Below are 57,783 nucleotides of genomic sequence, written 5' to 3' on the forward strand. Positions count from 1 at the left end.
CTAATACCACGAAGCTGGAAGTATTGTTTCCATGGATTTGCTCACGTGAGAAAACGTTTTTTGTACGACCAATTGCAGCACATTCCCACGAACCACAAACATAAGTTTGTTTGGAGAATTAAAAAAGGGGCAATCTATCCTTTTCAGTAAGCTTTGCGAGGTGAAGTCTTTCTGCAACGAGTTAGACGCGTCACTGCCTAGCGGGTGCTTTGCACATTGCTTTGCTGTGTCGTGGAAGCTTTCGTTGCTTAAGTACCATCGCCTCCCGAAAAGCTACGGACCAGCTCCGCTCCTCTTGGTCGAGAGAGGGTGCAGTGCTGGGGCTTCGTGCTCCAGTATTGTTCCCCTCTCTTGCTCAGGAAGCCGCCTAGCGGGATGCTTTTGCTTCTGCGATGGCTGGCTTCTTTGGGTGGGCTTGGTTAAAAAGAGCCTTGTGCTCTTTTTTCATTTGTCTCCTTAATCATTCGCGCTACCTCGAAAATACTTTAGATTTTTTTCCGGATCGTCGCCGCCTCGTCGTTAGCCCAGCAGCAAGTAGACAAAAAGCGTTCTCGCACCGCCCACGCGCACGTGGGTTTGGCGCAACGCCGACGCCTTGACATGCTGCAAGAGGGGAGCGGTGCCGAGCAGAAGGCCCAGCACCGATCGTCTCGAGCAAGCCGAGAGACACCTCCTCGACTTGCTGCTGCAAGAGAGGAGCGGTGCCGAGCACAAGGCCCAGCACCGATCCTCTCGAGCAAGCCGAGAGGCCGGCGCTGCAAACAGAAGCCAACTTGACTCGTTCCCTTTGCTGCTGAAACAGAATGCCGTCGTTGCTCGGGAAACCGGCTGTAAAGCCGATTCCCGAGCTCTGACGTCACCTGCGACGGAGCTGGGGACGAGCCGACGTCCGAATTGCCGAAACAACCAGAACGAGCTTCACTCTAGCCCTAAAACTTGGCCTATTTCAATAGATGTTGAAATTTTCTGTTTGTGGTTTTCTTCTCGATGTACTCATTTTCATACAAATACGTCATCGCAACGTAGACACGAATGAATAGTTCTTAGTCACGTGAACAACAACAAGTTGTGGCACGGGATGGAGCGAGTGGTTGCTTGGGCGCGGGAATCCGCCTAGCCAAAGCGCGCACTCTGTCAGCAGGTCGCTCGTCGCAAGACTGCTGGACGGAACTTAGTCGCGCGAATCGACCCGCTCCGTCGCTCGTCCTGCTTGCCACAACGCGGTTCTGGAGCAGGCGGCGTGACAGGTACCAGGGAAACGAAGTCTTTGCCACGCCAGACTCCATTTTCCAGTGTTTGTGGTGACCCATAAACACAAAATGTCGTGCAAGCAGGCGGTCGCCAACGTTTGGCCGAGGTTTCCACCGGTGTTCTCCCGCTCAACCCGAGCCTAGACACCGAGGAGTGCGCCTGTTCGTTGGGCTAGGCTGGTGGCGACTTGTGCTCTTGTGCCAAATCGTCTTAACCGATGATGCCGCAAAACGAACAGACCAATGCCAGCTGGACGGAGGTGCGGGGACGATGTCTAGTTGTGGTGCGGAAGCGGGAGCGCTCGCCAGCGCAATTGCGACATGCTGTCGCAATGTTACAATCTAATGCCACGAAGCTGGAAGTATTGTTTCCATGGATTTGATCACGTGAGAAAACGTTTTTTGTACGACCAATTGCAGCACATTCCCACGAACCACAAACATAAGTTTGTTTGGAGAATTAAAAAAGGGGCAATCTATCCTTTTCAGTAAGCTTTGCGAGGTGAAGTCTTTCTGCAACGAGTTAGACGCGTCACTGCCTAGCGGGTGCTTTGCACATTGCTTTGCTGTGTCGTAGAAGCTTTCGTTGCTTAAGTACCATCGCCTCCTGAAAAGCTACGGACCAACTCCGCTCCTCTTGGCGGAGAGAGGGTTCAGTGCTGGGGCTTCGTGTTCCAGTATTGTTCCCCTCTCTTGCTCAGGAAGCCGCCTAGCGGGATGCTTTTGCTTCTGCGATGACTGGCTTCTTTGGGTGGGCTTGGTTAAAAAGAGCCTTGCGCTCTTTTTGCATTTGTCACCTTAATCATTCGCGCTACAAATACTTTCGATTTTTTCCGGATCGTCGCCTCGTTGTGCAGCCAGCAGCAAGTAAAACAAAAAGCGTTCTCGCGCCGTGCAAGTAATCCCCACGCGCACGTGGGTTTGGCGCAACGCCTTGACTTGCTGCAAGAGGGGGGAGCGGTGCCGAGCAGAAGACCCAGCACCGATAGTCTCGAGAAAGCCGAGAGACACCTCCTCGACTTGCTGCTGCAAGAGAGGAGCGGTGCCGAGCAGAAGGCCCAGCACCGATAGTCTCGAGCAAGCCGAGAGGCCGGCGTTGCAAACAGAAGCCAACTCGACTCTTTCCCTTTGCTGCCGAAACAGAATGCCTTCGTTGCTCGGGAAACCGGCTGTAAAGCCGATTCCCGAGCTCTGACGTCACCTGTGACGGAGCTGGGGACGAGTCGGTGTCCGAGTTGCCGAAACAACCAGAACGAGCTTCACTCTAGCCCTAAAACTTGGTCTATTTCAATATATGTTGAAATTTTCTGTTTGTGGTTTTCTTCTCGATGTACTCATTTTCATGCAAATACGTCATCGCAACGTAGACACAGTTGAACAGTTCTTAGTCACGTGAACAACAACAAGTTGTGTCACGGGATGGAGCGAGTGGTTGCTTGGGCGCGGGAATCCGCCTAGCCAAATCCGCCTGTGGTGACCCACAAACACAAAATGTCGTGCAAGCAGGCGGTCGCCAACGTTTGGCCGAGGTTCCCACCGGTGTTCTCCCGCTCAACCCGAGCCTAGACATCGAGGAGTGCGCCTGTTCGTTGGGCTAGGCTGGTGGCGACTTGTGCTCGTGTGCCAAGTCGTCTTAACCGATGATGCCGGAAAACGAACAGACCAGGGTCAGCTAGACGGTCGTCGTGTGGGGACGATGTCTAGTTGTGGTTCGGGAGCGGGAGCGCTCGCCAGCGCAATTGCAACAGCTGTTGCTATGTTACCACCTAATGCCACGACGCTGGAAGTATTGTTTCCATGGATTTGCTCACGTGAGAAAACGTTTTTTGTACGACCAATTGCAGCACATTCCCACGAACCACAAACATAAGTTTGTTTGGAGAATTAAAAAAGGGGCAATCTATCCTTTTCAGTAAGCTTTGCGAGGTGAAGTCTTTCTGCAACGAGTTAGACGCGTCACTGCCTAGCGGGTGCTTTGCCCATTGCTTTGCTGTGTCGTGGAAGCTTTCGTTGCTTAAGTACCATCGCCTCCCGAAAAGCTACGGACCAGCTCCGCTCCTCTTGGTCGAGAGAGGGTGCAGTGCTGGGGCTTCGTGCTCCAGTATTGTTCCCCTCTCTTGCTCAGGAAGCCGCCTAGCGGGATGCCTTTGCTTCTGCGATGGCTGGCTTCTTTGGGTGGGCTTGGTTAAAAAGAGCCTTATGCTCTTTTTTCATTTGTCTCCTTAATCATTCGCGCTACCTCGAAAATACTTTTGATTTTTTTCCGGATCGTCGCGCCTCGTCGTAGCCAGCAGCAAGTAGACAAAAAGCGTTCTCGCACCGTGTAAGTAATCCCCACGCGCACGTGGGTTTGGCGCAACGCCGACGCCTTGACATGCTGCAAGAGGGGAGCGGTGCCGAGCAGAAGGCCCAGCACCGATCGTCTCGAGCAAGCCGAGAGACACCTCCTCGACTTGCTGCTGCAAGAGAGGAGCGGTGCCGAGCACAAGGCCCAGCACCGATCCTCTCGAGCAAGCCGAGAGGCCGGCGCTGCAAACAGAAGCCAACTTGACTCGTTCCCTTTGCTGCTGAAACAGAATGCCGTCGTTGCTCGGGAAACCGGCTGTAAAGCCGATTCCCGAGCTCTGACGTCACCTGCGACGGAGCTGGGGACGAGCCGACGTCCGAATTGCCGAAACAACCAGAACGAGCTTCACTATAGCCCTAAAACTTGGCCTATTTCAATAGATGTTGAAATTTTCTGTTTGTGGTTTTCTTCTCGGTGTACTCATTTTCATGCAAATACGTCATCGCAACGTAGACACAGTTGAACAGTTCTTAGTCACGTGAACAACAACAAGTTGTGGCACGGGATGGAGCGAGTGGTTGCTTGGACGCGGGAATCCACCTAGCCAAAGCGCGCACTCTGTCAGCAGGTCGCTCGTCGCAAGACTGCTGGACGGAACTTAGTCGCGCGAATCGACCCGCTCCGTCGCTCGTCCTGCTTGCCACAACGCGGTTCTGGAGCAGGCGGCGTGACAGGTACCAGGGAAACGAAGTCTTTGCCACGCCAGACTCCATTTTCCAGTGTTTGTGGTGACCCATAAACACAAAATGTCGTGCAAGCAGGCGGTCGCCAACGTTTGGCCGAGGTTTCCACCGGTGTTCTCCCGCTCAACCCGAGCCTAGACACCGAGGAGTGCGCCTGTTCGTTGGGCTAGGCTGGTGGCGACTTGTGCTCTTGTGCCAAATCGTCTTAACCGATGATGCCGCAAAACGAACAGACCAATGCCAGCTGGACGGAGGTGCGGGGACGATGTCTAGTTGTGGTGCGGAAGCGGGAGCGCTCGCCAGCGCAATTGCGACATGCTGTCGCAATGTTACAATCTAATGCCACGAAGCTGGAAGTATTGTTTCCATGGATTTGCTCACGTGAGAAAACGTTTTTTGTACGACCAATTGCAGCACATTCCCACGAACCACAAACATAAGTTTTTTTGGAGAAAATTAATAAGGGACAATCTATCCTTTTCAGTAAGCTTTGGGAGGTGAAGTCTTTCTGCAACGAGTTAAACGCGTCACTGCCTAGCGGGTGCTTTGCTGTGTCGTGGAAGCTTTTGTTGCTTAAGTACCATCGCCTCCCGAAAAGCTACGGACCAGTTCCGAGCCTCTTGGTCGAGAGAGGGTGCAGTGCTGGGGCTTCGTGCTCCAGTATTGTTCCCCTCTCTTGCTCAGGAAGCCGCCTAGCGGGATGCTTTTGCTTCTGCGATGGCTGGCTTGGTTAAAAGAGCCTTGTGCTCTTTTTTAATTTGTCACCTTAATCATTCGCGCTACCTCGAAAATACTTTTGATTTTTTTCCGGATCGTCGCCGCCTCGTCGTAGCCAGCAGCAAGTAGACAAAAAGCGTTCTCGCACCGTGTAAGTAATCCCCACGCGCACGTGGGTTTGGCGCAACGCCAACGCCTTGACATGCTGCAAGAGGGGGGAGCGGTGCCGAGCAGAAGGCCCAGCACCGATCGTCTCGAGCAAGCCGAGAGACACCTCCTCGACTTGCTGCTGCAAGAGAGGAGCGGTGCCGAGCACAAGGCCCAGCACCGATCCTCTCGAGCAAGCCGAGAGGCCGGCGCTGCGAACAGAAGCCAACTCGACTGTTTCCTTTTGCTGCCGAAACAGAATGCCGTCGTTGCTCGGGAAACCGGCTGTAAAGCCGATTCCCGAGCTCTGACGTCACCTGTGACGGAGCTGGGGACGAGCCGCGACGTCCGAATTGCCGAAACAACCAGAACGAGCTTCACTCTAGCCCTGAAACTTGGTCTATTTCAATATATGTTGAAATTTTCTGTTTGTGGTTTTCTTCTCGGTGTACTCATTTTCATGCAAATACGTCATCGCAACGTAGACGCGGTTGAACAGTTCTTAGTCACCTGAACAACAACAACAAGTTGTGGCACGGGATGGAGCGAAGGGTTGCTTGGGCGCGGGAATCCGCCTAGCCAAAGCGCGCACTCTGTCAGCAGGTCGCTCGTCGCAAGACTGCTGGACGGAACTTAGTCGCGCGAATCGACCCGCTCCGTCGCTCGCCCTGCTTGCCACAACGCGGTTCTGGAGCAGGCGGCGTGACAGGTGCCAGGGAAACGATGTCTTTGCCACGCCAGACTCCATTTTCCAGTGTTTGTGGTGACCCACAAACACAAAATGTCGTGCTAGCAGGCGATCGCAGCGGGTTGGTCGATGTTTTCACCTGTAGGCCTAACCACCTGATGCCACGTCGCTGGAAAACTTGGATTTTTTTTTAATAGTTGCTCTCATTTTTCGTTTGTGGGTTTTCTGTTTATGTAAATATATTTCAATACTAAACCACTACCTGGTGGAATAGTTTGCAGTCACAAGAGAGTCAAAGTGGGGTGACCTACACCTATAGGCCTATAATGGGCCAGGTGATTGCTGCAACGTTGAAACCAACTGGTCGCTGGATTCGACTGGCTAAACCGCCCGCCTTGTTTCTCATTAGTATGCATTTGCCAAATCAGACCAAATTTCATTTTTTAGTGTTTGGTGCGAACCAATACAAACACAAAATGACGTGCTAGCAGGCGGTCGCCTACGTTCGGCCGATGCATCCACCGAGGTTCTCAGGTCAACCTTTTGATGGGCATCCCTGTCCGGTGGCCGTTGCAGGTAGTTGTGTTGGGTTTAAGAAGCGTGCGCGCATTTATTTTCATGCCACGTCTGCCGTAGCTGCGAGGTTGTGGTTGACTCGAGAGCTAAAACGGCACAATGGGCTTACGTCTGGACCTACAACGCGGGGTTCTTTGAATAGACGCTCCCGTTTTTCGTCTGTAGGGATGTTTTTGTGCTATTATGTGTTGCAACGATTGACAAGGTGGAATAGATATGATTCACGTGACCGCGAAGGGGTGTGGCGTGGCATGCAACACGTTCTGGTTTTAACGTGAAAGCCGCCAAGCCGAAACTGAAATCGGTGAACAGTTGATGGACGGACGAGCCTACCGCGAGATAAGCGTTTTTCCCAACTAGTTACTAGGATCTTTATTAAATTTGGAAATATTAATCATTTTCAGTTGTGAAGTAGACGAAAATGATACCAAAACTTAGCAGATGACTGACTAGATTGATACGCATATTTGTTCGCACATACAGTATCCTTATGGGACATGTATTTGTCATATTCGTTATTTTTTTCGGTGGCGTCCCTATGTACGCATGAATGATTCCACGATTGTGTTTACTGTCACACGATGATCACAGAACAGACAGTTAAAACTTAAAAATCACTTCAGAAAGTTGTTTTGGCCATACCACCCATGGTAGGTAAAATGTTTAGTAAGCCCATGTTCTCTGTGACTTTACCGTCTTGTTTTCAAAATGCACCAAATGTTACATTTTTCTTGAAAAACATTGAGCCACGGGTTTAGTAGGTTACATTAGGCCTAAGGGGGCATAAAGTGTTAAAGTTGAGAGTCACAACTCTCGAATAATGCCCCAAGTTGAGGTTAGTAAACCTAAGACGTAAAAAAAACGAATAGACCACATGTTTGTAATTCTTTTAGATTGCTGCTTTCTTTTTGAGTAGTGTACTGTTTTCTGGAGAACTTAAAACTGGTTTTGAGAACATTTAAAGTTCAAAATATCAAGCAAAAGGTCATGTATGCGGTCCAAGCCCCAATTGCTGGCATTCAACACCATGAAAACAGATGTAAAGCAAATGTTAACGAGGACAGCTATGGAGAAGGTGATTTGTATGTTGCTGAGAGGTATATCATAGTAATGCATGCATACTGATTACAAGCTATTTAGTTTGCTGCTAAATTGAAATACTTAATTGCTTTTAGTGAGTTAATTTGGAGGAATGAATCTGGAAATGGTATTCGTTTACAGTACCCAGATATTGCAGTTCATGCAATTTCAAAAGATACCCAGGTATGTATTTATGTGGTACATTTGGTTGCACATGTTGTCCACAAACAGCTGTGTATTACTAAAACAACACATGCACAATGTTTGTGTGTGGCTGTGTGCTAAATACAGAAAAAATATTTAGTAGTTAGTGGTCTTATCTGTTAAAACCTGAACAGCTGAATTATTGTGAACACAAGAACAGGTTTTCTAAGTCAAATTTGCTTTTCTTCTAGGCATTTCCGGAGGAATGTCTATATGTTATGTACAACAGAAGCATTCTTAGCACCAGCACTGAATCGGCGGATACTGACAGCAATTCTGAATCTGATACAAACATCTCTGAAATTCGCTTTATACCACAGGACAAAAACCATTGTAAGTTTGGCATTTTCACTAACTAACATAGTTTTCCATATAAAGCAAGAAATACCTCAACATTGCATCTATAAAAGAATGTGTTTGATGCTCAAAAAAATTTATCAGACAATAATATCTTGTTTCGTTTAGCTAGTGTCTGCACACCCTAATTTGCAGAGCATCTCGATGTAATATTGCAATTAACCATCTCACTACATTCTACATACATAAGGTATAAGTTGCTGTTAAATTCACCTTTGTTTTTTAGTGGGCAAAATGTTTGATGCTATGAGTGATTGCCAGTGTCTGCATCCTGATGATGAGGACAGTGATTACTGTGGTGAAGAGGAGAATGATGAAGAATCAGAGGAATTTGAAGATGGTGCAGCTGGGGAGGGATTTTACACTGGAGAGGAGGGATTAAGTCACATGACTCCACAAGGTGAAGATACATTTAAGAAAGTAGATAATAAGACCTATAGGTTGGGTTATCAATCAGTCTTCACTAAACAGCTTTGTGATGCACGAAAAAAAAATCTTTAAATTATTTTTCTAGTATGGGTCCCTTGCTGAAGGGAACACATTTTAATATATATTTGTTTTTCTTCCCTACTGTTGTACTTTTACCATGAAATGTTTGATGCATGAAGATGAAAATTTTACAACTGATAAATATAGTCATGTATATGTACCAATATACAAACTTTTCAAAATAGGCTATAGTGTGCAACAGCAATATGTTTTAAGTCAGGGCTTCTCAAACTTTCTTGCTCTGCGACCTCAATTGTGAAAAGAAATTTCTATGTGACCCCTTGATGGGTATAGCGTATACACGTGAATGATGTTTGTACAATAAATTTACACACATACAGCATTTATTGTGACATGAAAAAAACGACCCCAATTTGGGCCGTGACCAACAGCTTGAGAAACCGTGTTCTTAGTCATCCTATTGGACAAAATCAGCACCTATCATATGCAGTAATAAACATAGTTTCTTTATGTGTTTTTACAGGGCTTGCAACCATGCAAAGACTGGAAGCAATGCTTGCACAACAACAAACCCCCACCAGCAACGGAGATGGTAATCACTTTTTTATAGAGCACAAATGAAAACATACATTTTAAACAGACAAGCAAACAAACAAAAAGTAACTTTATTTGTCTAGGTATTCCGAACGGAGTGGGTGGCTTACAAATAACAGATACTAATGGTGATATGGAAGGGCAGTTTGATGATGCAGATGGCCCTTGACAGTTCTGTTAAACTGAGAACGCTTTCACCAGTTTTGAGGGAGACAAAACCAGTACATTTCATCATTACAAAATGAAATGTCAATTGTTTTTTTTTACTGCTTTCCATACTTTGTAACAATAAACCAACCAAACTGCCACAATGTATTTGAACAATTTTATTACTTTCTAGCGCCTAGATTTGCAAGGTCATGAGCACATTTTAGGCATTCATCAGTTTCATCCACTTTCTGAAATGTTGTAAATACAGCCCTTAAATCTACTGCAAATGATTTCCACAGATCGAGATTCTTAACTTTCACACCTTTCTTTGTTAACCAGGTGTTGGTTTTCCATTTAAGTAACCGCTCATTGCAGCTGTTGATAACATACAACGAGTCTGAACGTAGACACAATGTTTGCAAGTTTAGTTGCTTTGCAAAGACCACAGCTGTATGTGCAGCTAAAATTTCTGACCGATTTGAGGTCAGATGCTTTTCTTTGATGAGGATAGCCATGTTTAGAGGATGGTTTTTGCCCCAGAAAACTCCAATACCAGCTTGTCGTCTGGGATCAACGACAAGATTATTATTTAAACAACAACCATCAGTGTAAACAACTACTCGATTCAGGTTATCTCTTGTAAATTCAAAGTCATGACCATCAACTGCACTTAAAGTGTCTTTAACATGTTGATGAACTTTAAATTCTTCAAAATGTTGAGCATTAGTGAAACCAGATGCAACAGTCTGGTGATGTCTGATGTGTTTGAGGCAATGTACATAAATATTTGTTGGTACAGATAGAATCCTTAACAACATGGTGATAAGGTTTAGTCTAAATCTTCATCATCAAACAAATCATCAAAATCTGAAAGAAATGTACGGTAGTGAATCATAGGTATGTACAAACTGACCTGAGCATTAAACTTGCATAATAATGCCCCGAAAGCAGTGTTCGACAGGGTACCCAAGAACAAAAAAATGCTTGTTTTTTTAATGCGTTAGATCAGGGGTGCACAACCTTTTCGCCATGATGGCTGCATCACAGATCTCTATTTCACCAGCGGCAGCCTACTGTTTGGTTTTGTTTCAAAATTACTGATGTAAAGAAATTGGCTATATATACCATCTAAAGTCACCTCCATAGCCAAGATTAATTTCTAACTTGATGCACAGATTCAGCTGATCAGTCTTAACTGTTCATGACATCATAATTTATATTGTGACACTTGTGTTATCTGTTTTTTTTTTGCATATTTGCACACAATGAGCGTACAAAAAGTCGGACGCATATGGCTACTAGGCTGGTAATACTCTTTCCAGTTCCACAAAATCTATTTAAGAGCAGTTTGAAAATCAAAATAGATACCATGGCTGAAAATACACATATTTTGATAATTATGTTCATGGCCACACAAACTCGTCTCTGTGGCCACATGTGGCAGTACTGCCGCAAGTTGTGCACCCCTGTGTTAGATGGTGGAAAAATGTGTATTTCTGGGGCCTGTACAGCCTAACTCCATAACATAACTGTTTAAGCAAACTCGGTAAAAGATAGGAAGAAATTTTGCGTGGGAAATGGAGTATAAAACTTTCCTCAAATTAAAAACAGAACTTTTTTTGATGACCTCATTGTCAAGTTGTTTTACAAACAATTCTCAAAACTTACTATTATAGTAGTCTGAGTGCACAGCTTTTTCATTTGCAGCAATATCCATCATTTGCACAGAAGTGGTTCCTACGGATGCTTCATCTCCGTCATAAGTTCTATCAGGAAACATTTCATCAGCAACGATTGAACTGCTGGCTGGTTTCATTGTATAGTTTACCCCGGACATCAATCCAAAAATTTAGGTTTAAACATTAATACGTTTTCAAAATCTGTACACATAGATAATATTTTTTTTAGTAGTTGCACTGTCACAACTTGGCGTTTCTCTATCAGTGGCAGATTGCAATAACAAATCGTCTTTTAGCAGGCTAACAATTTTACTCTTGCGGTTTCCAAAGATCCGTAGAAGTTGCATTTGTGTCATTGGACTTTAGTACAAGCTTAAAATCTCCCGCATGAAACTAAAATATACGAATACAATTTTTTGAAAGACGTTAAACGTTTGCTGGCATTGTTTTTTTTTAAGTTCCAAGTATTAAATACAATAAAACGACAATATTTTTGCTTTTGTTCATCTGTAAAAATGCACTTTTTGCAGTAAAGTAGGGGATCCATCATCGTGTATTTTACAATTGTTTTGTAGTATCTCATTCCCACCATAGTTTTTACCAAAGTCTAAATAAAATGCAAGTTGTCCAACCTATTGTTATGCAATAAAGCCTATGGAGCCATTTTGTGTCCAAAATGACACAGCACGGAAAGAAAAATAACACATAAATCGTCTGATTTTTACAAACTGGAGAGCTTAGACCTGAATTTGATTCGCCAAATTGAATGAAAATTTCGGGTTCTAACATTTCAACGCAATATTAAAAGCTAAATTGCTGTTTTTCATGTAAATTTGGCCGCTTAATTTTTATGTAAACTTTAAATATTTGCGTTCAGTGAGCATTATCATGCTCAAATGTTAGAACCCAAACATTTTATTCGATTTGGCCCATCAAATTCGCGTTAAAGCCCACCAGTTGGTAAAAATCAGACAATTTATGTGCTTTTCCCGGCATCCATGCGGCTCTATCGCGTAACGATGGGTTGGACTACTTGTGTTTTATATATACTTTGGTCTTTACATGCCTAAAGACTATGCTCCCAAGCTGTCTACGATATGCAGCACTTGCAGAAATTTCACATAACAAATCTTTTTCTTCGGAAATTCTTCCCACAATTTGATGTTATTATACATTACACTGGTGATTTCCACATTTTAAATAAACGCGGTGTGGAAAGTACAAACAATTGGGCGATAAAAACAGACTGATCAATTGGCGACCACTTTCCGATCGTTTGTTGTCGTTGTTTGATTTCTTCCGCCACAAGCAACCTGCTTTACAAAATGACCGTTGGCATTATGTGAAATGTTTGCTGTAGGCCTAATGTACTGTGAAGTTAAAATGTCTACTGTTCAGTTAGTTTTTCTGATAGTAACAACTTTGTTTGTCGGCAGCCAAATATGTAGAGCCGAAAGTAAGTGATATTTTTATTTATTTACATTGATGTATACTTTTGTAGTTAAGCATTTTTAGCACTATCTGACCTCTGACAAAAAATAAGAAACATAGTAATAAAACTCCGAATGATAATATAGATCTTTTGAAGCGTTTCAAGGTGTTAATGTAAAAGGTGACAACACATTAAACCACACCCGACGCAATTAAACGAAACATGCATTATCCCATCAAATGAACTACAGAGATAGCATGTGACGCAACGTTGATCCATTATAGGACCATTTATCTGACGAACGATACCTTGAAGTAATACACCTAAACTAAACGCCTAAGCCTACACAACATAGGGTATTCGGATTGTATAAAGCAAAAACGGATAGCGGAATGCAGGCAGAAACTAAATAATGATTTCAACATCTAAATAATGATTTCAACATCTGAATAATAATTTCAAAGCAGTTTCAAGTAACGGAAGTGTATTTTTTGTGAATAATTTGTGCTTCAAAGTTAGCTGTAACAGTGTAGGCCTACGTAAAACATACCATATGAAAATGAAGCATTATTTGACTTCCCAGATTGTCCGCTTGTGTTAAAGGCCCGTATGATACTTTTTTAGTTTTACAATTGATAATTCGAATGCTCATTCAACATTTTTGTGTTTCTAGAACTACGAGGCCAAGCGACCATTATCAACCACAAACCACATGTTAAACCAGCGCCCAATGGAATGATAAAAAATGTTACATATGACAGATGTTTGGTTGTCAGAGCCAGAAGCATCAGGCTAAAACTGATAAGTATGGGGCATTTTCACGATTCGTTTGCAGTCCATGTTCATTCCATACATGACTGGGGTTTTTCACTTGTGGTGGAAAGAATTGATAACTACAAACGAGGAGAAGCATACACGATATTTAAAGTGAAGTGGATAGCTGCGTTTGGTAAGCACAAAAGGAAAGTTAATAGCAACTTATACCCGTGGCAGTGATGTCAACAAAACAGATCTTTGGGTGGGGCCGTTAATGTACACGATATGCCTTGGAGATCACTTTTACTCTTGACGTTAAATTTCTAAATAACTTAAAAGTTTAATATTCTTCAGAATATTTTCAAGTCTGTCTCCCCAAACAGTTGGGTTATAGTTTCGATTGGCGAAAGAATGCATAGTGACACAATTATAATTGTGTATACACTATAACATAGACCTTAACTTGAGACATCAGGCGTCACTTTTGAACGATTTTAAAAGTCCCGCAGCTGGACTGTAAATAAGATTCCATTTGAACGTTGAAGTTATGTGATCAAAGTATATTTTTCATACTTGCAACCTAAAAAATATAGATCCAGTTTAAATTCTTAAATCAAAATTTCAGATGCTGAAAACTTTACAACGTCGCCTTGTCGACACGGTGAAAGTTGTGTGAATAGCGAGCAAGGACAACAGTGTGATTGTGACAAACGACACGGCGGAAGGTATTGCGAAATTGGTGAGTTTTTGAACACAACCTTCACGTGCAATATAAAACTCAAACAGGTTTCAGATGTCAGTGCAGAAGCGTAAATAATGATATTCGGATATTGCTCACTGACACTGTTAATTGTCGGTCATGCCATAAACATATGTATTAAGTCGAATTCATGCACCTATAAAACGGGAATAGTTCGGTCAGTTGAGTAATACTATAGTGTATAGGCCTACCATATTTTCATCACCAAAAAGGAGGACGCACATTTCCGACAAAGAATATTAACACTTACTTTTGTGCCCAGGAAAATGAGAACACAAGATATTTGACGAATTTTACACAGTCAATTATTATGGTCTAATTTGGATGAAAAATTACTATAAATTGTTAATTTCAATTAACAATGACCACCACTCACACTCTGGCCGTTTTTAAAGGCACAATTGTTATTTAGCTATTTAGCAAATATAGAAAATTCAAAATAGAGCATTTGGGCATTTTTTATTGTCCCTGGAGGACAACTTGCTTTTTGTCAAAAAAGGAGGACATGTCCTCCAAAAAGAGGACGTATGGTAGGCCTACTATAGTGAATCTATTGAGCATGGTTTGGTTCTGATACCACTAAATTCGTTACGACACTTCGTCAAAGTAGAAGATGCACAAAATAAGTAAGCAAAAAAAACTAGGAGCAAATAAGACAACAGTTGGTGCTTCCACCTAAATTGGACCCGTGAGCGCTTTTGTTTAATGCAAAAAATTCAAGATTCGAGGCAATGTTCCACTGAATCTAATATTTGTTGCGTCACTGAGTAAAATATTCTTAGTTGGTGAAGTCTTAGTATTTTTTAAACCCTTTTGCAGATTTGGTTTACTGTCCCTCTAACCCTTGTGCTAACAACGGAACTTGTATTGAACAAGCAAACGGATTCATTTGCACATGCCTTGATCAATTTACGGGAACCACCTGCACAACAAGTAAGTCAACAATACGTTGTTTATGTTACACGGACAAATAAATTTTGTACTTTTATCCTAAACCCCAGTTCATTTTCCCAAAGCTAAGAATTAGTTTCAACATAAATCAGAAGGCCATGAAAAAGGTTTAATGGATTTTATGTGTCTGGTAAATGTTGACAAATAAGATGCCTGAAAGTATCAAGGCTCACTGCTTATATTTTTAAACGTATGGGAAGTTTCTGATTTTATCCGATTTTAAAAACTTATACGTAGGCTACTAACAGCGGCGACTTGACCTATTTTAAACTTGGTTTCGCGACACTTTTGTTTTCTAAATCGCACTTTTTATTTAGAAATACCGCAATGTCCATCTTCGCCTTGTCAGAACAGAGGATTTTGTGTTGAGACTGAAGTGTCGTACGAATGCGAATGCAGAAGCGGCTTCGGTGGCAAAAACTGCGAATTATGTAATAATCAACTGTTTTATATTTTCCATTCTATAGAATATACAAATTCATTAAGCTAAACGAGTATAACCTAAACTATAATATAAAATGATTTCAAGCAAAATGGTGAAAATAACGGCCCAAATAGACGTATAAAAACGACATGCTTTATTTTTCGTGAGGGCCACATCAGAAGGATTTCCAAACACAACTTGACTGGTTTTTGCTATAAAATAGCAGAATTTTAAACTATTTATCGTCGACTAAACCGACTATTGAAAGTGCATGTTTTTTCTTTTCTGCATATTGTAAACTGATAAAGACAGTATTTTGAAAAACAACAAACGGCTGCATCATATTAAGATTAAAATCCAACCATTTTATACAGATGCATACAGTGAGTCCAGGACTTTTACGTACAGGCCCCGTAACGCGGGATACATTAGCGAAGACATTCTATTCACTACCTGCTTCAACGAAATGCCGTCAGGGTATGAGGTTAAACTGTATGATAGCAACCAAACATTACACCCTGTCACCGCTGTATCCAACTATGGCAAATATGGATTCACTGTCTACGCTTATGCAGCTAGTCCAGGGGATTGGATAATACTGTACAAAGCACTATTTAGTAAGTATGTGTGAATTTTAATGTGCAACACAGACTCAATATAGGATTACCCAAAGTAACTTAACGTTTATGTTACCCCACATAAAGTGAGTACTTTTCGACTTGAAAAAAAAAAACGGTTTAAGTCGGGTCATATTTTGCGGACCTGCTTCTATCGAACTAACGACCGAGCCGTTTATACATTCGGATTTACGTCTGTAGACTTTGTGTAATTGGTATAAAAACTGGAAGAAACAAGTGAATTATACGGATTAGGATCCAAGTGTCACTATAAAGCATCAAGCCAAAAATAATGAGTAATTTGCAGACAAGCCTTTTAACAGTGCAGCTGGTGACAAGACATATGCGTACTGGCAAGTGTAGCCATCGAATGGCACTGCGGTTTGTTGGGAGTATCAGACTAAAAGTCAAACCTAACCATATATGTTCGACTTTCGAACACAAGGATGGCTTATATGTACTGTAATGGCGTGTTTTTTTTTACAGAAAACAAGAACTTTAGTGATAATCCATGCAAAAACGGAGGAAGGTGTACAGTCGAAGAGCGCAAACAGATTTGTGAGTGCCATGAAGGATTTTACGGACAGTTCTGTGAAAATGGTAGGTGTCAAACACTAGTGTTTAGCATTCAGCTTGTTTAAAATATTCCCTGAAATCCTATTCAAAGCGTTAATTCTATCGTCACACGCTTGCGAAGCATTTGCTTGTTGTAAAGAATTAGACAGACCATATAGGACAGTGGTCGCGAACTTTTTGCACCGAGAATAGCCATGTCGGAATAGCTTTTCACTTCCGCGGTTTTATTATGGTTTTAAGCCTTTAAAATTTGGCTTTTGATCAGGTTTTCTCATCATTAGGCTACATTTTGGCATCAGCGCAAAAAAGGAACGAGTAATTGATTATAAACACTTATATTGGAAAAATAGAAAAACCTAACGCGAGACGGTCAGCCATTTTAATGCATTTCTTTGGGACACTTAAAGCACTTGAGACCAAGTTATAACAGAGTTAGGCTACTTATAATCACGAGTATGTAGTTCTTTGTCAGGCGAAGACTTACCATTTCAGGGTTGTAAATCGGGTCGGGCTAATGTTCTAAAAAACGGGTTTGTTTCGGGCCTGACTTCACACACTGTGGCAGTATTAAAAAAATTAGGTAGCTAATTGCTGGATCTGACCTCATGCCCAACAATCCTAAAACGTCTTGTTTAAGGTCATTTTCTATTGTGTTTGTTGTTGTCTGACTTAGTAGTGTTTCCAACCTTTATCGACGAATTCTTCTCCTAATGTGTCCATTTACAAACCACATGTACAAGTTAAAGTGAATTCCTTCCCGTTAGGGAACAACTGTCGTAGAGGCTTCTATGTGTAGGCAAAGTTTCGGGCCTAAATGGGTTCCCAAAAATGATTCGGTTTCATACCCGGTAATTAAGAACGAATATATCCGCGTACAGATAAAGCGTGGTAAATAAAAGATTTGTTCCACGCATAAAGTAAAATTTTCCCATGAAACTTTTGTAAGGGGGAAGCGGGTTGGATGATTTTGCTTGACGTGCCGGATCCGACAAGCGGGCCGTATGTTGTCTATCTCTAGGGGGTAAAATTAAACCATTTCAACCGGTCGTTCTGGTTTAATGATTAGGTGTGTAAACGCAAAAGCGATACGTTAGGTTGTTCTAGAAAGACAGTGAATAAAACAAATTACATAAAGTACATTTTCAAGTTTTAGTTTTGTTGGAAGAAATGTAGGAACTTTGTCCAAACTGCTATCGGTACACTTTATGTGGACAAAGGGTCCAATCAATCACTCTCACTGGAAAACAGCAAAAACTCTTTGTTCAAAACATAAATGTCTTACCTTATTTGCTAGTTAAAATTTCGTGCGATGTTATACTTTGTCAAAATGGCGGAACATGCCAAAATTCCGGAGATACTGGCTTTAAATGCAATTGTCAAGGAGGGTTTGTGGGAGCAACCTGCCAAACAAGTAAGAATATTTATATTTAATGTTATCTAACTTGGTTGTAGGAAGCTTAGGGTTGACTGTATTTAATTAATTCCAATCTATTCTCTAAGCCTAGATATAGGCTAAACATAGATGACTAGCAGGGAACAGCCCTGAAGCGTCGATGGCGTAGCCTACTTGAGCTTCTGTATGAGTGTGCCGTGATCTTCAGGGCTAATCCCAGCTTTGCATCTATGTCTCAACTGATTACTGGTCGATCTGGCGATCCCCTACTGCGAAGCTAAGATGTACAGCATACGGCGCAGAAAACAGTGCTGTAATGCAAATTTCGGCGGTTTCTCCACTGAGCCTGTGTAGCTCAGTTGGTAGAGCGCAAGTTCCGAAAAGGGGTTCGAATCCCACGGCAGGCTAGATTTTTCTAGCCATATGGTGAATGCTTGGTGGCCGGCTGATTCGGTATTACGCCTTTAATAGGCCTGGCGTACTATGATGGACATATGGTGCATATGTTCTTGTTTGCAACCTTTTTTATATCTTCGCCAAGCAGCAGTTGTTTCATAAACTGACGTTTATGTTTTCATAAACGTTTATGTTTCCTAAACGTTGTAAAACGCATGGATTGTTTCGTACTTACATCTTGTCATAAACATCAAAAGATACAGGTTACTTAGTTAATAAAATATTGTGCAATTAATCGTAATATGGATGTTGTCTTTTGAAGAAAAGATCAACGGTTCAATTGCTGTCAAGAATAAAATATTCTGCACCGACCGTCAACAATTTGATGTGGTATATGACGAATGTCACGCTCAAAACGCAAGTAAAATTCGAGTCAGATTTCCCACAAGTTTAACTCCTTGGTCACCTAAAGCGCCGACGGTTCACAAACTAGAGATTTCGAAATGGGGATTTACTGTTGAGATTGTGGAACCTATTGGAATCGGTGTTTGGAACAGGCGCGATACCTACATGAAATGGATCGCATATTTTGGTTGGATATTTTTGTCTTGGGGTGACGAACTAACCAGTGGTTCTCAAGTAGTAGTCCATGATGACTTTTTAAATAGTCCACTCTATTCGGTGATCAATTAATGCATATGGTTAAATGTTAGCTGTCAAGAATTATTTGGCACTTCTTGAAAATTGTTTTCACATAAATATATTTTAAGTCAAATTGCTGATTGTTTATGAATACTTTACTTAATATCGAAAATGCACTGGACCACATTCTTTATGTTGGGGTGGTCCGTGGCCTGAAACGAGTTGAGAACCACTGTACTTCAGTCTGTACATTATTACACTTTAAATATGTGAATCATACCGATTACCAAATGTAACTCGATATGGTGCGAGTGGAAAAGGTTAAGAAACAAAAGCAGAACTTTACGCCAATCTAGGTTAATGTCTTTATCAAATGTGGGAAAAAATCGCTTTTAGGATCGATGTAGCGCTAGTAATCCAAGTTTTAAACCTGTTGCTTTTATTTGATCTTACAGATGCAGATTCGTACGATGATAAAGTTTGTTTGAATGGTGGATTTTGTCACAACACTCGCATTGGTCAACAATGTCACTGCTTGGACGGATTTACTGGAGAACGTTGTGAGACTAGTAAGTTCAGAAATAATAACAATAGACACCCAAGTTATAAGTTTATAACATTCATAAAACACCAAAAAGTTTCCTGAAAAATTATTGACACATATACGTACGCACTTTGACTTTGGTAAGGTGGTAAAAACTAAAAACGACTTTTCTGTATTTTAGTTTTGGAGGAAGTCCACTGAACCACACAACTATTGACCGGTCGTCTCTTCATACCAACTGTCTTTTACGAAGACTACTTTGTTTTAAACATTAACTTGCCAAAAAAATGTATTCTTCGCATTGATAATCAAATTTACTGTGTTGACAATAAAACACCCATATTATATCAATGATTGGAAGTCGTGTAAAACGCGAGTTTATTGACCCATTTATTCATAGGAAGAGGGACACTTGTAAAATATTGTAAGCCTATATGAGTTTGATAAGACATACCAGTCTAATTTTTGTTGGTTAACACGAGACTATTCATAGGTAAAATGATAAGCAGTTTTATGGATATGAAGATACTTCATGCGAAAATTGTAGTAGTGCAGACTTTTAAACGCGCTGTCGGTTAAAGCTATGCGAATTGGGGTAAGGGTTTGTAATTAAATTAACACTACAATCTGGTCTTGTTTATCTTTGTCGGGGCTTATATTGTCAAATCTCACAAACCATGCGGTATTTAGTAAGCAACAGGGAGCAGGAATAGTACAACCATGTTTCAAACAATACACACACACAGCATTGGGTCTGAGAGTAGCCTAACCGACTTTAATTCTCGTTTTAAGTCATCGTTTTTTTTTTTCAACACAATACTTCACGTAATTTAGACTGGATGGAATGAAGTGTTTTTATTCTTGCAAACCCAATAGGTTCGCTGTTTATCTCCAGGAGGCCATATATTAAACTTTTGTTCTTACTACAGCACAGTATACACATTTACCGTTTCCCATCAGGGCTTCAAGTCAAAAAGTTGACAAACAAATACATGATTTGACATACGAACAAATTACAAACTGTTGCATTTTACACTTTTATACTGCTGTGTTGTGAATCAGTTTGTATAAATTTGTTTTAATAAAAATTAACATTTTGACATGCTCAGTAAAATACGCAGAAAACTTTCTCAGGAAAAGTTGTGAGGTGGGAAATTTTCTTCAATTTAAAGACAGAAATTTTTTCGATGACGTCATTTCTATTTTTTGTGAAGATTTTATTAGTGTTTGTCGTAACAATTGTTAGTTCTAAGTTGCTTTACAAACATATCCCAAAACTTACTATTATAGTAGTCTGAGTGCACAGCTTTTTCATTTGGTTCCTTCTGATGCTTCTTCTCCATCATAAGTTCTATCAGGAAACATTTCATTAGCAACGATTGAACTGCTGGCTGATTTCATTGTATAGTTTACCCAGGACATTAATGCAAAAAAAATTATGTTTAAACATCCATAGGTTTTTAATATCTGTACACATATATAATTTGTTAGCAGTTGCACTGGCACAACTTGGCGTTTCTCTACCAGATTACAATAAGAATCGCACTTCAGCAGACTGACGTCTTTTGCGGTTTCCAAATATCCGTTGCATTTGTGTCATTGGACTTTTATACTGGCTTCAAGTCGTCCGCATGGAACAAAAATATACGAACACATGTGTTCACCACGTTATATTTTTTAAAAGACGTTAAACCGTTACTGGAATTGTTTTTGGAAAATTGTGTGTTTTAAGTTGAGAGTATTAAATACAATAAAACGATGATATTTTTGCTTCGGCACTTTTTGTAGGGGGTCCACCATCGAGTTTTTTTGTAATTGTTTTGCAGTATACTATACACTCTTTCAATTGTACAAAGTACTGTTGTTCACACAATCACGCAACCCTCGATAATGTTTACCAAGCTGCCTACGATATGTAGCACTTGCAGAAATTTCACATTACAAAACTTTTTCTTCGGAAATTCTTTCCACAATTTGATAGTATTATACATTACACTGGTGATTTCCACTTTTTAATTAAACGGGGTGTGGAAAGTACAAACGAGTGGGCGATAAAAACAGGCTGATCGATTGGTGACCACTTTCCGCCAAACAATCACGGTTTGATTTCTTCCGCCACAAGCAACCTGCTTTGCAAAATGACCGTTGGCATTATCTGAAATGTTTGCTGTAATGTGCTGTGAAGTTAAAATGTCTTCTGTTCAGTTAGTTTTTCTGATAGTAACAACTTTGTTTGTCGGTAGCCAAATATGTAGAGCCGAAAGTAAGTGATATTTTTATTTATTTACATTGATGTATACTTTTGTAGCTGGAGCATTTTAGCGCTATTTGACTTCTGACAAAAACTAAGAAACATAAAAATTTAATGAAAATAAAGCATTAATTGACTTCCCCGATTGTCCGTTTGTGTTAAAGGCCTGTATGATCCTTTTTTATTTAACATTTTTGTGTTTCTAGAACTACGAGGCCAAGTGACCATTATCAACCACAAACCACATATTAAACCAGCGCCCAATGGAATGATAAAAAATGTTACATATGACAGATGTTTGGTTGTCAGACCCACAAACATTAAGCTAAGACTCATAAATATTGGGCCATTTCACGATACGTTTGCAGTCCGTGTTCATTCCATACATGACTGGGGTTTTTCATTTGTTGTGGAAAGAATTGATAACTTTAAACGAGGAGCTGGAATGACGGTATTTAAAGTGAAGTGGATTGCTGCGTTTGGTAAGCATACGAGGAAAGTTATGTGCAACTTACCCGTGGTGTCAACAAAATAGATCTTCGGGCGGGGCCGGTAATGTACACGATATGCCATTGAGATCACTTTTATCCTTAAAGTTACATTTCTAAATATCTTAAAAGTTTAATATTCCTCAAAATATTTCTGATTCTATGTGATGTCTCCCTAAATAGTTGAGTTGATTTCGCCTGATGAAAGAACACATAGCGACACACAATTACACTTAGATATAGGCCTTAACTTTAAATACATCAGACGTCATTTAGAAACGATTTTAAAAGTCTAGCCGCAGGACTGTAAATAAGATTTCCTTTTTATGTTGAAGTTATGTGATCAAAGTATATTTTTCATACTTGGCACCTAGAAAATACAGATCCAGTTTAAATTATTAAATCAAAAATTCAGATGCTGAAAACTTTACAACGTCGCCTTGTCGACACAGTGAAAGTTGCGTAAATAGCGAGCAAGGACAACAGTGTGAGTGTGACAAACGACACGGCGGAAGGTTTTGCGAAGTTGGTGAGTTTTCTAACACGACAGACCACGTCTAAAAGAAATTGCATCAAGTTTTGGACGCCAGTGCAGCAAGTTTGACGTTAAACGTATCTAATGCGTTGATAATTATATTTGGTAAATGCTCGCTTAAACTGTAGCCTACTATTGTTTTGGTCATGTTATAAATGTATGTATTAATATTACGTCGGATTGATGTACCTATTAAAAAAACGGGTAATTATTCGGCCAGTTGAGTAATGTGGTCAAATCGTTTTAAAACTTCGTTAAAGTATATGATGCACAAAATATGTGAGTATAAAACTGGGAGCAAAAACAACGATTGTTGTTTGATGGAGAAATTTTAAGATTCGAGTGAAAATACCGGAAAATAAACGTTCGTCTCACTGGGTGAAATAGTCTTAGTTGGTTAAGTATGAATTTTTACCTTCTTGCAGATTTGGTTTACTGTCTCTCCAACCCGTGTGCCAACAACGGAACTTGCATTGAACAGGCAAACGGATTCATTTGCACATGCCTTGATCAATTTACGGGAACCACCTGCACAACAAGTAAGTCAACAATACGTTGTTTATGTTACACGGAAAAATTAAATGTGTACTTCTTTTATCCTAAACCCTATTCATTTTCTAATGCCAAAAATTGGTTTCAACAAGCAAGTGTTTTTTATTCAAGTGGGCATCATCAGTCGCTCTGCAAAACCAAAGTGTATGTGTAAAAAAACAAAATCAAGTAAATAAACCAACACACAAAAAAGATTCTTTTTACAGAGAGACTGATAATGCCACATGGGTGAAATATGTAGACCTGTCGTTTTAAGATTATCGGTTGACTGATTCTGAGTTAGAAGGACTGTCGCTTCGTCAATTATTCTTACATGAATCACAAAGCCATGAAATTGGCATAGCTGATTGTGGTGTCATTTTTTTATGTGTCTGGTAAATGTGGAAAATAAAATATCTGAAAAAAAATAAATATAATATAGGTATTGGACTGCATAAATTTGTAAGTATATGAAAAAAAGTTCTGGTTTTATCCGATTTCTAAAAAGGATACGTACTCACAACGACAAACAAAGTTTGCGCGACCTGTTCGTTCGTTATCAGTTTTTCAGTTGTACGAAATAAGTTGTAGGAGTTCCCTTAATACCTGCAGGTACCGTATTTATTTTGACTGTATTTCGTAAGACCTATTTCAAATTTTATCATTTGGTTTTGCGTCACTTTTGCTTTCTAAATCGCACTTTTTGTTTAGAAATACCACAATGTCCATCTTCGCCTTGTCAAAACAGAGGATTTTGTGTTGAGACTGATGTGTCGTACGAATGCGAATGCAGAAGCGGCTTCGGTGGCAAAAACTGCGAATTGTGTAATAATCCAGTGTTTTATATTTTCCATCTTACAAATTCATTAACTTAAAAAGAGTAAAACCTAAACTGTAATGTAAAAATGATTTCAAGCATAATGGTGAAAATAACGGCCCCAAATAGACGTAAAAGCGACATGCTTTATTTTTCAAACGTGAAGGCCACATCAGAAGGATTTTAAACTCAATTTGACTGGTTATTGCTGCAAAATAGCATAATTTTAAACCATTTATTGTCGACTAAACCGACTATTGAAAGTGCAAATGTTTGGTTTTCTGCATATTCTGAAAACATCGTATTGTGATTAAAAATCGACCGTTTTTTACACAGATGCATACAGTGAGTCCAGGACTTTTACGTACAAGCCCCGTAAAACGGGACACATTCGAGAACACATTCTATTCACTACCTGCTTCAACGAAAAGCCGTCAGGGTATGAGGTTAAACTGTATGATAGCAACCAAACATTACACCCTGTCACCGCTGTGTCCAACTATGGTAAATATGGATTCACTGTCTACGCTTATGCAGATAGTCCAGGAGATTGGATATTACTATACAAAGGATTATTTAGTAAGTATGTGTGTATTTTTATGTGTTACACAGACTCATTATAGGATTAACCAGAGTAACCTTTCTGTTTCCCCACATAAAGTGAGTACTTTTGGACTTGGAAAAAAGGTCGGGTCATATTTTGCGGACCGTTTTTTATTGAATTAAGGGCCGAGCATAATTCACATTCGGATTTACGTCAGTAGACTTTGTGTAATTTGTATAAAAACTGATGTACCGACTATTTGGTTTGCCGAATTTATTCGGCCCAATCGGCCATTTTAACAAAGATTCGGTTTCGGCCGAATAATCTGTTGCGATTCGGCCGAAACCGAATCTTTTACGAACACAAATTGAAAGTGTAAAACGTGTCTTTCCAGCCTTATAAGGTACCGCACATCTTTACAACTACGCCTTAACTAAAATCGCGTCAAGATTTACAATTTTGATTAATGTCTTATTGTTTTTCGAACTCCAGACAACAAATCAGTAATTGGCAAGCTGGCTATCATGCATAAGGCAAAAGTATTACGAAACACAAGTATTCTAAACTGTTCGCCTGGTTAAAAAAACGTATGTTTTCATAGTAAACGCGTAGCATACGACTTCGCGTGACGTCATAAAATGATTCGGTCGATTCGGCCGAATTTATTCGGTAAAAGTGCCGAATATTCGGTTCCAGCCGAATCGAAAATTAGCCGATTCGGTACATCCCTAATAAAAACTGCAAGATACAAATGAATTATACGGATAAATCCATGTGTCACTATAACAGCATAAAACCAATAAATAATAAGTTGCAGACAAGACTAAAAGGTTTTAACAGTGTAGCTGGTGACAATACATAGGCTGTACTGGCAAGTGTAGCCATCTAATGGCACTCGGTTTGTTGGGAGTATTAGACTAAAACCCAAGTCTAACCGTTTATGTTCGATTTTCGAACACAAGTATGGCTTAAATGTACTATAATAGCATTTTTTTTCTTTTTTTATAGAGAACAGTAACTTTAGTGGCAATCGATGCAAAAACGGAGGAAGATGTACCTTCGAAGAGCGCGAACAGATTTGTGAGTGTCAAGGCGGCTTTTACGGACAGTTCTGTGAAAATGGTAGGTGTCAAACACAAATATGTTTTGTCCTGAAATGGTTCAGTTTTAAATTTCGGGCCCGTTAACTTAGTCCAAACTGCTTTAAATTTTATGTAGGCTAACGGTCCAATTCATCACTGTCATTAGAAAACAGTAAACCTTTTCTGTTCATAACATAAATGTCTTATCTGATTTACCAGTTAAAATTTCGTGCGGTGATGGACTTTGTCAAAATGGCGGAACATGTCGAAATTCCGGAGATACTGGCTTTAAATGTAATTGTCAAGGAGGGTTTGTGGGAGCAACCTGCCAAACAAGTAAGAATATTAATACTTAATGTTATCTAACTTGGTTAAAGAAAGCTGAGGGCTTGACAGCGCAACTAAGTTAATTTTACTCTAATGTCTAGGCCTAGATATAGGCTATACGTTTCTGCAGGTAATAACATTGAGAAAGAGCAGTAATTCTTGTTTGCAACCTTTTTTATATGATTGTCAAGTTGCAAGTGTTGTTTCATAATTGTAATTGTTTTGTACTAATATTTTGTCACGAACATTAAGAAGATACAGGCTACTCAGTTAATAAAAATGATAATAATACGGATGTTATCTTTTGAAGAAAAGATCAACGGTTCAATAGCTGTCAAGAATCAAATATTCTGCACCGACCGTCAACAATTTGATGTGGTATATGACGAATGTTACGCTCAAAACGCAAGCAAAATTCGAGTTAGATTTCCCACCAGATTTAATCCTTGGGCAGCTAAAGCGGCGAAGGTTAACAAACTGGAGATTTTCCAATGGGGATTTACTGTGGAGATTCTGGAAACTACTGGAATCGGTGTTTGGAACAGTCTCGATGCCTACATAAAATGGATCGCATATTTTGGTTGGACATTTTTGTTTTTGGGTGACCACTAAACTAGTGGTTGTCAAGTGGTGGTCAAAATTCTTAAAGTTACGAAATTCTTTAAAATACCTTACATTGCACCAAACAACAAAGCATGGAACTCCTATTCATGTACTTTAGTCAGTACATCCGTTTTTAAAAAAATACGTTTCGGGGGCTTGAACCGCTGGGTCATTCGGGGTCAAACTTCAGGGGGATCAATTTTGGATCAATAATTACCATCAGTCCAAATTTAATTGAATTTGAAGCACTCCTTCTCGACCAAACGCGTATAACAATCCAGCGTTAGACAGATAAAAACGGACAAAAGCAATATGTGTCCCCTTCAGGGAAGGGGACCCATAAATATTAAAAAAGCTAATTATTACATGTAAATGATGTCAACAAAACCGATCACCAAATGTAACTCGGCTGATATGGAGTGAGTGAAAAATGCAAAAAAACGCCAATGTAGGTTAATGTCTGTATTAAGTCTGGGAAAAGATTTGCTTTTTGGACTGATGTGCGCTAGTTTCGTAAATACCAATTTCAAACGGTTGCTTTTGTTTGACAGATGCGGACTCGTTCCATGATAAAGTTTGTTTGAACGGTGGATTTTGCCACAACACTCGCATTGGTCAACAATGTCACTGCTTGGACGGATTTACAGGAGAACGTTGTGAGACTAGTAAGTTCAGAAACAAAAACAACACACACCTAAGTTATAAGTTTGCAGCATTCGTAAACCACCAAAAAGTTTCCTGAAAAACATTGACACATGTGACTTGTAAGGTGGTAAAAACTAAAAACGACTTTTCTGTATTTTAGTTCTGGAGGAAGTTCACTGAACAACACAAATATTGTCCGGACGTCTCTTCATACCAACTGTTTATTACGAAGACTATTTTGTTTTAAACATTAACTTGCCAAAAAAAATATATTCCTCATCGATAAGCATGATTTACTGTGTTGACAATAAAACACCCATATTACATCAATGATTTGCAGTCTTGTAAAACACGAGTTTATTGACCCATTTATTCATTGGAAGAGGAACACTTGTAAAATATTGTATACGAGTCGGATAAGACACACGTGTCTACTTTTTGTTCGTAAATACGCGCTTATTCAAACGTAAAATGATAAGCAGTTTTAATAGATATGAACATACTTTATGCGAAAATTATCATACTACAAACTGTTAAACTGACTATTAAAACTATTTGCATTGGTGTAAGGTTTTGTAATTGAATTCAATCTGGTCTTGCTTAACCTTGTCGGGGCTTATATTTTCAAATCTCACAAATAATGCGGTGTTCAGTAGGGTGGAGCAGAAATACCACAACCGTGTTTAAAACAGTAAACATACAACCTTGGGTCTGTCTTCAAACCAATTCTGCATCTAAGTCGCCGTTCTTTTGATTTTTTCACAAAACACGGAAATTAGACTGCATGGAACAAAGTGTTTTTATGTTTGCAAACCCACAGGGTTCGCTGTATCTCCAGGAGGCTACATATTAAATATTTGCAGTACGTTTACCAAACTGCACCAAGCATTTTGCACACACAAATACATAATCTAATATACCAAAATGTTTATTAATTTTACACGTTTATTCGCTTGTGAGCGGATCAGTTTGTCGGATAACGTTAAGATAAGGGGTTAAAACCTTGACGATGTTAAGTCACTGTGGACAATATGTTTGTAACTCGTTAGAACACTCTTTCTTACGATTGGCTGGGCAAAAACAAAACCAAATGTGCAAGCATACTTCTATCATGCAAAACCTAATTCCCGAGCGTATGCCAAAGTCCACAGAGTGCTGCTTATAGATTAGGGATTTTGCCACTGCTAGCACCAATAACAACCATCGGCTGAGAATCGCTTCCCTTGCAGCAATTGAACTTTGAACATGCAGAGGTCACTCTGTTTAATTACTTGCACACACCTAACAACCGTTATAAACGACTTCCGACCGTCAAACAAATTGATACAAAAAGTCCCCAATTTTCCCCCAAAGTGAAAGGACCTGATGGACTTCGGCGGAACCAATGGTTTAATATGGGTCAACAAAAGTGTTAAGTTAAAATTGGAACAAAAAATTCCAAGTCAAACAAGTTTTGCAACTCACCGGAAAAGAAGTTCACTATGTTTTGTCAATTTCAAAGCATTATTCCTTATGCATGAAAGTTCATATTTCTAAAAAAAAAGAAATACAATATTTTCGGATAAAACTTAAATCTTTTAAACACCAACCTAGTTATAGTTAGTGGTAATATTTTTTTATATTCATCAACGTATAAAAACCAAGTGATACTTAATTTTTTGACAGAAAACTGACAATTACAATATTTTTTTTTAATACTCAAATAAGCCAATTATACACATTGAAACATTTCAATCCTATATTTATAACTTAAGTAAACAGAAACTGTCAGAAAAAATACTATAAGTCGGTATTTTAAGTTAAAAGACAGAACAGTTACTGATCAGAAAAGACTATCTACAATGTAAGTTACTGATTTAAACAGGCACATTTCCAATGTAAAATGTAATAAATAAGCAACATGTTTGTAATTGTTATGGATATTGTACTGGAAAATATTGTACTGAAAGTAAGTTATACTTTAGTTTGTATTTAAGAAGTAATTTGGGTAAATAAATGTTTTTATTCTAAATTTTATGCAGCAACACTGTTAAATCTCTTTAGCTACTGATTTAAACAGGCACATTTCCAATGTTAAAAACAAAGTTTAAATGAGATTATTAAAATGAGCCTATTAAATAGTTCAACAACTTCCAGAAGAACGTTGACCCTGTCACCACCTGCAAATAAAAAGCCAAAATGTCTTCACATTGTGCAAAACTTTAAACGTCTGGTGGAGTTAAAGAGTGGATGCAGAAGATTTGAAGGTGCATAAAAATGCAAGGTTTTTTAACCTTATTTTTGTTTCTTGCCTGTTATGGGATGCAAATCAAGGCCACTGATGGTGAGAGCAATTAAAATATTTCTGATGCTGAAAGTTATATATTTTATTTACATTCTAAATGTGTGTTAATAACTTACCAGAAACAAATAATAATACTAATCTTCAAATGAAGTATGACATTAAACTTTAGTAGGTTCGCAATACAATATGTTGGTAATGTTAGTGTCATCTGAAATTTCCTTTGAATTTTTTGAGAAACTCAAACAAAAGCTTCAGTATACCCCAAACAAATTTTATTGAAAAAGTGTGGATGCTTTTGTGGAGATATAACTGATAAGGAAACTATAGCTAGTAAACACAGCTTTTTGGTCCATAATTTCCCAATTTATTTTTTTAAATTAATTTTCAATCTAAGATTAAAAAAGTTTTTTTTGTTCTTGTAGAAACCAGAATCCATCAACGTCGACTAAATTCAATCAAATATGACAATATTGTTGAGGCTGGAGGCATATCACCAAGCACAAGCTATGATAGATGTTTCATGAAACCACCAAAAAATATAAGACTAGAAATGAAGAAACCCTTTTTCGCAAGTGATTTTATTTTAACTGTGACAAACATTACCCAATATGAGTTTGTCCCTCACATTCAATTAAAGGAAATTTCAACAAGGAAATCAAAATGGATCTACTTCACCTACTTTGCTGAATTCGGTAATTATATTTATTTTAAGTACAATATATATTAGGACATAACAATATGTTGGTCAAATAAAGCATAACATGGATTATTTTTTTAGCAAAACACTACTTTTTAAGATGGATTTGAAGACTTTCAGATACACCACACAGACATATGTGCATGCCACATTTAACAAAAATCTTGGCCAGTGAAATTAATTTTTATAATTGTAAAATTATTTCAAATTTGCACATACATCACTGATAGCAATAATTTATATTGGTGTGCATTACCTGCTTTTTGCTTATTGTGCAGACACAAAAGACTTTGAATATGATCCATGTGGTGGCAATGGTTATTGCCATGTAATAAATAAGCAACATGTTTGTAACTGTTATGGATATTATACTGGAAAATATTGTACTGAAAGTAAGTTATACTTGTTAAGTAATTTAAGTAGTTAAGTAAACGTGTTCTTTCTCAATTTTATGCAGCAACACTGTTAAATCTCTTTAAATTAATATTTGTTCAAGCCTGACCATTTTTTAAAATTTATACTTGGCAACATGCTTGATCAGGATACAAATTTTTCTGTAATAAAATTTTTCATCTACCCTTTTTTTGAAGAAACTATATATGAAACATGCAAGACAAACCCATGTGTCCATGGGTATTGTTCTATTAAAGATGGGGAACCTATCTGTTCCTGTGTAAATCCAAGTTGGGTAGGCCCTTTATGCTCAGAAGGTTTGTAATGCAATTTTAAAAGATTTTTCCAAATAATGTATTTGCATCTTTTTTAGCTAAGTTACAATTATATTTTTCAGGTTAAAAAAAGGGATTTTTGAAAATTGTAAGATTTTGTGATAGACTAGTAAAAATTGAAACCTGCAGGAATAAAGCAGAACACAAAATGTATTCCTGGAACTAAAATACAAATTAAATCAAAGTTAGGTTCAACTATGACTGATATTTATTAATTAATCCAAATTAGAATGGGTTTTAATATTGAGTTGTTTTGAGATTTGTAATAAAAAATGCTTTTCAAAGCACATGCTTCCTATGCATTTGTCCCAACTTAACCCATATTCTAACTCTTAAAGGTCTTGAGAGTGGGGTTGCCAAAATTGATTTGCGCAACAAAAACAAAACTATTCTGGAAATACCTTACAAAGATTGCAGAGCAGATAAACCCACAAGAATTGAACTAAAACTTGAGGGAAACCCCTTAAGTATGAGAATCAAACTCATTCATATGACAAAGTGGGGCTTTAAAGTTAGTGCAAGACGGAAGCAACGTCAAAGAGCTAAACTCAAGTGGGATGCTTACTTCAGTAAGTGATAAAACTATCATCAAATGTGATTATTATAAATAATAACTTAACTTGTACTTTGTTTAACCAATCAGCTTTCAGAACAATTAAACAGCACATGAAAAATTAGCAATAAAAAAACTATTGTTGCATTTATTTGTTGCACCAAAAACTATTGCTGTAAAACCTACAAGTATAGTAATGTTTGTGATTTTTTAGACGAAACAGACTTTACATATGAACCATGTCGTTGGGCAAAATGCACAAACACATTTGAGGGACATCAATGTGACTGTAGACTAGATTTGGCTGGGACATACTGTGAAAAAGGTTGATAAAACAGCAACAATGTTTGATTCATGTTTAAATATCAAAAGCTGCAAAATAAACATAAACAACATGCATTTTAACCAGTCTATAAGATTTGTTCACAAATTAATACTACTCCTCATTCAATACTTACAGAAAGAGAAGAATGCTATCCACAACCATGCCAAAATGGTGGAAGCTGTATAAGCACTCGGGAAGGTGTTTTATGCCTGTGTGCACCTGGCTACACTGGAACATACTGCAAAAAGAAAATAAGTATGTATCCACTCTGTACTGCCAAAAAGTGCACAAGTAATTTTCAAAAATAATAATAAAATATCGAAGATTTATTGAATACAATCATGCAAGGCTTTGGTGAATCTCTCAATAACATAGATTTTCTTCTTTGTTGCATGTACCATACACTGTGCAGCAGCACTTTTTACCACTAACAGCCCCCTGGAATGACCATTAAGGTTCTGTGTTAAATACTTTGCTTGGGCTAAGGTCTAAGACAGAGTTAGTGGTATATACATTTGTGTTTCAGTCAACTTATTTGGTATCTTTGTACTTTTAGGATGTTCAGATCAGCCTTGCATGAACGGTGGGACTTGCAATGACACAGGAAAGATCTACTCTTGCTCCTGTCCTAATGACTTTACTTCAATTGACTGCTCGATAAGTAAGAATAGAAACTAAGTAACTTTTGTTACACACTTGTTTAAATCATTGAAACAAAACAACTTTAAGCATAAACATTACTGCCAAGGTACTGGTGTATATAATCAAAAGTGCGCGCAACTTTAAATAAAGAACACATAACATGTTTTACTTGTTCAATGTGTTTCATAAAACCTTATAGTTTATGCAATGTACCATTGTTCTCACATTACATTTTGTTTAAATTTAAGTAAAAAATACACCACCTTTACTCACTTAATCTAATGTAGGCAATAAGGGCATCGGTTTTGGTGCAACTCACTGAGTTTTCGAAATGACATATATAATACTATTTGAACCACAATTTGGAACAATGGAAAGTAAAAAAATGGCAATGCATACTTTACAATTGAACACACAGTTATACTTTGTAAATTAGACTTTTTCTGCATAACAATAGGAATAGAGAATTGCACAAAATTCACCTGTAAACATGGGGGAAGATGCAGAAACACACAAACTGGATATGAATGTGATTGTCCACCACAAAGAGGAGGCAGAGATTGCTCTAAACAAAAAGGTTGCAAGTTTATTAACAAAAAAATCAACAGTCAACTTATATTGCAAAACATTGTAATGGTTGTTTTAATATTTTCTGTTTTTAACATAATAATTATCTGTTTAAAACAGTTATTGATCATTTTTACAGTGGTGCAATATTACAAACATAATGCATGTTCTGATCGTGGAGTCTTCAAGAAAAATCACGCTGGTCGTGGTTATTATTGTCAATGCAAACCATCACATGCATCAACCTTTTGTTTGATTCGTAAGTATGACTATATATTTTAAAAACTAAGTAAACTTGATTAATTGATGAAATGTATGAAAACTGTTTTATTCAGGTTTCTGTAAATAACAGTCAAATGAAAATATATGCATACCTAGCATTCAACATTTCGTGGAAAAAATATCTGCCAATAATTGCAGCAAACAAAATTTCCTATGCAAACAATAGATTTCGAGTCATTTAGTTGTAAACAGAAAATGTCAAAAGATCTTATTACAGACTATGACATTATGTTTATTGTTCCACATCACAATTGTGTTTACCTGTAGGTTATGTAGAAGGGACAATCAATGTGTCATTGGTGAACATGACACTGAACAACCAAACATTCACTATAACCTACAAGGATTGCCACTTGGATAGTGCATTTTGGGTTGAAGCATCATTTCACAAATCTTTCAATGATATCTTTGAAATTGAAATATTGGATAATCATGTATGGGGATTTCAAGTACTTGTGACACAAATAGAACAAATTGAAGTGGATTGGACAAAAGTTTCAACAAACCTACGTTGGAGAGCATACTTCAGTAAAAAGAAATTGTGTGATAATTTAAATTTTGATGATTACATTGATGTATATTGCAGTAACAAATGACACATTATTATTTATCAAACATTTTTGAGCAGTAACCAAACAAAGCTGTCATTTGCAAGCACTATGTGGACCAGTCAAATGATCATAAACAAACATAAACTTTTTTCAAAAAACACATACTTTATGTAAAATGTATAAACTTGCAGCAAAATAAGTTTTCACAAAAAGTTAGGTTACAAACTAGTACCAAATATTACAGCACATATTTTATTTCAGGTAATGCATATCATCATTTTTACTTTCTCTGTAGGACCTGAACATTTTCAAATAAACCCATGCAAAAATGGAGGTACATGTACAAATACTCAACATGGACACAACTGTTCATGCCCGACACATTTTGATGGAACAAATTGTGAAAGAGGTAAATCTACAGTTTTAAACACATATTATTGTTTATCTTTACATCAGTTCAAATCCAGTTGTGGTCCTGACAAACTGTTTTGAGCTGAATTGTCAGGTATTTTTTAGAAGTCTGTTGATACTACTTTTTTTCTAATGACTTTTTCTACTGAAGTAAATTGATCAAAAGTAGCCCAATAATATTTTTCACTGTAAAGTAGTACCCTCAATAGTTATCAATGCTTAAACTTTTTGCTACATTGCTGTCTAGAAATACAGGACTGTAGTGTTCCTTGTGACAATGGTGGAACATGCATCAGGTTGGAGAAGACATTTGAATGCAATTGTCAAGACGGTTTTGGAGGCAAATACTGTCACTTACGTATGTAGGATGCATTACAAATTTTATGAGATATATTTTTAAATATCAAAACTATTTAGTTTCAAACTTCATTACATAAAATCCGAACACTTTTAAGAAAGCCATGTACTTTGGCAGGTGGCTATGAGGAAACAACCAATCTCACATTGTCAGCACGCATTAATAGTCATGCATTTGACATACCAATCCCTCCATGTGTTGGTGGCTATCCAGTACAAGCATCTGGTCACATTACAAATTTAGGCAAGCACAAGAAAAATATTGTTGTTCGAGGCATCCGGCCAAACTATAATAGAGTTACTGCTTACATAAGAAGAAACAGGGGTGGAAGGCGTCGAAGACAGGAACAACTAACACTGAAGTATAAAGTATTTTTTGGTAAGTAACATACAGATTACTGCATGTAACTTTTTACATCAAAATGATTAACAGGCAAAGCCAATGCAAATAATGATAAACAAATAGACCAGCAAACTGACAAATATGTTTAATTGCAGACTCAAACTACAAAAGACCATTATGTGCAAATGGTGGAACTTGTTATTATTATACACCTTACACAAAGAAGTGTAGATGTCCACCTGAGTATCATGGAGAACAATGTGAAAAACGTAGGATATAATTTGTACATATGAGAAAGCAATAAACATACATTTTTGTGTAAATATATTTTATTTGATAGATGTGGTCAATTGTGATTCAAACCCATGTCAACATGGTGGTATTTGTAATGGAACTGCGAGTAGTTATAGATGCATATGCCCACCAGGATTTGGTGGCAATGACTGCTCCTTGGGTAAGAAAACAACTAACATTTAATTAGCCAGTATTTTATTGCCTTTTTTGAGTGTGAGTTTTGAGCTATTTTTGAGATTTATGTAATAATTGTATTTTAAAGAAACTGGATTTTCTGGAACCATATCAACAACCATAAACTATAACGATATTGGTTCATGGAGTATGAAAAGGAAGTCAATTCGTGTTGAATATCCACATTGCATCAGGAAACCTGCAGCATTAATAGATTCTCCTATCTTTCTTAATGACAGAAAGTTACATGGGGTAAAACTTGTCACAAAAGAAAACCATGTGGGAGGATTTCGAATTAAATTAAAATCAACTAATCAACATTTAATTGGAAACTTCAGTACTGAATGGCTGGCTAATGTTACTATTAAATGGACTGCCTATATAGGTGAGTTAAATTAATTTCTACCTTCACAATCTTTTGTTTTTAAAAAAACTTTACAATATTATCTTAGAACCAAACAGCACAAATGTTTGTGAAAATGGTGGAAGGTGCTTCAACAAAAAAATGGAACATATTTGTATTTGCAGTCCAGGTTTTGTTGGAAAATATTGTCAGCTAGGTATCAAAGTTTTTTTCAACTGTTTAGAAAATGATACTGTCATGAAAGAAATTTTCAATAACGATATCTTTCAAAATCTTTAAAAAAACAAGTTGTTAACTAATGTGCACTTTTATAGTTGATTACTGTCAATCATCACCATGTAACAATGGTGGTACATGTCAACTAACTGAAACATGGTTTGCCTGTAAATGTGCATATGGATTCTTTGGATACAACTGCAATTATGGCAAGTGTAAACTTAATTTATATTTGCACAAGTTTATAGTCTTTGACTTCTACATCAATAACAAATACTAGTTTTGTAGAAATTCCACAACACGTCAGAATGACAAATGACTCCTTAATTGAAGAAGACATGAATAATGTGATATATGTTCACACCTACTAGACCATCATATATCTACAATTCCAACCCGTAGCTTTTTTGTGTATTCTGTGTATAATAGCACGATCATTTGAGACACAATATAACTAGTGCATGTTTATCGACGCTTATCAAGAAAATACGTTTGTTAAAATACAATAAACATCTCAGTGTGCAGAAAAGGAAAATTATTATTTTGAATCTAATGCAATTAGTCACTTACTTAAATCTCAAGTTTTAGTAAAACCTATTTTCCTAACTGGCAAAAGCATGAACAGTTAGAAAGCAAATTTCACAACCTAAAAAGGAATTGGCAAGAACTTTTTGAGAATTTTGCTTCAGTGCACCAAATGTGCAATGAGGTGTTTACCCACAGATACACTTCCTGTGTAAAGTCTGACCTAAATATGACCTACTTGGGGTACAGAAAAAAATGAGAGAACAGGTTTAAAGGCAAGCAACACATGTATTATGAACTGTTTTGGCTTGCGAATGATGACAGTATGCTGAGTTTGATACTTTCGCTTTTGGTTTTGTGCCATAATGGACTAATAACTAATGCTGATAATGGTAAGTAATTCTCAATGCTTAAACACTTATCTTTAGAGTAAATATAAAAACACTAAATTTGAATTAAAGTACCTTGCATGTTATAATTCTTTGTCTTTAATATCAGGCAGAAACAGTGATTTGAGAAAATGCATATATAATAGGGACAAATCAAGGTAAAGTAATGGATCTTCGCAAGTGTTATAATTTAAAAAACTTACAACCAGTTTAAACAACGGTTTAGTCAAGCAAAAGTAAAACAGAACGGTTAGTCAGTTGGTTGGCTTACTGCAAGCATCACACTTTTTTACAATATACTTGTATAATTTACTTTCCAAACCATTAACAAAGAAGATTATAAAGACACTGACATTTGTTTTCAGAGTCAAGGCCATATGAAGATGAAGTGTACCAGGTTAAGTATGACAGTATTGTTGAGGCTGGTCAATTAACAATCACACAACACTTCGATGCATGCTTTTTAAAACCACCGAGAAAAGTGACACTGCAACCCAAAAAGCCATTCAAAGCTGGTGACTTTAACTACACTGTTATAAGAATGACAAGCCACAATTTTTCTACGGAAATTCAAGTGTCTAACAACTCAAGCAGGAAGTCAAAATGGGTTCATTTTGACTACTTTGCTTATTTCGGTAATTAGGCTTTGTTGATAAGAATAGATTTTAATGGCCAAACTAGTTCTTTATAGTGTTGTTTGACAGTTGCTAACAACATAAAATTCTAGCTTATAAGTGTTTGTTGTAATTAATTTAAACTTACAATATGTGTTCGTGTTTGTCCATTCATATTTTAAGAGCCAAAAATAGTGTACAATATATTACATCTAGGATAAGGTATGCTTGTAAGTAAAAGAAATCAATAACAAAACAAATTGTATCTTATGTAGACAGAAGTGCATATGGACACCATTGTGCCAACAATGCCTATTGCCACAACTATAATGAACATCGCTGTATCTGTCGAGGCAATTTTACTGGAAAGTATTGCACTGAAGGTGATATTTCTTTCTATACATACATAAAAATTTTCACAAGTGATAAAAATAAATGAAAGGTAAGAAGTTAATGTGCTAGAATAGATTGAGTTGATACATCTGCCATCTCAACAATAAATGTCTTGACAAACACCTTTCTGGAGATTCATAGTAAAAAAAAATATGGCACAATAAACATATAATAGTACAAACTAATCAACCCACTAAATTTTTTTCACACTTATAAGCCTGCAATTGTAACCAACTTTGACCTACCCTCTGTGAAGTCCATAAATAAATAGCAATCATTGGAAACACAAAAATTAAAGGATTTGTTTAAAGACGCAAAATGTGATCAAGCTGTGATTGCAAAACAGGTTGCATGTTAAAGCAAATTTTGGCTTTTAATAAAGGTTTTTAAAAATTGTTTTTGTTTATCGACCCAGACATTTTATGCAAAATTGTATTTGTGGTTTCAGTACTAATAAGCTTATCTACTGTTGTGTTTTTTTAGTTCTAAAAACATGCCAGGACAACCCTTGTGTTGAGGGATATTGTTCAGTTGAAAATGGTGGATTTAGTTGTGAATGTAAACATCCCTACTCTGGTTCTCTATGTTCCAAAGGTCAGTAACATGCAGAATCTTAGTATCAAAAAATCACTGTATGTAAGTTACAAGTAAAAAACTAGAATGGTGGCTTAGCACATATTGCCATTGCACATACACTGTGATCTATTTCTTAACATATATATAAATCCGATAGTGATGGGACGATACCAGGTTATGAAGCGAGTACCGATACCAAGTACCACATGTATATACCTTTGATACCGAGTACCGCATACGATTACCGAGTACTTAAGTGTAGTGTTGTACTTAGTTGTATATCACTGGCTAATTTATCTGCCATGGTCGGGGTACAGGCGTACACACACACATTGCGAAAAATGTAATCACCATGTGATAGCGAAAAAAATATACGTAACCTGGCAGAACTTTTTTCCGATTTTGTGCTGTCCGAAGCCAATATTGGCTAAAAGTTGCCTGTATTCTTATGGTGTAAATCGGCCTTCGGTACTCGCACGTTGGTTTAGAAAACTGAGACAAAATATTTCGATACCGGGTACGAGTCCCATCACTAACATCCAACACTTTTTTTTATATAATTGGTCCCATATCACCCATTGTCTTTTATAACCTTAGTTGTTTCTGCAAGCAGAAACTCATAGTCCCCACACATGCAAAGTTGTAAATAATGCATTTTATGAAATATCTATAATAAATTTTGGTGCTATGAGTTTAAACAGGTTGATAAAAAAGTCTGCAGAAATAATCATGCTATATGAGGTACAAACTATAAGTCACATTCAATTCCGACATTACTTGCAAAATTTACCCATTTTAGGGGTTAGTGGGGTAAATAGTGGGGCTTCATGGTAAAACTTAACAATTAACACCTCAACATGGCATATTCTACAAACTGTCCAAATTTTATAAAATTCAGACACTGTTTAAAAAGTTTACCCTTTTTTAGTGGGCGAATGGGGTATTTGACTGCTTGGCAAAACATGACAATTGACACCAAAAAATAACATGTTGCACAAAATGTAAAAATGTCATCCCAATAGCCCAATGGGTTGGGTTTACAGGGTTAAACATATCAAATCAATAGGTGATATATTCTATAAATTCTCTAAATTTTATATAATTGGAACACTGGTAAAAAACGTCACCTATTTTAGGGGCTAAAGGGGTAAATATTGGGGCTACAGGGTAAACACAATGATCAACACCAATAAATGACAAAATCAATAAACTGTTAAAATTTCTTAAAATTCAGACATTGATTAAAAAAATTTACCCATTCTAGGGGGCTAATGGGGTAAATATTGGGGCTAAAGGGTTAAACACAACAATTGTCACCTCATTATAGCAAACTGAACAAATTTCATTCAATTCGGCCATTGTTTAAAAAACATCCATTTTAGGGAGCCAGTAAGGTAAATATTTAGGCTACAAAACACAACAATCATCACTTCATTATGGCTAAATCAACAAACTGTCCAAATTTCACCAAATTCTGATACTGTTTAAAAACTCACCCATTTTAGGGGGCTAATGGGGTAAATATTGGGGCTATCCTGTCAAACAAAAACAAATGGCACATCTACATATCTACCATCTGTGAAAGTTTCATTAAAATCCACCAAAGATTTCACCATTTAGGAACGGCAACCCATAACAACGTTAAAAATGTTTCAAGAATTGTAAAAAATTCTATTTTTGAACTGTCTTTGATAGGTGTTGAGACAGGAGACTTAAAAATAGATTTGAAGAATGACAGCAAAACCATGCTTGAAATTCCATTCAAAGAGTGCAGAGCAGACAAGCCTTTTAAAATTGAACTAAAACTTCAGGGAAAACCTTCAAGCATGAAAGTCAAGGTTACTCGTTCCACAAAATGGGGCTTTAAAGTCAAAGTGCAACGGAAACGAAGACAAAAAGCGAAACTAAAATGGGAGGCTACCTTTAGTAAGTAGGAAGTTTTACCAACATTTAGTAATTTCAGTTAAAGTAGTTAATGTGTTGGAAATCTTTTCTTTTAATGTAAAAAAACATTTGTCGTCCATATATGTTTTAACCAAAGATTTGGATTTTACTAATATCTGTAATTGTTGCAAAATACAAAATACTTTTAGATACACTTGTCACATCAGAATTTGGCTTCAAATTTGATTTTTAGCTACCTTCCTTTAAATTTTTCCTAGGTGCAGAAAAGTTTGTCCACAAACCATGTCAATGGGGAATAAAATGCACAAATTCACTAGAAGGACATCAATGTGATTGCCCCCCAGAGTATGCTGGAACATACTGCGAAAGAGGTTGGTAACAAACACTTCAACAAAAAAATGCAAACTTGTAATGCTTTAAGTAATATGTTTTGAATGTGTGGACTGTGGAAAATACAAAGAGAAATTTGCAGTACCGTATTTTACGGACCATAAGACGCAATTTAAATCCTTTTTTTCCTCATAAATTGATCGTTCGCCTTATAAGCCGGTGCGCCTAATGTATGGATCAAGTAGTGCTTAATTGCCTAGGCTACACTCAAAACCAGTACCGATACTATTATTATATAAATAAACCACCGTCTTACACAATAAACTACGGTAAAGGCAACTAGCAACTGTGATATTCAGAGCTTTATGAGCTTTATACGGGACTTTAATGAGCTTTATATGGTAACCCATACTCCTTAAAATACGTTGCGTTCTATAGTCCGATGCGCCTTATGTATGAACAAACAACTAATCAAAGCAATTTATTGACAGTGCGCCTTATAATCGGTTCCAAGCTCGTTGAAATGGCAACCCAAAAATAATCATTGCACAGAATTTTAACTGATGCTAGTTTCTCTAGTCGTCTAATTTACAGAACACCCTTATTAAATAGTAAAATAATTCTGAAAAATGATATTTAAACATCGCAATGGCACTATGGTAACAGTAGTGAAGGCATAAAATAGAGTAACTGACCAACAAACAAAAAAAATATCCTTACAGAAAAGGAGTTCTGCCACCAACAACCATGTAAACATGGTGCAAAATGCATCACTATGAAAGATGGAGTTATGTGTATCTGTGCACCAGGATATACAGGGACATACTGCAAAAAACGGATAGGTAACATACAAATAATTAAATTTAAGCATCACAATCACAATCTACATGAAAAGTAGCAGTTGCTACTGGCGAATCACTTAATATCAATATGTACTGGTTGAACTATAACAAAGTTTTCCAAACTGGGAGTCACAACTCTGCATTGGAGCACACAAAGTTTAGGGGTTATGGGTATTTTAATTATATAAAGTGTTAAATCTACAGAAATAATGCTTTTAAAGTATTCCCAGTTTAACCAGTATATATTGATATTTAGTGATTTGCCAAAGACTTTTAAAGTATCAAAATACAGGATGGTCAAAAGCATATCAACATGACATAAAAAACGTAAACCACCCTCAATTGTAAGTCACATACTATGGGTAAAAAACTTAACACCCTGTAGCTTACAATTAAATTAATACAGTCAGCTAACTACAAACTTTTTTTCGCAGGTAAACTTATATCTGGAAAATGTGTGCAGAAACAGAGAGCATTCAATATGTGCCTAACCTAACCATTTAACATAGCGGGATATGTTAAATTTTTCAGTTCAATAACACTATGTTAAATTTGTTTGTTTAAGTACAGATAAAATAGTTTAAGAATCCCTGCTAGCCTCTAACTTATTGCTCTACATTTTAAAAGTCAATCATGGTGTTAAGATGTCTAAACAGATATACTGTATTTTAATGCTAAAATGGTCATTTACTTTGGGCATTTTACAGGTGTAATAACGTAAACGTTGTCCCATAGATGTTATTATAGAAATGCACATTTACTGACAATACCTTTGCATTAACCGGTAAATGAGTTTAGACTATGAGAAACAGGTGTTTCAAAAAGCAGACACACATGAAAAGACAATTCATAAAAACTCTCATTCTTATTATATATTTTTTTGTAATCCCTGTTCGTTTAAATATTTTAGATTGTGCTGACAAGCCATGCAAGAATAATGGCACTTGCAATGACACAGGAGAAATATATTCTTGCTCATGTCCTGAAGGATTTACTTCAATTGACTGTTCAATAAGTATGGAAAAAAATTAACAGAAACAAAAATTGTGTTTGTGTATATTGAGCTTGTTAATAGGAAATACATGTATTTGTGTCTAATGTTTCTAATTTTAACACAATGTATATGCTATGGAAATTTAACCAAACAAAATCATGCAATCAAAGCTACAACCCTAGACACAAAAAATATTCCATTTTTTAACTCCTCCTGATTGATATTGTAAAAATAAAACACTTTTAGATGTTAAAGATCACAGATTATATAAGAGTTTTCTGTTAAGATAAATGATGATATTTATACATTGTATTCTTTTTTACCCTACTAAAACGCCTATTTTAAGTTAAACTGATCACATGCATAATCTAACATAACTTATAGGAATTGAAAACTGCACAAAATTTACTTGCAAACATGGAGGAAGGTGTAGGAATACACAAGATGGATATGAATGTGATTGCCCACCAGGAAGGGGAGGCAGAGATTGCTCCAAGCGGAAAGGTTACAAAGCAGCGCTTTCACACAGTTTTAAAAATGTCATATTTCATAAAAACTCATGTTTAAACAGTACTACAATATTATCGATTTGGTGGATGTGCTGGTAATGGGGGAACCTTTAGAAAAAATCCAGTTGGTCCTGGATATGATTGTGACTGTAAACCATCATATGCTCCAAATTTTTGCTGGGATCGTAAGTAGAATATATTTTAAATGGAGTTTGAGCATAGTTTTACATTAAAACAAAATACCCAGTCAACTACCTTCTTTGTCAACAGGACACAACAAAAGCACTGACATAATGCTTTTTACCAAAAAATGAGTTTAAGGCATTATGTCTAATGGTAAAGAAGAAACTTGCCCTCAATGTTTTTTTGTAAGTCACAGAATCAAATAATTTATTTCTAAGTGTCTATCATCACATCACTTTATATTATATGAATAACTCACATGGGTATTGACAATTTGTGGGCCATGTGATTATTCAGTGTCTTCAGTCACACTTCTAATGGAAAAACACTTTGAAACAGAAATTGTAAAATTAAAAGAAAATACAATTACTTTCAGGTTATGTTGAAGGAAATATCAACGTTTCATTGTCAATCACAACCCTTAACAATCAAACCTTTGAAATCATTTACAAAGATTGCCACGAACAAAAAGGTTTTTGGGTTGAAGCATCATTCCACAAGTCATTTAATGAACTATTTGAGATCAATATTTTGGAAAATCAAGTTTGGGGTTTTCGAGTTTCTGTAAGACAATTGGAACAAATAGAAGTTGATTGGACAAAAGTGCCAACAAAACTGCATTGGAGAGCTTACATAAGTATATTTAAACTTTTTATACAGTGCAGCAGCAAGTGAGACTACTTACAATTCTACTCCAACTATATGAGACTCACTTTCTGGCCTATAAAATTTTAAATTTTTAAAGCTTCTTGTTAAATTTCATCAGCGAGCCACAGACAACAGCGCTATGTCCATAACTTTTTTGCAATAAGCAAATCAAGAAAGTTTAAACATAAAAATAGTATACATGGACTTGTATAATTACATAGAAAAGGACATTACACATGTACAGCAATTAGGCAACCCAATAACCTCATTATTACAGAGAATGAAAAAAACACTGGTATATTCTTACACTGAAAATCAATGAATAGTGCTCCCAAGAGCAATGTGTTTTGGTTATTACTGCCTAACAACATTCAACCAGGTACTTCTATTTGTTTACTCTGCAGGAAGCTATCATTTCCAGAAAAACCCATGTAAAAATGGTGGCAAATGTATCAACACTATAAATGGGCATGAGTGTGAATGTACATCACATTTCAAAGGACTACAATGTAAAACAGGTAAAACTTAGCCTAAATCAATGTAAAAAAATCCACTGAAATTTGGTGATAAATATTGAAGCTTGGCAAACACAGCACATAATCTGTATGTAACTAGAAGGGTGGCTTAGCACATATTGCCCTTGCATATACACTATAACCTATTTTAAAACATTGATATATTTCCTATGCTTATTTTATATTGGGTCCCATACCATCTACTGTCTTTTATAACCTTAGTTGTTTCTGCAAGCAGAAAGTCATGGGTCCCCACACATGCAAAGTTGTAGATAATGCATTTCAAGAGATAACCATGTGAACGTTTAGTGTTGTAAGGTAAAACACAGTGATCGGCACTGGGCTTAAATAATAATACTATGTAGAGTACAAACTATATAAATTTAGATTCACCCCAGATATTGTTTGAAGTATGTCCTATTTAACGTTCCTTTCAAAGAAACGAAGGAGTAAGTGGTGGCATAATGGGGTAAAACAAAAAATAAATAGCAAATTTTACAAGCTGTCCGGTTTTCATTCAATTCGAACATTGTAAAAAGGGTCACCCATTTTAGAAATTAGTTGGTTAAGTTGTGGTGCTACAGGGCAAAACATAACATTTGAGGGCTTAGTATGTTTAATAAACTTTCACATAATTAGGACGTTTTTTAAAAGTTCATTTATTTTAGGGGGCTAGTTGAGTAAATGTTAGGGCTACAAGGTAAAACACATCAATTGAAACCTACAAATAGCATAGTCCACATACTACCCAAATTTTATCCAATCCCGACACTGTTTAAAAAACTGACCCATTTTAGGGGGGTAGTAGGGTAACTAATGGTGTCCGACACACAAACTAAAAAAATAGGAAACCTCAATGACTGAATCAATAGTACTGCAAAATTTCAGCCAAATCCGCCAATGTTTAAAATGTCGACCACTAGAGGTGTTTTGAGCAACAACCGTTAAAGTTTCTGACATCATAGGGCAACAACCCCCTTACTGCCATGGCACAAAAACGTTCACCAATCAATCCACAAAGACACAAACGAGTAACATACAACCGCTTGCCCTTGTAACACTATTGAGCAACAGAAATCTTTCGTTTGTGGTGTCCAGTAACATACAAATACGTTTTACACTTTGGGGGCTTGTGGGGTAAACGTTAGGGCTACAGGGTTGAACACAACAATCGACAACTATAAATGGCATACTCTACAAGCTGTCCAAATTTCAGCCAATTCTGACACTGTTTACAAACTCACCCATTTTAGGGGGCTAGCGGGGTAAATACTAGGGTTATTTGGACAAACAAAGTGGGATGCACATCTACATAACTTTATCTACCATCTGTATAAGTTTCAGCCACATCCATCAAACATTTGATAGAAAAACGAGTCGGACAAACTTTGGAAAGAAAAATACCCATTTTAGGGGGCGAGCGAGGTAAATACTGGGGTTATCAACAAAAACAAAGTGGGATGCACATCTACATAACTATATCTACCATCTGTGTAAATTTCAGCCAAATCCATCAAACATTTAATGCAAAAACGAGTCGGACAAACTTTGGGAAGAAAATAACCCATTTTAGGGGGCTAGCGGGGTAAATACTGGGGTTATCAACAAAAACAAAGTGGGATGCACATCTACATAACTATATCTACCATCTGTGTAAATTTCAGCCAAATCCATCAAACATTTGATGGAAAAACGAGTCGGACAAACTTTGGAAAGAAAAAAGAAGAAGAAAAAACAAACAAACAATTTGAGTAAAATCAATATGTGTCCCCTTCAGGGAAGGAGACCCATTACCCAAAATTACCCCAAAGTGTTAGTTTAACTTTTATCAGGGAATAACTAGATTATCATTTTTCGAAGGCCCTGTCTATGCAAACTTGCTTCATACCTTTTTTTCAATCATTCTATGTGACTGTAGTGAATATAAATATGTACCGGTATATATAGTTGACGTAGCATATCATTGTTGAATGCATGAGTATACAATAAAGCTTACAACTTTATGGGTCTATTTGGGCCATTGTATTTCTCATTATGCTGATAAACCAAATTTTTGCTGTTTAACTATGTATAGCAAGTTCATTACACTGTACCAACACATCCAGCTGTTATTAAAACATGGCATATTCAGAACCATTTGTGCTTGGTGTGGTTTAAATTGCGTTTGTGTACAGAAATACAAGACTGCAGTGCTCCTTGTGAAAATGGAGGAACTTGTGTCAGGAAACAAAAGTCCTTTGAGTGTCAATGTACTAAAGGTTTTGGAGGCAAATACTGCCACTTACGTGAGTAACAATCAAATGTTCCCAAAATAAGATTCAATTGGGCAAATTGTGCTGCTGGGCAGTGAGTTTAGTGCACTAAAACAGTGGTTCCCAAACTTTTTGTGGCACAACCCAAATACTTCCCAAAATTGTGTTTTGTGGTTTCTTGCGACCCATGGACATGCATTATTATTGGTTGTATTTTTGTCTGTAAATCAGGAAAGTTTTTCATGAATAACTTTGCCACATTAGAAAATCAAAGCAATATTATTATTTGTTTTTTCAACATTTCCATTTAGCCTAATGTTTAAAGCTGGTTCAAAGTATTGTCAGCGAGACAACGCTTAATTGTGAGCTAACACATAACTTACAACGTCACAAGCAGAATTAACCATCATCACACCAAGCTGTCATGAAATTATCATTTAGCAACAATTTAAAGCCTTGGGAAATAACAAAAGCTATGAAACAAAATCAAAAAGTAAATGCTCGCATTTCTGTGACCCATAGGTTGGGAAACACTGCACTAAACGATAAAAATTGAAAAATGTAAATACATTCCTTTAGTTCTTAAACCAATGCCCAAACTTACTTAACTTCCAAGTATTAAGATGTTATGTCTTTTACAGCTGGCTTTGAAAGAAATTATCATTTTCATTTACCTTCATACGAAAACAGCCAAGATTACAAAGTTAAAATAAGTCCCTGTGTCGGAGGCTACCCAGAAGAGGTATCTGGATACATATCAAATCTGGGAAAACATTCCAAAGATGTTGTTGTGGAAAATATTAGGACAAATTACCATGGGTTTTATTTCCGTGCGAGGAGAAACAAAGGTGGAAGGATTCGACGACAACAAAAACTTGTTCTAAAGTACAAACTCTTTTTTGGTAAGGCAGTACTTAAGAACATCTCAGTCATTAAATGTCTTAAAATAAACAAAACCAAGTTTTGTTTGATTTAAAGAAACGAGACAACACTTTGTTTATTATTTATTTTTACATACAGAAACTGCAAAGTACACTGGTGCTGAACCATACAAAAGACCTTTTTGTGAAAACGGTGGAAGATGCTTCTATATTACCGAATACAAAAAAGGATGCAGATGCACACCTGAATATTATGGAAAATATTGTGAAAAGCGTAAGGCTTAGTTAAAAACTATTAGTTTTTCAGAAATGATGTATTAAATAATATACACTAATACAGATGTGGTGAACTGTGATTCAAACCCATGTAAATATGGTGGAAGTTGTTCTGGAAACGCCAGCAGTTACACATGCATTTGTGCACCTGGATTTAAAGGAAAAGACTGCTCTTACGGTTGGTAAAAAAACATACTCTCTTAACACCTTATATGTGGGGCGATTATTTTTTGACCTAAAAAACAAAAAATTGTGACCTAAAAATTGAAAATTTTTACAACTTTTGACATTAACAAACTTTTTTTTGCCAAATTTTGACATACGAAGAACTCAAGTAATTAAATTAGCCAGTATATATTGTACAACAAGTTAAAATTTATTTAAGTACACTGATAGATAGTTGATATCCAGTAACTAAAACGAAAGAATATGCAAATGGGGCAAATATCTGAACACGGACCTAGCCTAGGGTTGCCATATGTCAGGATTTTCCCTGACATGTCAGGGAATTTAGTGTTTAATTCTGCATCAGGGAGAAATGTTAACATGTCTTTAAAAGTCAGGATTTTAGGGAAAAAAATATATACTATGAAATTACTGTACCAACGGAGAAAGTTTTAAGTAGTTAGCTAAGGTTACTGTTTCGTTTTGCAGTGTGTGTACGCGTGTAACAATACCTGTTTGTTACAACGGTAGTTGTCTGACAATACGCGTTAAATACACAAATAAAAATCGCGGGGAACATGGGAATGTGGGAAATTTCATTTGCTTTAACTGTGTACCTAATATGCAAGGAACTAACTAACAACAAAAAGTCTAATGTCGTGAGACATAAAAGAAAAAATAAATTAAATTTTAAATTTAAAAATGTCTTTGTGGCTCCCAGTGTTGTTTTTTTCTGTGTAAAATTGGTCCGAATGGTTTTTGGTGTGTGTTTTTAGTGGTAAAGGTTGGCGACCGCTGATATATGTGCTTATTGTTTCAAGGATAGTAAGAGTAGTGAGCTTAGCCTAACAAACTTAACTAAACACAAGCCTATGCAGAAAGTTAATTGACAAGAATCAGAGTATCATATCTAACGTTTTCTCGTGTCACCATCCGTGTGACTTCGGAATATTTTTAATTTATTCCGGAATTGAAGTGTTTGGATCGCAAAAAAGGTTAACACGGCGGTTCTCAAACTGGAGTCAGCGGCTCTTTAGGGGTCCATGAGGCAATTTTGCGGGGACCACGAAAAGGTGGAAGTAATTCTATATTCTTATTTGGAATCAGTTTGTGCAACTGAATAAGTTTGAATCAAAGTGAAAGTGAGAATCGACCGTCTCCATTCCTAAACAATAGGCTAGATTGCACGACAACTAACAAAAGTGCAATTGTTCGCGCACAATTGTAATGTTTTTGTCTTGTCTGTGATGTCAGATTTGGATCATTGTTGTGCGCAAGTTTGCATAACTAGCTAAAATCCAGTCAACTTTCATTTATCTGAAATACACATTGAGGCTTTAGGACCACGAACCATCGAAATAATGGCAAAGGGACCGTTTAGAGCAGGGGTGCCCAACCCGTCGATCTCGGATTGATCTCAAATCGATCTCGAGGGTTGCAAAAAAATATTTAAAACAGTTGCTTTGTAACGCGTTGCTGTACATAGATGACTTTATTGTGTGAATTAATCATAAGGATATGTTAATAAGTTCATAAGTGGGCGCTTTGTTACGTTGCAAAAGTAAAAGTTGCAGTAGTAATTGTTACTTTGTTCTGGTACTTGCTATGCCTTTGCTAATTTGTATTGGAATGGTAGATCTCGAGAGTTGGACTACCTCAAAAGTCGATCTTGAGTCAAAAAAGGTTGGGCACCCCTGGTTTAGAGGAAATAACGAAATAGTTTTAGAACCACTGGGTTAACACAACCAAGATAAACTTTTGTAAGGAATTGTGTTTTACAAAATATGGCGACCCTAATCTAGCCTATTCTGAAAAGGGAAATGAGTTAATTGCAAATCACTGCCGAAAACTGTAGCTAAGACACAACAACTGTTCAATACATTTGTCTAACCTAAAGATGCATCATGAAGTATCTAAGGTAAAACCGAAGCAAGAGCTGCACCTAACCTACAGCTGCCGTAAAATGACCTACCAAAATTATTATGTGTTTAGAGGTGTGTTCACACCATATTACCCTAATTATTTCACTTAATAGTTTATGATTCACATAAGTAGACAATGGGTCATTTACAACAGTATAAAATGGGCTACAAGGTGTAAAATGTAAACAAAAAGTTCACTGACAGTACAACCTCTACGACACCATGACAATGTAGTTCGTAAAAATTGTTTACTTGTGACGTCACTTCACACACCTGGCATTCACCTTTTTTGCTTAGTGCTTTATATACCCTGTTCTATAGCTTGATTGACAACCTGCACTGACAAAGACAACAGAGATTGTTAAAACGTCTGCACGATGTATTCTATATACACCAGTACTTTGGCAGTAATGTTTATGACTTCAAGTCAAAAAATAATCACCCTAGTTGTATGTCATACTTGGGGTGCAACATAGAAAATGTTCCCAGTCAAAAAGACATTATAACACAGACACACAAACTATATCTATACCCAGGTTTTTTTTTAAGGTTTGGTTTGGGTGACCGCTAAGTAGTTTTAAGAGACTGCAAGTGTTTCATTTAAATACCAAAAAATAATACTGTAGTTGCAAGTCCAAATTTTGGGAAACCGCTAGAGAAATTTGGGGGACCGTTTCGGTCCCCCAAAACACCTTAAAAAAAACACTGTCCATACCTATATATATATATACACATATATGTATGTATGTTTTGTTCTTCTGATTCCACCTAAAAAAATAACTTGAAGATGAAAATTTATCCTTTGCAATCAATTTAGAATATTCCTTTTTGTAAGTTATCTCTCAAGTATTGGGTATTAGAACACAGTTTATTGGTGTAAAATGACGGGTAATGATATCGTATTAAACATTGTTTTTAGAAATTCATTTTTCTGGAAACTTATCTACAACAATAAACTATCGGGATGTCAGTTGGTGGGGAAGTCAAAGAAAGTCAATTAACATTCAATATCCACAATGTATCCACAAACCAGCCGGAGTAATTGATGCCAAATTAATATACAAAGGCATTGAATTACCTGGAGTAAAAATTAACACAAAGGAAAATCTTATTGGAGGTTTTAGACTAAAAACCAAGCTAAAAAATCAATACATCATTGCAAATTTTACCACAGACTGGAAAATAAATGGCACAATTAAATGGGCAGCATATGTAGGTAAGTTGAAATGTTATAAACAGTATATAATACAATGATAATATACAACACAAGCTTTTTCCTTTTTTCCAGAGCCAAACCAAACAACGGTTTGTCAGAATGGCGGTGTTTGTACCAACACAAAACGAGATCATATTTGCAATTGTAGGCCAGGGTACATTGGAAAATATTGCCAACAAGGTATAATAAAGGCATTCAGGCACTACGTAGCAATGGATTTTCTCAATTACTATTATAATCTTCAGTTTGATAAATGTTTTTCCCTGTTTTGTCTGGTAAAAAGGTACAATAATCTTACTACATTTACAATATATATCTTTACCAATTCCTAACAGTTGACTATGGTCAATCTTCTCCATGTTTAAATGGTGCCACATGTCAACTAACTGCAACTGGGTACAACTGTTCCTGTCCATACGGATACTTTGGATACAATTGCATTTATGGTAAGCTATAAATAAAACTATATATATATATTTACAGAAACATTACGAAAGCAACCAAATAACAAAAACTTGTTTGTAGAAATTCCTCAACATCTCCGCACTAAAAATGAATCCACCATCGAAGAGGACATGTTTAATATTGTGTACACCACTGACTGGGCAAACTAAATCGCTAACAAAATTGCAACACTATACAATATATATGTATCCTGCTGTCATTTTATATTCTGCAACTGTACTATGGGTTGGCTGAAATATGTTATTCTCATTTGTAATTACGAGTGTTAAATATATTTTTGGCAAACAACTTTGTATAACATAAGACACAAAATTAGCCATTATCATAAACCTGGTCAGGCAACAATTTAATGACGCACACAAATACAATCTACACCAAATTTGTCATATGGCTAATAGTTTTAAAAACATCACTATTATATTTGCTGTTATGGGTTTGAATAAATCATCTATGATTACATTATACAATGACTGGCATTAAATATTATCCATGCATATAAATTGAGCTTGCGGTCAAGCTTGCTGGTCCATAGTATTTTCGAAAAAAATAAAAAAAAACAATAGCCCAAGTAGATGATAAACGTGACAAGCTATATTCTTGTTTTGGCAAATACTGATGCCATCGTAACTAAGCTGAGGCTGCATCTGTCACACCCATTCATATGAACACTTTCTATAAAAAGGTGAAAGGAAGCATGCATAAAAACAATTTTTAATAATTGATGATTTTAAGAAAATGACTATAAATGATCTGAGAGGAAACATGTAAAAGCAATGCATGGGAGGAAGATGTATTCCAGTCAGCAGCATAAAGCAAATTTCTAAGAGATGTCAGGTGTGCAGAATCAACAAGTCTTGTGTGCATGACTTGCCGGCAAATAATTTTTACTGGGTAGGTGGGTTACAGCACAAGTGATAAAGACAACCATGCAGGACATTATCTTTAATGCAAATGTAATTGCAAAGTGACAAAAAAGTAATAAAAACATTATGTTTGAAAAACACCTGTCCTGACTCGCTCTCGCTGTAAACAAAAAACTATTTTCAGTTGTGACATGCCCATGTAATACAGCTGTTATTTATTAATTGTTTTGACTTTCACATGGTGCGCAAAAAAATGTTGCTGCCATATTCTGCAGACAGGGAAAGGGTGACAACTAACAATTTTTTACCAAGACATGCTGACTGTTGAGTGCTTCACAGCAATACCTGTTGCCATCCACAACTTTAATATAATTCTCTAAATTGTTATCAATGGAACACAAAGGCACTTACAGCTAAACCCAAAAATGGTACAATTTTACAATTAAATGGACTCAGTTGTGTCAAAATACCATTAGACTCGCCTGTCAATGTCATAATGCAAGTTATCCTGACACAAACACTGGCATAAGTTGCTGTGTCTGTTCACACTTTCACACACAAAATACATTATTGTTGTAAGAGCTATCATTGCTTTTATCGCCTAAATAAACTACATACTAAACCGACGCAACGCAACTTAACCATGCCAAACCAATACAGCACTAATCATTATCACATTTCAACAAACGTTTTACTTTGCTGACAGCGCTACACGTTTTTCCCGCCAAAATGTACAGCTTGTCGCGTACTGCTTACGGCATGGAAGCGACGGGTGCAAATTTATCCACATGGCGACAAACTCGCGTGCCAGGATTTTAATACTAATGAATGAACAACTGAAAACAGTCTAAATTAGTTCTTCAGTATAAACAGGAAAATCGTTGGGTGTTTCATTGAAAATTACCTCGAGTGTCACCTTGGCACGCGTACCGGTGGTTGCCGACCACTGATAGTGTTGCCGACCCCTGCCCTAACCCTATGGTTTGAATCTAATTTAAATTCGGATTGCTTCGTTGGACCCTCTATCGTTTTACTGAATGTTGTCTATTTACTTTTTGTTTGTTTATTGAAATGTTGATTCAACGTACAAAACCACATCAATATTGTTGAATGATGCGTCGTATCAATTTAAAATGCTTTGCTAAGCTTTCTTGGTGTTCAATTACGGCTGTATTTTTTCGATCGATTTTGCAATTTAATTATGGAAGCTAGTTTACAAACTCTACTTTTTTTCTACTTTCAAGCACATCAACAAAACATAAGGTTTAAAGTTTGAAAAGCAGTGCACTAATTGAATTAAAAAGGAAATAGCGACAGAATCAAATAAAATTATGAAGAAGTTTATTTTTATGCTACAAAACTAAATTAGGACTAATAACAGATAGCCTACATGTAAAATGTTTTAATGTTTTGATTCGGCACAAACCATGCATTCATTTGGTGACAAAATAATTGTGATAAGCTCGTTATCAATCGGCGGAATTCCCTTTGCAGGACGAATCATAAAATGTTGAAGAATTTTTACAAACAGAATAAAGATTTCAGCCCTGGCCAAACTCTCTCCCAAGCAAAAACGTGGACCGACTCCAAACGGGATAATCTTGTTGGAAGCCACAAACTTTCCGTTTTCGTCAATGTGCCTGTGGGGGTAAAACTGTTCGGGGTTTTGCCATGTCTCGGGATCCATGTGAACACCGTGGAGGCTGGGAAGTACCTTAAATATAGAATAGTTGTGTTACAGTCTAATACCATTATGCTTGTTTGTAAGCTTCGTGTGAAATATATTATACTGAAATTGGGAAAACCAATTACCAATGAAAACATAAAAATAAAACACAACCAGGGGTCAAAATCTACAGAGACTACTTTTGGTCTCTTATGCGTGTAAATTAAAAAAAAGTTGCTAAAACGTGTAAAACTTTAAACCGTCTTTTCTTGGCCAAACCATGTCATGACAAGTATGTACATGACAAATGTATTAAAAAAATATTGACGTAAACAATGTGTGTTCCATTGGTAGAGACGGACCGACATTAACTTGCTAATTAAGTTATTAAACATCTTCAATATAATAATAACAACTTGACTCATGTCCTTAAATAAACTTGGCCGTAATTATTCTATCTTACAGTTGTCCCTTTTGGAATGACGTGGCCCATCAGTTCGCACGTAGCACTTGTGAGATGTTGCAAAGACAAAGGGCCAAGTGTCTTGTGGCGCATAACTTCCAGAATAAAAGCGCTGGTAAACGGCATTTGGTCTTTTTTCGACATACTTGGAATGCCTGACATACCTGCAAATAATCGTAAGTTATAAATATGCTTCAAAAGTTTTTTTAATGTGTTTTTCAGCATTTTTATGTAGATCTGTGGTGATAAATTAACCAATGAAGTATTTCGTAAACCAATAGAAAATTAAACTTTTTAGAACATATATATATATTGTTAATTGTCACTAACAAACCAGAAGGACCTTATTTACTCAGAATTTAGATGTATCAACTGCCAATCAATACAAGCGTATTAAGTTATTTTATATATAATTTTACAGGTAATTTATAAGTTAAATGGAAGCAACTCTGGCAGCAAAGAATTCTCGGCTTGCCTGTAAATGTATAATTACTAATAGAATCGCCTTTTTGGGCTAGTAATATGATCATGCATTTCGCATTATTTTTACCAAGTGTTTCGTTGATTTCGTCTTCAATCATCTTGTAATATTCAGGATAGTTTTGAAGAAACACAAAACACCAAGACAAGGTTGCGCTACTCGTCTCTGTGCCGCCCATGAACATGTCCCGACAGTATACCATAAGTTGTTCGTCCTAAAGTCAAGTAATATGCATTACACAATAAGAAAATAAAACATTTTATTGACAAAATGTGCAGATGCTTACAGTATAAGTTGGTTTCGTGTGAGGTTTGCCAAAATTTGCTTCGTACAAAAACGAATCAATAAAATCATCAACGTTTGACGGGTTAAATCTTTCCTTGTGTTCTTTGATAGAAACGTTTATAAGTTATGATCTGCCGAAAAGTGAAATTTTATTGGAGCGAATTTCTGCTGGTACCTTTTAGGTACTATGTTGCCAATGCGACGTTACACTAGCCAAGTGAAACTATTTCATGATACAATTTTCACCGGAATCGTATTGTCTACAAAAAAAAAACATATTTTCCATTTGCAAAATATTTCGCAGATTTAAAAAACTTTTTTAAGGTTACATGCTTACCAACGATCAACTGCATCCTCGTATTAAGCTTATCCATGGCGTATTTGAACCAAGGAACATTTGCTAAAAAGTTAAACTGGTTTATCAAGCCAATTCGCTCAGCGGTTTCAGGGTCGGAAAATCTAATATAAAGTAACAAAGTTTTGTTAAAAATTATGACTCTTTCCTGTTTTGTTGTAAGTATACTCACAGCATAGCTAAAGCATCGAGAAGTTTTGTAAACTCGGGATCGTCGTAGTCGTACCTTTTTCCTAGTACAACCCTCGATATTATGTTTGAAGTCATCCAGTACAAGTAGCGCTGAAAAAAATATTTTTAGGCTATTTGATGCTGGACAGAAACCGTGTCTGTTTCGTTTGTCTAGATTACTAGGATCATATTTCTTAGCCATATTTGTTTACATTTGTTTTTCAGTTTGTGTAACCAGAACACTTTTCTACCTAATATTGTATTTGGTCATGATCGTTATTTTTTTACCGACATAAAGTAAAACAAAGGTAATGCGTTTTGTACCTTCATGTTCAAAGGTTTATTTCCATATTTTTTCATGAACTCGACGAACATATCCCCCTCTTCATTTACTGTTTCCTCCATTTTCTTACGTGCCATCCCCTTTCTGAACACAACATTGTTTTTCGTTTGTTGACAGTAAATACCAATTTAGAGTGTTTCTTAAATCATTTTTTGAATTCAAACGAGTAACACACCATGGAACGCATCGCAGGATGAAACCATTTGGTAATCAACTTTTATATTGTAAACTCTTTATAAAGAGACAGAATCAAATTACATGGGTGTAACTTACTCTCGCAGAAATTTAAGACCAAAATGCTTCTGAATCTTAAAAGCATCATCGTATCGTTTAAATCCAATTCCTTCTTGTCCGGTCAAAGAACATATGATTGTCACAAAAGGTCGATCAGAAAACACCGCACTTTGTTTTACAAGGGCCTTAGATAATCAAAACACATGTTAAGACAATCTCTATATTTAAACTTTTTTATCTTTTGTTTTGACTAACTTATATCTGCTTTAGGCTACAGGCGATGGTTCTTTCATTTGAAAGAATTTAACGAATACTTTAATTATGCCTGTCGTATTTTAAGCACTGAATAACTGTGAGGCAGAAACACAAACATATTTATTTCGCTTTTATAACAACATATTTGCTATTATACGAACTAGCACCAACTTTCTTTATACCAAACTGTTTCTGAAAAGGAAAGCAGGCACACAAGACTATACTGTTGTCATACATGCCAATTCATTTTTTCCATTTATTTCGCTTGTTTGATGTAATAAAAACGTAGTGAGATATTTGCAATAAATCTCAATTACCTGATTAACAGCTTCAAAATTATTCAAAATCACTACTTCTTGACGACCAATTCTGGTTGACATAACAGGTCCGTATTTCTCCAGGCTCCATTTCTTGAACACACTTGCAGGTTTTTTTCCCATGTAAGGTAAGACCCCTACCAGTGGTAAACCCCTGGGGCCTGGAGGGAACTTGGCATGGGGACGACGCCACCAGTAGATATATAACAAAGTGGCAACAACTCCAAGTAGGTTCCAAAAAGTAAAACAGCCGAAAACTGCGGCAGCATCAACGAAACCGACATCTTGATAACAGTCATCCTAAACTCTTATCTTCACCTCAATTTATATGGAATTTGGGGGGGTTTGCATGGCGTAAGTTGTGTTTAAGTCATGCAAGGTTGGCAGAAATGTTTAGCTGACTTGCCATTTGTATCTTCAATACCTTCACTGTTGATATTTGTTGACTTTATACCACATATACGCACTCCTTACCAAACAAACATGTTTCTGAAACCGCCGCCTTGACTCAGCAGATTGGAAATGCGCAAGTGCGCTCGGCATTCCAAAAGAACGTCAAAGCAAATAAACATGAACTTGCTCCAACGTATGATACTTCTATGCTACAGACATACGTCATCTGTTTAAGCCAATTCACGTTTTGTGCATTAAATCATATCATTTATGACTTGGGGTAAACCTTACGCCACCCATTCGACAAAAATACATACATTTTTCTATCAAGAA

At 36.9% G+C, this 57,783-nt stretch overlaps 5 protein-coding genes across 6 annotated transcripts; 4 read left to right on the top strand and 1 right to left on the bottom strand.

The window, feature by feature from the left end:
- The first annotated feature begins 7,220 nt into the window (after nucleotides 1-7,220).
- Nucleotides 7,221-9,404, top strand: LOC145217436 (methylosome subunit pICln-like). Its single transcript, XM_080084699.1, has 7 exons — nucleotides 7,221-7,243; nucleotides 7,302-7,505; nucleotides 7,584-7,671; nucleotides 7,884-8,025; nucleotides 8,276-8,449; nucleotides 9,023-9,091; nucleotides 9,177-9,404. Exons 2-7 carry the CDS (start codon nucleotides 7,396-7,398, stop codon nucleotides 9,260-9,262), a joined length of 669 nt encoding a protein of 222 aa, XP_079940825.1. The 5' UTR covers nucleotides 7,221-7,243; nucleotides 7,302-7,395; the 3' UTR covers nucleotides 9,263-9,404.
- Nucleotides 8,865-11,195, bottom strand: LOC145217437 (COP9 signalosome complex subunit 9-like). Of its 2 annotated transcripts, none has more exons than XM_080084700.1 (2): nucleotides 10,912-10,979; nucleotides 8,865-10,110 (listed from the first exon to the last, which is right to left on the bottom strand). In XM_080084700.1, exon 2 carries the CDS (start codon nucleotides 10,059-10,061, stop codon nucleotides 9,423-9,425), a length of 639 nt encoding a protein of 212 aa, XP_079940826.1. In that variant the 5' UTR covers nucleotides 10,062-10,110; nucleotides 10,912-10,979; the 3' UTR covers nucleotides 8,865-9,422. The 2 variants fall into 2 exon arrangements, with proteins under 2 accessions (XP_079940826.1, XP_079940827.1); XM_080084701.1 differs by having other exon boundaries at nucleotides 10,001-10,110; nucleotides 10,912-11,195.
- Nucleotides 11,196-12,299: 1,104 nt separating this feature from the next.
- LOC145219822 (uncharacterized) lies at nucleotides 12,300-18,920 on the top strand. Its single transcript, XM_080087128.1, has 9 exons — nucleotides 12,300-12,378; nucleotides 13,028-13,303; nucleotides 13,736-13,849; nucleotides 14,690-14,803; nucleotides 15,139-15,252; nucleotides 15,620-15,862; nucleotides 16,349-16,462; nucleotides 17,733-17,849; nucleotides 18,550-18,920. Exons 1-9 carry the CDS (start codon nucleotides 12,306-12,308, stop codon nucleotides 18,918-18,920), a joined length of 1,536 nt encoding a protein of 511 aa, XP_079943254.1. The 5' UTR covers nucleotides 12,300-12,305.
- Nucleotides 18,921-29,295: 10,375 nt separating this feature from the next.
- LOC145217438 (uncharacterized) lies at nucleotides 29,296-36,543 on the top strand. The gene is made up of 19 exons (XM_080084702.1): nucleotides 29,296-29,559; nucleotides 29,943-30,212; nucleotides 30,496-30,609; nucleotides 30,808-30,927; nucleotides 31,284-31,514; nucleotides 31,713-31,823; nucleotides 31,959-32,078; nucleotides 32,380-32,484; nucleotides 32,923-33,042; nucleotides 33,172-33,291; nucleotides 33,582-33,842; nucleotides 34,161-34,274; nucleotides 34,524-34,634; nucleotides 34,752-35,012; nucleotides 35,132-35,245; nucleotides 35,317-35,430; nucleotides 35,533-35,829; nucleotides 35,897-36,004; nucleotides 36,123-36,543. The coding sequence occupies exons 1-19, from the start codon at nucleotides 29,493-29,495 to the stop codon at nucleotides 36,302-36,304; spliced, it is 2,940 nt and encodes a 979-aa protein (XP_079940828.1). The 5' UTR covers nucleotides 29,296-29,492; the 3' UTR covers nucleotides 36,305-36,543.
- A 17-nt stretch (nucleotides 36,544-36,560) lies between these two features.
- Nucleotides 36,561-52,184, top strand: LOC145219823 (uncharacterized). The gene is made up of 20 exons (XM_080087129.1): nucleotides 36,561-36,941; nucleotides 37,304-37,573; nucleotides 37,828-37,935; nucleotides 38,429-38,539; nucleotides 40,217-40,447; nucleotides 40,684-40,797; nucleotides 41,479-41,598; nucleotides 42,509-42,613; nucleotides 42,977-43,096; nucleotides 43,164-43,286; nucleotides 43,661-43,921; nucleotides 44,337-44,450; nucleotides 46,622-46,732; nucleotides 47,341-47,601; nucleotides 47,720-47,854; nucleotides 47,921-48,034; nucleotides 50,863-51,159; nucleotides 51,232-51,339; nucleotides 51,495-51,605; nucleotides 51,685-52,184. Exons 1-20 carry the CDS (start codon nucleotides 36,836-36,838, stop codon nucleotides 51,771-51,773), a joined length of 3,009 nt encoding a protein of 1,002 aa, XP_079943255.1. The 5' UTR covers nucleotides 36,561-36,835; the 3' UTR covers nucleotides 51,774-52,184.
- The last annotated feature ends 5,599 nt before the right edge of the window (nucleotides 52,185-57,783 follow it).

Source organism: Phallusia mammillata, chromosome 3 (genome assembly GCF_965637545.1).
Source record: "Phallusia mammillata chromosome 3, kaPhaMamm4.hap1.1, whole genome shotgun sequence".
Taxonomy (NCBI): domain Eukaryota; kingdom Metazoa; phylum Chordata; class Ascidiacea; order Phlebobranchia; family Ascidiidae; genus Phallusia; species Phallusia mammillata.

What these genes read in the sequence shown, in the direction of transcription:
- LOC145217436 (XM_080084699.1), top strand. Translation starts at nt 7,396, where the DNA reads ATGTATGCGGTCCAAGCCCCAATTGCTGGCATTCAACACCATGAAAAC. An exon ending in GATTTGTATGTTGCTGAGAG is followed by an intron (nt 7,506 to 7,583) that starts GTATATCATAGT and finishes AATTGCTTTTAG; the next exon opens with TGAGTTAATTTGGAGGAATG. An exon ending in CCCCACCAGCAACGGAGATG is followed by an intron (nt 9,092 to 9,176) that starts GTAATCACTTTT and finishes TTATTTGTCTAG; the next exon opens with GTATTCCGAACGGAGTGGGT.
- LOC145217437 (XM_080084700.1), bottom strand. Translation starts at nt 10,061, where the DNA reads ATGTTGTTAAGGATTCTATCTGTACCAACAAATATTTATGTACATTGC.
- LOC145219822 (XM_080087128.1), top strand. Translation starts at nt 12,306, where the DNA reads ATGTCTACTGTTCAGTTAGTTTTTCTGATAGTAACAACTTTGTTTGTC. An exon ending in GGGAACCACCTGCACAACAA is followed by an intron (nt 14,804 to 15,138) that starts GTAAGTCAACAA and finishes CTTTTTATTTAG; the next exon opens with AAATACCGCAATGTCCATCT. An exon ending in GGGAGCAACCTGCCAAACAA is followed by an intron (nt 17,850 to 18,549) that starts GTAAGAATATTT and finishes TGTCTTTTGAAG; the next exon opens with AAAAGATCAACGGTTCAATT.
- LOC145217438 (XM_080084702.1), top strand. Translation starts at nt 29,493, where the DNA reads ATGCAAGGTTTTTTAACCTTATTTTTGTTTCTTGCCTGTTATGGGATG. An exon ending in AGATTGCTCTAAACAAAAAG is followed by an intron (nt 33,043 to 33,171) that starts GTTGCAAGTTTA and finishes TCATTTTTACAG; the next exon opens with TGGTGCAATATTACAAACAT. An exon ending in ATCAACCTTTTGTTTGATTC is followed by an intron (nt 33,292 to 33,581) that starts GTAAGTATGACT and finishes GTTTACCTGTAG; the next exon opens with GTTATGTAGAAGGGACAATC.
- LOC145219823 (XM_080087129.1), top strand. Translation starts at nt 36,836, where the DNA reads ATGTATTATGAACTGTTTTGGCTTGCGAATGATGACAGTATGCTGAGT. An exon ending in AATAACTAATGCTGATAATG is followed by an intron (nt 36,942 to 37,303) that starts GTAAGTAATTCT and finishes ATTTGTTTTCAG; the next exon opens with AGTCAAGGCCATATGAAGAT. An exon ending in AGGACTACAATGTAAAACAG is followed by an intron (nt 44,451 to 46,621) that starts GTAAAACTTAGC and finishes GTTTGTGTACAG; the next exon opens with AAATACAAGACTGCAGTGCT.